The sequence below is a fragment of the Nuphar pumila genome, chromosome 15 (assembly GCF_984573655.1).
Source record: "Nuphar pumila chromosome 15, dmNupPumi1.hap1.1, whole genome shotgun sequence".
Lineage (NCBI taxonomy): Eukaryota > Viridiplantae > Streptophyta > Magnoliopsida > Nymphaeales > Nymphaeaceae > Nuphar > Nuphar pumila.
In genome coordinates, this window is record NC_143263.1 from 82,623,959 (window position 1) to 82,696,047 (window position 72,089).

Sequence of the window (72,089 nt, forward strand, 5' to 3'; positions counted from 1 at the left end):
AGTTGCCATTTTGGTTGTATGTGTTTATCTTCAGTCGGTGGTTTCCTTTGTTGTGGCTGGACATTGTTTATTTATCCTTAATATTGTATTCATCGTAGATGAGAGTCTGTGAGAAATAAACTTGGCTCAGCCCACGTCCCTTCTCGTGGATGTAGGCAGTCATTGCCGAACCATGTACATCTTTTTTTGTTTGTGTGTGTGTTTTAACAACTCCCACGTTCAACGTTTGATTTAAGAGGTGGGGCCCACCAATGGCAAGTGCATCCTACCCAGTTTTGTTTGCATTGTTGTGAATCAGCCAAAGGCAAAAAAAATGCTATGAAACAAGATGAATAGACTTATTTTTTAAATACTTTTTAAAAAGGGCTATAATATGTTTTAATTTTTTAATATTGTGAATATTATTTTAATATTTTCAGGCATGTGTCGTCTGCTGGTTACAAATTGGTGGTTTAAAATTTGAATCGGCCAATTCCTTGTTTTTGAAAATCGATTCTTGAAAATGACATGAACTTGTAGTTGTTTCATTTTGGAAGATTGCTTGTTCTTGTTTTTTTATTCTCCTTAAATTCTAGGATCATTTAGTTTACTGCCCTTCTTTTAACAAACATCATAATCTAATTGGATTTAAACTCTTAGTTTGAAAACCATGTCCAACAGTTCAAGTCCATGGTAGCAAATATATGACATTTTTTAAAATATTGTTAGAAAATAAGATATTTTTTATGTTTTAAATGGCCAAAGTAATGCGATAATTTTAGATTGTATATTGGTATCTACTTTTCAATTATATGTCAACAAATCTTTTATTTTTCATATATTTCCTAATTTTTTATTTATTGTAGATAAAAATGCAAGAAAAAACAAAAAAATGTCAATTCCTGATGAAAATTTCGTTGTAAAAAAGAACACTTAGCAAACACATAAGACACAAATTTTAACGTAGTTTGGTCCAAGAAAGATCAACGTCAATGACAAAACAAATTTTCTCTATATTTTCTTTCTTCACAACAACTAAGATGAGAGGTTTCATTATTTACTTATAATAGGGTTATATGCTCCATTAGTTTCTTGATTTATATTAACAAAGTTTCTCCCAAATGCTAAGACATCTTAATTTGAACTCTTGTAGGATTCTTATCTTCTTGAGGTGTAGTCCCAATAAGACTTTCTAGAAGCTGAGGCTAATGTGTTTACCATCGGGATGGCTCTTATCTACACAAGTCTTGGATGACTTGAGTGACATCCTTGGGTTTGGATCTGGTTGAGCCTGATCCATCGATTCCTTAGCAGCCCCCCTCAAGCTCAACATCCTAAGGAAGATGTTGAGCTTGGTATGAAGCAAAATAAATTGAGATGTTGAAATTGTCTTTGTATAAGATTTAAAATATGATATGCAGATGAGATATACTTCACCAAAATATGTCCTTTAGATACATGATCTTAAATAAAATGTACATAAATATCAATATGCTTGGTGTGATTATGAAAGACCAGATTAGCAGGCAGGTAAGATGCACCAATGTTATCACACCATAGAATCGGAGGGCACGGTATAGGAATATATAGGTTCCAAAGTAAGTATAAAAGCCAAAAAACCTCAGCAATAGTGTTTGATAGGGCTTTGTATTCATCTATAGTACTGAAATAGGCAACAATTTATTGTTTCCGGATTGACCAGGAAATAAGAAAACTTTCCAAAAACACTGCAAATCCCTAATCATACTTATGATTATCAACACTGCCATCCCAATCGATGATTGAAAACAAAGAGATGTAAAAATTGAGCATACTTAGGGAAGAGCAACCCAAATTGTAATGTATGCTTTATATAACGTAGAATCCTTTTAACAATTGTCCAGTGGTCAAAAGTGGGTTGATGCATAAATTGACAAACGTTATTAACTGCAAAAGCAATATCAGGCTGAGTTAAAGTTAGATATTTCAGGGCACCCACAACTTGATGATATGTTGTTGGATCTGATAGGGGATCCCCATCATGAAGAGACAATTTTATAGAGCAAGCCATGGGAGTGGTAAGTGGTTTGAAGCCCGTCATGTTATTACAATCCAATAAGACCAACATGTACTTTTGCTAAGTCAAATATAAACCTGATGAGGTAACTATAGATTCAATACCAAAAACATAGTGCAAAGGACTCAGATCCTTGCAAGCAAACTCATCTCTCATTTTTCTGAATAATGGCTTGAAGATAGTTGTGAGAGCTAACAATGACAATTATATCATTAACATAAATTAAAATATACACTCGCAAAGAACCACGTTTAAGAACAAATAAAGAAGTGTCAACCAGAGAAATAACCAAGCGGATAGTGGTGAGAAAAATACTTGGTACCATATTCTAAGCATCTATTTCAACACATAAAGATCCTCGTATAATTTACACATATAGTTGGAATACTACGGATCCACAAATCATTGTGGTTGAGACATATAGATCTCCTCAGACAATAATCCATTCAAAAAGGCATTATGAAGATCAAGTTGTCATATGGGTCACCCAAAAGAAAATACAACAGTGAGGACAACTTTAATTATTAGTGGTTTGAGCATTGGGTTAAAGGTTTTAAAGTAGTCAATGCCCTCCTCTTGAATATAATCTTTTGCCACAAGATGAGCTTTATACCTTTCCAAAGTACCATCAGCTTGTCTCTTAATTTTATAAATTCATTTGCAACCAATGATATTAACATTAGGTTGAGGGGGAACAAGACTCCATGTGTCAATTTTCAACAATACAATAAACTCTTTTGTCATGGCATGACGCCAATAAGGAACTTTCTGAGCTTGGGAAAAATAGGTCAGTTCACTTTCTTGGGGCAATTCTGTGAGAAGTATAGTAGGTATGGGATATCTAATTGCAAGAAAGGCTTTTGGTTTTAAAGAATTTGGTTGGGATCGGGTGACCATAGTATGAAAAGTCTACTGATTGTGGGAGCATAGGATGGTTGTATAGGCACAGGCAATGGGCACATAAGTTGAGTAGGTTCAACTGGTAGTGTATGTGAATTTGGCACATGGGCCAAAGGGATAAGAGGGATGGAATGGGTGTAACTTATGGATTAGGAGGAAAAACTAGGTTTGGTATGGGTATACATACTGATGCACTAGGAGACTCAATTATTTTAAGGGCGGATTAAACTAATTTTTGGTATAAAAAAAGTTGTTCATCAATTGGACATTTCGACTAATAATGATTTCCTTAGTTGCAGGATCCAAACAAAAATATCCTTTATGTTAGCTATTATAACCAAGAAAAATACATCATGTGCTTCAAAAATCCAGTTTATGATGATTATAAGAGTGAAGGCAGGGATAACACACACATCCAAAAGTTTTAAGGAATTTATAATCAGTTGCAACATTAAATAAAATTTGGAATTTGGACTTTTTATCGGTCACATTGGATGAAAGTCTATTAATGAGGTAGATTGAAATCATAAACACAGTCTTACAATTTATGTGGTAACCTAGCTTGAGCTAGGAGGGTGAGGTGAGTTTCAATAATATGCCTATGTTTTCTTTTCACACAACCTTTTTGTTCATGTGTATATAGACAGGTAACACGATATTCAATGCCACACATTTTTAAATAAACAGTCAAGGGTCTAAATTCTCCTCCCCAATCAATTTGGAGGGATTTGATTTGACAGCCAAGTTTGTTCTCAACCAATTTCTGAAAAGTTTGAAACACAAAAAAAAACTTGAGATTTTATTTCAAGAACATATAACCAAGTAAACATGGAGAAAGCATCCACAAAACTCACATAATATAAATATCTTTTTCCACTAGAAACAAAGGCATGTCTCAAAACATCATAATAAACTAATTCAAGCAGTCTTTTAGCTCTATGCATAGAAAATGGTAAATTATGACTTTTACCCTTATGATAGACCTCACACAAATAACTAGCATTATTATGCAAGAAAGACAAATTATGGTTCTGCAAAATCTAACTAACATTATGAAAAGAGGGATAACAAAAATGTTTGTGCCACTAATCAAGAGAAGCTTGTTCTCTAACATATGTTGATGTAGAAGGGTTCTTTGTTGTCTGATCTATCCTGGAGATATCCAATATGTAGAGACCCTCTTCATTGGTACCCTAGAGTATTGCTTTCCCCATTTTGTGATCCTTCACATAACACCAATATGATAAAAAAAAATTATCAGTCTTTAGTAAAATTTTTAACAGATAACAATTTTTTTGTAATAGATGAGATGAAGAATAGCACTAAGCACAAACTTTGAGTTAGAAGAATAAAAAACTTGAGTAATCGATATGGTGAATCTTTAGGTGAGAACCATTACCAATTTTAATATGAACTTGTCCCTGATATTCTGATTGCAGTGAAATATTGTTTAGATCTGTTGTAACATGGTGCATTGCTCTAGAGTTCAGAAACTAGTCTCCATTATCTACTGGGTTTCCTTATGGTGGCATTGTAAGCTTTGAGAGCAATATCTTTCTGTAGTTTAAAAACTCTTCAATGTAGAGCTCCATGTCATTGGTTTTTGTATGTCTGACATGTAGTACGATAAATTGCAGCTACATGACCTTGATTTCCATACGAATGACAAATTATGAGATTATTGTAATTTTCTCTATTTTGATTGGATCTATCAGATTGCCGCCCTCCGCATCTTCCACTGGAAGAGTTAAATCGACCCCCATGATTTTTAGGAGTCTGAATAGGATGATTTTGACGAACAATAAAATTGGCCATAGCATGTTCTTGATCTTCATATTCATGTAATTGTGCCTCATGTACCAGAAGCATCCCCAATAAATCATCAAGGAAAAGTGGATCCTCACGAGTGTTTAAAATTGTTCTTAAATAACCATACTCACTCATTAGAAGACCAGAAAGAATATGCATCGAGAGATCTTTATTAGATATTGGCTTTCTTGCTATAGTCAGGTGATGGGCTATACGTTTAGCTCTATGAAAATAATTTGTAATATTGTTTGTCCTTTTTTTTAGATTATGTAGTTGTGACTTGAGCTATTGAACACGGCCCTGAAATGTGCAACATATGTTTTTCTTAGTGTGTTCCATACACTGTATGACGTAGTCAAACCCACCACTTGATAGTGTATCATGTCTGTCAATGGCGACAGGATTCAACTTAACAAAAGTTGATCCATCCTTTCTCATTCCTAAAACACCAGATTTTTCTTAGCCTCTTTATTAGGCTCCATAATAAACATGTCTAGACGAGGTTTTGACCTATCTACAACCCCATTAAATTGTAAATTTTCAACAGTGAGATACATTGAGATTCCTACAATAAAAATTTGTTTGTAGACAATTTCACTGACAAGAAGTGTTTTACGCTTGTTGAAGCAAGAATAAAAAGAAAAAGATTATTTGAACTTGATGTAGAGCTGTTGTTTTCAATCATCTTGAACAAAACAGGAAAAAGGAGAGGAAAAAGATCTGCTGAAGACGAATACATACTCACATGCCCCCATTTAGGAACAATCAACTCTGATACCATAAAAGAAAATACTCAAAAAACATGCAAGACACAAATTTTAACGTGGTTCAATCCAAGAAAGATCTACGTCCGCAAAAAAACAAGTTTTTTCTCTTTATCTCTTTCTTCTAAACAACTAAGATGAGAAGTTCCATTATACACTTATTTATTACAGGGTTATACGCCTTTGAAGAGGAGTCCCACACGCCCCTGAGTTTTTTTATTTACATTAGCAGTCTCTCAATTGTTAAGACATCTTGATTAATTAGATAACTCTCAACTCTCTCTAGCTTGCTTCAGGGCTCTTATCTTCTTGAAGTGTAGTCTCAATAGGACTCTCTTGGAGGGTGATGTGTTTAACACGTGGAGTTGGATTCTCTTTCTTGTTGGTTGTCTTTGTAGAGCTCTTACCTGCACAAGTAATGGATAACTTGAGTAGCGTCCTTGGGTTTGGATCTGCCTATAAAATTGTTCACTAATAAGTATTTATTATTGAAAATATCAACAGCTATCAAATATAAATACAATATTGTTTGTAGATGTCGCGTCCATGTGACGTGTCGTGCCCATAGACACGCGGCCGGGCTTTTGAACACTGTCTAGCATGTCAATGCCGTCGTCCATGCCATAATGATCAATACTCTCTCTCTCTCTCTCTCTCTCTCTCTCTCTCTCTCTCTGCATTCCTCACTGAAAACATAGACCAACCAAACCAACTTTACCCTTTAATTTAGTCCGATAATCCACAGTGAAAAGAAAAATAAAAAGGAGAAAGAGAGAATAAGAAACAGTGCAAAAGGAGAATAGCATCAAACTGCGGGAATCCTTCGTGCCCAAACCATGATTTGTATAAGCAATTCTTTGTGTATTCTTTTGCTTCCTTTCTCTTCACTCCAAGGTTCTGCTTACGCTCCTTTTCCACTTCTTCATTGCACTTTCTCCTCCCTTTCAAGTTTCACGTTATTCTTACGTCCCTCTTCCCCCCAAGCTAACTAGGATTCCCTCTTTCTCTCTGTAGACTATATTGGTTCTCCTCCTTGGTTTAAATAATTAAGCCTAGTTCATGGTGCATATTTTGCTCCACTTGAGGTAGGAGGAGGAGAGATGGACTCAAGGATTAGTCACTTCTTTATCATTCTGTTTTTGGCTCTTACTGCTCTTGGTTCAGGTAAACTGTTTAATATGGTTTCCTTCTTCTTCTTCCCTAGTTGGTAGGCCTTAAAATTTATCATTGGTGTCTTTTTGCAATCTGGTTCATCATCTCTCTCTCTCTCTCTCTCTCTCTCTCTCAGGTGCTTATTTGTTTTCACTATGTGATGGGTTGTCACTTGTTTGGCAAAAGTTGGTCTTTGTAAATTCACGTATGATTGGTGAAGTTGGTCTTGTAAATTCGCTTATGATTGGTAAAGTTGGTCTTGTAAATTCACTTCTACGACTTGTCTTATCTTCCCTGTTCGTCCAAGTTGCGTTTGACGGCAAATCAAAATTCATAGAGGTACATGCGAACTAGTTTTCTTTTTATAGGAGCACATTGAAGTCCTTGTATCATACATTTTATTTCCTGAACTTTTCAATACGAGCATATTTGATTTGGAAGAGAACATGGGGTCGTGATTTGTTGAATGAAATGAATTATGTGACGTTTATTTTTCCAAGAAAAAAATATGGGCATTGTTTCCTAGTCATGTTGGAAGAAAATGTTACATGATTTTCTGATGCCACATTAAAAAAGCTGTCTAAACGAGCTTTCGATTTCCTCAGCTTTTTCTGTAAATTCATCAATTGAGACTGATAAATCATCAATGTCTGTAGAGTTGGTGAATTTTTTTCTGAAGATCTACTTCACCCCTATTTTATGGATTCTTGGGTAGCGTTGATATTGTGCATCTGGTAGCATTTAAACAATAAAGAGAGGTCTAATTTAAAAGCTTTAGCTGTTTGTTGGGTCAGTCTTTGGGCTTCAGCAGTTGCATAGACATTACCATCATTGGAAAAACTGATTTGTATCATATGGATTTTATTTGTCAAGTAATTGATTCGGTTCTCTCATCTATTGAACATCAGACTTTAAAAAAATCTCCTGTTTTACTTTTCTTGATTGTCCAAGATCCCTCCCTGGAGGCAAGGAGTGTGCCATAGGCCCATAGGTTTACACTGTCTGGATAGCGACCGTAAGTACGGTAGGCTTAGCTAGCGCGACTAGGTCTCTGACCCTGAGGGTGGTTTCCTCGTCCTTCATGGAAAAAAAAAATTGTCCAAGAACCCTAGAAGCTAACCACAAACTTCTGTACAATGAAGTCTTCATGTATGCTGATGATTTTTATAGCACATTCTTTCATGTTGTTCCTGTTGGCACGACTAGGTCTCCGATCCTGAGGGTGGTTTCCCCGTCCTTCATGGAAAAAAAATGTCCAAGAACCGTAGAAGCTAACCACAAACTTCTGTACAAGCTTTGAACAATGAAGTCTTCATGTATGCTGATGATTATTGTAGCACATTCTTTCATGTTGTTCCTGTTGGGCCATGATCTCGTTCCCTGGATCAAACCTATGAAGCGGATGCTTGATAAAGGTCAGTTAGTTGACTATGTAATGAACTTTTTTTTTTGGTTAGAGAGCTCCCCTGTTAGAGAATCAAAACAGAGAAAATCCGATCACAAAGAAGCAGAAATTTTACCTTCCGGAGCTTTTCAGAACAAGGTTGAATCCATCAACAACAGACGTGAATTGGATGTTACGTATCCTATGATAACTGTTCCTGTAATCAATCCTTTAAATCCTACCACTCCAAATACAGCCCAAGGTGCAAACCCTGTAACAACCCCCATTACCACTCCGACAACCATGACACCCACAACCTCAGGTGGTCAGAGGTGGTGCATTGCAAATCCATCAGCATCACAGACAGCTTTGCAGGTTGCTCTTGACTATGCATGCGGATACGGCGGGGCAGATTGTTCAGCAATTCAACAGGGTGGAAGCTGTTATAATCCAGATACAGTTCGTGATCATGCTTCATATGCATTCAATAACTATTATCAAAAGTACCCAATTGATACCAGTTGCAACTTTGGAGGAACTGCTATGCTTACATCAACTGATCCTAGTAAGATCTACAATAAACTTTATATTTCTTACCGCATTTTGCATCATATACTTCTCATGCTATTAGAAGATTGAATGATTTGTTTGCTTATTGCAATATGAGGCTATATGTTTCTCATTAATATGCTGTAGGTATTCTCATGTGCTCTTACATTATGCAGCATTTCATTTATGTTGATAATTCATGTGTTTCTTGCATTGATTTTCTTTGTTCTGTTAATTATTTTGACTCCTGAAAAATATCTACACTCACAATCAACTTCCTTTGGAAAGTATGCAGATATGCTATCTTTTCTGCTTGGGAAGATGGATGTCTAGAGGAAGGTTGCTAGGAATGGAAATGGAAACGTGAAACAATAAATGGAAAACATGGTTTTTTTAGGTCCACATTGTACGGATTATAAAACTACAAATAGACGAATGCCATGTATGCAGAAAAAATTCACACAAAAAATGACACCAATATCCATGATGACACAAATAAAACTTTTGCAGAATATACAATGATCATCTATGCAATTTTTCAACTATACAATCACATAATTCTTCATACTTCATACTTAATGCAAGCAACAATTTTTTAGGCTACTCATATGGAACAAAAAACATTTTAAATAATAATAATCAAAATACTGAGTTCAATGCCCTTGTAGGCTCGTAAATCTAATTGTTATAATTCTTTTAAACAGATTAGAAAGAAAAAGAATGTACTATTTTTCAGAAAATATGCCTCCTAAATGTATCAATACCTTGAACATCTAAGAATGTGCTTCCCATGCTTGGAGATCAAGTTTCCTATAAATGGAAAACACTTTTCTCATACCCTAGGAAGTAGTTTCTTCATTTTTTTATATTTCCAGACATTTTTTAAATGCTAATTTTTTGAATAACGGAGTAGATTTGTGAAAATGATGAAGGCACACCTTGATGCCAGGATTACTCTTTAATAATCTCAGAAGAACTCATTAAGCTTGGATATTTCATCCTTGGAAGTTTGAATTTCCTTATTTTGGTCCATGCCTTGGTTAGTCTGTTTGGGTGCATCATTTTTCTTTTATATTATGCCAATCTACATCCTGTCCTTGTTATATTTCATTAATTATCCAAGCAGGTGAAATTGACCGAAAAAAGGAAAACCTTTTTCCACATATGGCCAAATTGAAAGTCTTGATTCTTCTGTCTTTGATTTTTCAATACCTTTGTCTCATATATACTGCACTCTTGCAGGTTCTGGAACATGTGTATATCCATCAAAAGCAACATCAACACCAACATCAACACCAACACCAACATCAACATCAACACCAACATCAACACCAACATCAACAAGGTACTTAAAAATTTTATGCTTGATCTCTTATCCGTAGTTTTGTTTCCTTCAGTTGTTTCTTTCAAGATCAACTTAAAAGAAGGAGAAGAGAAAAGTAAAAGAAGTCTGATTCTGATTGAAACGTGTGACAGCCCTGGTTCATCCACAATAAACACAACAAATCCAACTGGACCTACAATCTACGGATCAGAAGTTCCCACTTCCAGTGCTGCAATTGCAGCATCTGTTTCAATAAGCTCAGTCTTCTTCTTCACCTTGATATGCCTGCATAAGTTGCTTCTCACATGTTGATGAGTGCATCACCTTTCAGGAAATGCTACTGAATCCTTTGCTGCTGACCGCTCTGTTTGCAAAACTTGGTTAAAGCAGGAAGCTTCTGTTTAGTACATGGTAGAGCACAGTCTATTATGAGCTGTGATCATTCAGTTTGGGAAATTATATTGACCAACTTTCAGAGTTAAATAGAATAAGCAGTCAATTCATATCAGCCTCATTGTTGATAAATGACATTTTGGATATCTTTCACTGCTTTTTGTTTGATAGTTACCTTCTAGTGAAACAAGTATAAAGCTTCAGTTAGTGAACAATTTTGAAATAATGTGTTTTGTTTTATCAATCTTGTTGCAGAAATAAAGTTTCTAACATGGTATATTAGGAAGTTTAGGTTTCATTCATTGTACCTTATTTTGGCATTATTTGGTAAGCTTTAAACTAAATAGTTCGCTTTGTACAGCTTACATTAATGATTTATGGAAGTTTTCCTTGTAATCCATCTTTTTCCCCTTGATGTGTCTGAGAAAAAAAAATTGGCCTATAGATATGTAGCACATGCTGGTTTATGAACCGAATAACATGATGACATCCAAGGAGTGTCCGTCAATAGGAGCAGCCTAAACAAGATTTGTAGCAGGAACTGACGCAATTAAAATGTCTCATACACAAGGAAAACAACACCACAAGCAAATGCAACCAGGCAATGAAAAGCAACAGAAAGACAAGCTAAAATAGAAGAGATGAGGGAAGCAACGTGCATTTTGGTTATGTTATGTTTTGCTTTCCTTGTGCACGATACGTTGCGCAATTGTGTGACTGACTGCTAGAGTTCTATTTAGACACCTCCTAGCAGCAGAGCTTGTCCAGGAAGCAATGTGTTAGTTTGTTGAACCATCATGTTACACAACTTTTCTCCTACCTTTGGTTGAGCAGCATAACAAAACTAGCCTTCCCATTGTGAAGTGTCCCAATTGCTGGTTGATGCCAAAACAAACTACTAGTCTTTAACAAAATTACCCTGCTATTGTTATTGTAGAACTTGTTAAGTGTCTTTGGTGGCGGAAATTTGTGCAAGGTTAACGCAAATAACACTTTAAAACTTGATTAGAAAAAGGTTTATGAATCTTTTGTGTACAGAAGCTGTGCCATTCACAGCTCTGCTGTGCATTTATTTTATAAAAGAGTGTTCTGTTCTTCAACTGGCACTGTTGTTGCCTTATTTACAGGCATTCACAATGCGTGTGCAAGAGCATTTTGCGAGCTATTTGTGCGTAGAAGCTTGCTATTAGCTTTGAGCCTATCTTGCCTTGAGATGATACTGGTACTTTGTCCCCTGGCCACTTTGAATGCACTCATTATTAGGGGTGTCAACGGGTCGAGTTTGGTTCGGACCTAGGTGGAACCAGACTTGGACCAGATTTTCGGGTATGGTATCGGGTCTGAACACAGGTCTAATGGGTTCTACTATAAAAAAATATACCTGAACCCAATAAGAACTACATGAACCAAACCCTGATCATACTCAGTAAAACCATATTTTTTATTATTTTTGTATTGAAAAATTGCAGGTCTTAATCGGAACTCGAGTCGGGTCCAGGTCTGATATAAAATTTCACAAACTATACCTGGGTTCATGTATTAATCGGACCTTCAGGTTCGGACCCGAGTCTTCTTATTTATCACCATACCCGGACACTATAGGGTTTGGTTCAGGTCGGGTCCTTGTAAACCAGGCCCGTTGACACCCCTACTCACTATTCATCCCAAATAAATGGTTCCCAACATAGTTACTAAAGTAGGAAATGGGTGCAAGAAATGGTAAGTGGAAAAGCAAGAAACAAATGTGTAGATAGGTCAAAATCAAGTCTTAACCTAATTCTACTTTTTCTATACACAAAACAGTGGAGAATTCTGTTTTTGAAGACTCTGGTATCATAGAAATCCAGATCATATCTGGATCCATAACCTGCCGTATGACTTGTGTTAGTTTTAGATTCAGAGCCAGGCCTGACTTTACGGAAACTGATGCAATGTTGCGTCATGCCTGAACCTTGATCCAACCCTTTTGAGACCACAGTCAAATGAGAGAAAGAAGCTCCAAATAGGACAGAAAATGGATTGGATATAATTGAATATCCAATCCAAATCTGATGCATTATTTCTGGATTTGGATCCTTACAATAAGATCTGGATGTGGGTTTGGTCTGGATTTGGATTTGCTAAATCAGATCTCTTTTGGATTTGAATCAAATTCAGATTAGTAATTGGCACAGATCTAATTTGAATCTGGTTTAAAATACGATCCAGTTTCTTTCCTTTTTTTACACGTAAAGGGCTTGGTTTGCACTGTTTTCTAGTGGATCCAGTATTACCACATATTTCAGATCCAGGGTCAACCTACGATATTGGATATGATTTGGATTTACAGTATACATTTAGGATTCGATCGGATTCGGATCAAACACGTTCCATCCAGAATATGATCCATTTTTCCGCCCTAGATTCAAATTACACATCAAGATGGGAATTCACATACTGGACCAGGATTGAAGTGGGTTCACTGGAAAGGTGCCCCTCCAAGGGAAAAAAAGAGGATTGTATCCTATAACATATCATGTTGTGCATGTTCCTAGCAATCCAATGGAATGCATCACGACGGTTAGGATAAGTCCACATTCTGGAGATGTCGTGTGAGAATGTAGACTTATCCAAGCCAAGCCATCCAGATGCATTCGGTTGAATGGCTGAGATCGACATATGATGCAGTCGTATGATGGAAACCTTTAGGAATCCACTGAAGTGAGGGTAAATGAAGGAGTTTGATCCATTTGCTTTCTCAAAATTAATTGGCAACCTTAGCATCTATTTGGTCCCCCGATCAAGAGAGAAGAAAAATGATTTGAGGGGGCTCACATTCTTGTCCTCAAAATGTTACCAAACTCCATTTGAGTTGACCAAGTATTAAACTCGATTTATATATTGAAATCTAAGAAATTGATTTTCAAAAATAATCATACTAAAATTATTCTTCAAAGAGTGAAGATTGTTGGATAAATTTACTTAGTAGGTATTAGGTATGACAACTGAGTTTGAACCAGCTACACTCAAAGGCACGTGTTAGTGTTAGACCCGCTATCTTTCAAGTGATAATTGTCTTACTTATGATCAAATCTTTAGTGCAATTAGGGGTGGCAATCGGGTCGGGTTGGCGGGTTGGCGGGTCGGGTTGGCGTGTCAGCATACCTCAACCCGAACCCGACCCGTTTATTAAACGGGTCAGCTGTGTCAAACACGAACCCGACCCGTTTAATAAACGGGTAACCCGACACGACCCACCAACCCATTTAATAAATGGGTTGGGTCGGGTAAACGGGTTTTCAGGTTGGCGGGTCGGGTTGGCGGGTTGACGGATCGGGTTGGCAGGTAGGCAGGTTGGCGGGTCGGGTTGGCGGGTTGACCCACCCGCCTAACCCGTTTATTAAACGGGTCAGCCGGGTTGGCGGGTTGGCATACCCCCAACCCGAACCCGACCTGTTTAATAAACGGGTTACGCGGGTCGACCCGTTTATTAAACGGGTTGGCTTAAGCCCAACCCGAACCCGCCTAAGAGGCGGGTTGGCGGGTCGGGTTGGCGGGTCGGGTTGGCGGGTCGTGTCAGAAATTGCCACCCCTAAGTGCAATGAGTATTCGTGCAACTTTTTCTCCTAAAATACAACCTAGCTTTCACATGCTCGTGAAGGTCGGCTCATGTCTTGTACTGGATGAAGTCAAGCAACTCGACATGAATCACCTTCAATAACCTTTTGATTATACTAAGACTAGGTACTGAGTTGACTTCCTAACTAAGTCGAAGCTAGTGAGTAAGAGAGCACCCGAGAGGATGAGAGCGAGCTCAAATGAACTTGAGAGCTCAAGAGAGCAAGGAGCTCGTGGGAGAGAGTAGAGAGAGAGCAGGGCATTAAGAATGGGAGAGGGTTGGGGTATATATAAGCCTTAGACCATCATATATCCCACCCGTGACCAAAGGAAACATGCCCTTAATATGAAAGCCATGGATCAAAGTTTGTTTTTATTGATAAATAAAAGGGTTCACATCATCCAGTTCTCTTTTTCCTCAAAAAGAATCAGTGATAGGGTGACTGACTATCAATCAATGGTATTGCAGACACGCCTGGGCCGTGTCAGCTATGGCAATTTTTCTCTATCCACATCTATAGTTCCTGCACTAACAGATCAGAAATATGTAACATGGGTCAACATTTGCAATGAAATATGTGCATGATGCACCTGATTTTCTTTTTTCTCAGGTAAGCAATCTTTCTATATGCAGAACTGAAACCAATCAATTATCATTCCAGGCTATGTTTGCATTGTTATTACGAGGTAAATTGTCACAACGTGGTATGTCAACACGATAAAGACTACACCTGGATGCCTAGTATCTTTCCTATCACTGCTAGTGCAATTGAGTAATCTTGTTCTCCTTGTATAGATGAAAGCTAAAGGACAGAATGGAACAAGCACAGAAGAATCTAAAATTGATTACATTTTAAAAAATAAACAGAAATAAATTTGTTAATTTGCACTTCACATCTATAATTGTTGTACTGTTCATCACCCAACCTGTGGTGAAGTGAGGAATATCATAACTTTGCTGTAGCAAATACAAATAAATTAATATTACATTCATATTTAAATATTATATGTAATCTAAGAAACTATATTTTACATAGGAACACAAGATGTCACGTGTCATCCTTGTAACTCTGAGGTAATTGCTTCCAACTAACAAAATATTTTGCAGAAGATAGCTATGGAAACATGCTAAAAAATAGATGAAATGGATGACGTTGCAATATCGTTCATTTTTTGGTTCATTTTTTGGTTTTTCTCAAGAAGGAATCATACAATAAAATTTTTTTATTAATAAACCATAAAACTATATAAGTAAAGGTTTTCAACTTGCATGTTCCACCTATCTGCTCAACCCAACCATATATTTGTAGGAGAAAATCAAAAAATTATCTCCAACACAAAGTAAGGAGCAAAAGGAGAGATTCAAAGCAAACAAAGAGAAGGCACCATAATGTGAGTTCTACCTCTTGAGCTTGCAGTTTACTTGCCAAAGACCACTTTCATAAAAGCTTTTCACTCTTTCAAAATATTGTGATATTATTATGATGCTCTAGACATAAATCCTAACTACAACAACATCAAAATAAGATCAATTTGTAGCAATTTTCTGCAAACTGAACTTACATGATAATATCATAATATCATAATTATTTATTATTAAATCAAACTTAGTTACTTCAACTCAATTGATCATATTTCCTACCTTGCTATGTTATACAAATCCAATTTTATTAATTCCTTCTTTCAATTTTTTCATATCTATACTCAAATTCTCCAATAATTAGTGGTAAAATTCAAACAAAAAGTAATCTAAATAATTAAACTATTGTGTCTACCTACCTACTGCCATTGTCTCCTTGTGGCTGTAAAGGATCCACAATCTCTCACAAGATTAAACAACAAAGACTGCCACCTTCCATTCCAAGAAAATAACAGCAACTATCTAAAGCCATGGTGGAGATCATTGAAGCAGTTATACCAACTTTTGAGTAAAGATCGAATAGGGTCTCCAAGAGTGCAATCAGGATGTGGCCACCACACACGAAGTCATCCTCCTTCCACTTCCTTCTTTTTCAGTTCTCGACAATTGTTTCATTCTTCCATTCTTCTAGACACACCTATGTGATCACGCACACCATGTTCATAATTATGAGAAAAATGTGGAACTTATGTTACTGGTTGGCAATCTTCACATTAGTCACCATTTTTGCAAAAATATCACTTAAAAATTATTGAAAAAATTCACTCAATGGTTATGGCAATTGTACTTGAACCAAGTACGCTAGGGGGCACATGTTAGATGTGCTATCTTTCAAGTAATAGTTTCTCCACTTAGGATCAAATTCTTGGTACAATGGGTATTCATGAAACTTCACTCCCAAGATAAAACTGAGTTTTTGCCTACTTGTGAAGGTCGGCCCATGCCTTGCACTGAGTGAGGCCGAGCAACTCGACACGGATCACCTTTAATAGCCCCTTTACTTTACTAGGACCGATCTCACCCTAGGCTCACTGGGTACTGGGTTGACTTCTTGAGTAAGTCAAAGCTAAAGAGTAAGAGAGCACTAGAGAGGATGTGAACACTAAGGAGTGAGAGAGATAGCTCAAGAGAGCATGGAAGGAGCTCGTGGAAGAGAGTAGAGAAAGTAGGAAACTTGTGGGAGAAAGAGAGAAGATGAGAGCTTGAGAGTGATGATAAGAATGGGAGAGGGTTTGGGTACATATAGGCCCCAACCCAACAACTATTAATAAAGCGGCTAAGGCTGGCTAAACGACTAGCAATGAATGGTCAAATAGGACAAAGGGCAAAAAGTCAAAGTCACTAGAACTAAAAAAGCCTTGATGAGGTAAAAAATGTTCAAAAAAATAAGGTAGCAGTGAATGGTTAACATGAGAGGTTACAACTAATAGACTATTTAACCATTAATGTGCCATATAGAAGATGTTGGGCTGGTTCTGGTCAAGGTCAAAGGGGGTTCCAATGAGTACATAGACTAGGTCAAGGTCCAAAATGATCAGTCAATCCTCATAAATAGGGTCGATCAAAGGCTTGTGGATAAAATTGTCCCAAGAGCCAAAAAGAATGGTCAAAGTCCAAGAATGACCATGACCAAGACAAAACCAAACACTATAAGAAATTTGCGGATTAGCGACGGACGCTATTCGACGATAATCCATCGCAAATTTGTCGCTAATCCGTTTATCAATGGATTGACGATGGCTTAGCGATGGATAGATTTCATCGTAATTTTCTGGTCACTAATTAGCAACATAACTGATATGTCACTACTTTCATCGCTAATTCTTGACGGATTAGCCAATGTCATGATTCATCGCTAATCTGTTGCCAAATAAGGATTGATTTGGTTTTGCGACAGATACATATCCGTCGCTAACATTTCACGATGGATACATTTTGGTCGCTAAATTTTGTCGCCAATTTAACGACGGCTTAGCGACGAATTACATTCCATCGCAAAACAACAACTCATTCAGTTTTTGAGACAGATTAATATTTGTCCCTAATCTGTCGTTACATTCACGATGGATATTAGCGACGGATAATATCCGTCGCTAATCCGTCACAAAAACTTTAAAAAAAATGATTTGAAATATAAATATCGAGAAAAAAATTCTCGGCATACAATTTATATAACTTGTGTATAAAAAACAAAGTACACATAAAAAAGACATAAAAAGCAGGTGAAACAAATTTAGCAAAAGCTATAAGTGGAACAAATTTAACAACTCGCTATAATTCCCGTCAAGTTCTAATTAGTTACAAGTGAACATATACAAAGAGTTTTGTTTGAAACAACATATACGCGAAACAAATTCAACACATGAATCTAATCATCGCCAAGATTTGGAGCATCATCCTCTTCATTGTCTCAATCTGACTCTTCATTTATGCCTCCATCAGCTCCTCTACGCTCATCATCTCCAGCATCCTACAAGAGAACTGAAATGTTAGTATTGATAAACAAAACATAATGAAATAAATTATATGTAATGCATCTAATCTAAGGAAATCAAAGTAACATGGCTGAATGACACATAGACTAGCAATAAAGTGAAGAACATTAACAGAATTCAGATATGTGTTCTAAGGCTGACAAAAAAAATTATAGTGATTCAATCATGCAGATATATGTTCTAAGGTTGTCAAAAAAATGTCATAGTGATTCAAGCATACATATATGGTTTATAAGGCTGTCAAATAAATGTGTTATGTATCAAAATTATGCATATATGTGTTATAGGGCAGTTAAAAAACTTTCATAGTGATTCAATCATGCATATATATGTTCTAAGGTTGTCAAAAAACTTTTATAGTGATTCAATCATGCATATATGGGTTATAAGGCAGTCACAAAACTTTCATAGTGATGAAATTATGCTTATATGTGTTCTAATTAAGGTTGTCAAAAAACTTTCATAGTAATTCAATCATGCATATATATGTTATAAGGCAGTCAAAAAACTTTTATAGTGATGAAATCGTGCTTATATGCGTTCTAAGGTTGTCAAAAAACTTTCATAGTAATTCAATCATGCATATGTGTTATAAGGCAGTCAAAAACTTTCATAGTGATGAAATTGTACTTATATGCGTTCTAAGGTTGTCAAAAGACTTTCATAGTAATTCAATCATGCATATATGTGTTATAAGGTTGTCAAAAAATTTATAGTGATTCAATCATGCATACATGTGTTCTAATGCTAGCAATAAAAATTCATAGTGATTCAATCATTCATACCAGACGAGCATCAGAGCTCATGTTGAATGCAGACGAAGTTCTCCTATCCCGAAAAAAGTTGCACAACTCATTATGGACAAGGTTGAGAATGTCTTCATGTAAAAAGTCACGCATTATGTCCTGAAAAAGCTGGTGGACACCATCCCAATAAACAACATGGTCAATCGGACGATGAGAGTTGATGCTGACAGAAGAACTCTCAGAGCCCTGACTGCAAGAGGCAACAACTGGTGTGGTGTTTATGTTACTCCCAAACCCGAACACACGACCCTTTTTGGGTTCACTGGTTGCAGTCACCCATGCTGCAGAATCAAAATACGGATGCTGAGTGAAGTCATCGCCATATCGCTCTACCATATGTTGCTCGTATGACGCTTACAAAGTAATGATTACAATAGAAATTAATAATTAAGAATTATAATATTTATGATAATGTAATTCATGATAACTTGTATATTACAATGTTTATTAATATAATAAATACATAGTGTTGCCGTTCTCGCCTTCTCTGATACTAATTCTCTCATGCTCTTACGTTTATGTGTTTCAACAAATACATCATTGTAAGGCACAATGCCTCTTTTTTGGTTTCCTGCACGATTAAATGATAAAAAACTTAATTAAAAAATATGCATAAATACTTATAAATTTGATTATATATTAATGAGTTACCATTTTCTTCTGGTGGCTCCCAAAAGTCCTAGAACCACCTGTGTGTAGATGGGCATCAGGCATCTTTGTTCAGTTTTATGTAGCCTTTGCTGAGCGGTTTCAAAATTCATGGCCTGCCCACTTGTCGCACATTGCATCCCAATAATCTATCTTGATAGTAGAAGAGTCATGACCCTTCCACTGCAGTGGATCATCTATCCCACCAGCTGCTTTTATTGTTGTAGTCTTCATATTGTCACTACAAGAAACCTGTGGATTAGCGACAACCTAAATCCGACGCTAATCCGTCGCTAAACTGTTTAGCGACGGATTAGCGTCGGATTAACGAACGAATAACTTTCATCGCGAATTTTTCGACGCTAAGTAGTGCCACAACTTATCCGCCGCTAATTCCGTCGCTAATTGGCGACAGATTAGCGACGGATATGATCCATCGCGAGTCCTTCACTATTTTAAATTAGCGATGGATAATATCCGTCGCTAATCCATCGTTAAATTTAAAAAAAAAAAAATTTAAAAAATTGCTCGTTGCCGGCGTGTTCTCCGGCAGGGAGCAATTTTTTTGTACAAAACTGGCGTCATGACGCTCTTCCGCAGCGAGCCAGTCACGACTGGAGACGGGATCCGACGAGGGAGAGGCAGGACAGGCGGTGGAGACTGCCGAGGGGCACCGCCGGGAGGAGCGGTCAAGGCAGGCGGCGTAGCCAGGGTTCACGGGGGAGAACTTGCAGGAGGCGTCGGGCTGGACGACGACGCGGAGGATGGAGGTGCCATTGGTGCCCGAGCAGTCTCCACCGAGAGGTGCCTGAGAATGGAGGATGGAGGTTCCGTCGGGCTGGACGACGAGACAAGGACGGAGGGATCGCTGCAGAGTGGCTACAGAAGTTGCGCAAGGTGCGAGAGGTGCCGTCGGGCTGGACGATGAGACGGGGACAGAGGGATCACTGCAGAGCGGCTGCAGAAGCTGCACGTAGTGCGAGAGGTGCCTGAGAAGGTCGACCTCCGTGGTGCGAGAGGTCGTTGCGCATCGTCAGAGGAAGGTGGGGATGGTTTAAATCGAACAGGAGGAGGGAAAAACAGAGGGAAGGAAATTTTCGAACGGGGGGGGGGGAGGGAAAATTTCATGCCTCAGGCGAGACGGTTTTAAATAAAAAATTAGCGACGGAATTAGCGAGGGAATTTTTCCGTTCCTAATTCGTCACTAAATAGCGACGGATTAGGGACGGAAAAATTCCCTCGCTAATTCCGTCGCTAAGTATCATTTTTTGTAGTGTTTTGGCGACGAAAAAACATTGTCGCTAATCCGTCGCTAATTAGCGACAGATTTAGCGATGGATATATTTATGTAGCTAATTTTGCAAATATTTCAAATGTTAGCGACAAATAGTTTTCGCTCGCTGATCCGTCACAAATTTGCGACGGGAAAAATCCGTTGCAAATTTCCGTCGCTAATTAGCATTTTTCTTGTAGTGTGTGCAGCATGTCAGTAAATCGATTGGTAGCCATCTTCTGCCACACTATTCTCGCATTACTCTTCCTTTGCAATCGTGAAGCAATTTGAAGCCTACAAATAATTTCAGAAAGTTAGTTCACATGACTATAATAAAAAATTATATATGAAACACATTATCTATGATAAACGATTATATACTATGAATGAGGACCATAATTTTTCTAACACTGTCTTCGGGTACTCTTTTCATTGAGCGATCAGTCCTGGTAGATGCTGAAGTAGTGACTTTCTAATTTCTCGTATTACTTCTTATGGCTCGAACCTCGCGCTGCACATGAATTGGTACACATTAACAATCGACTATCGATATACACTATTTATAAAATAAGTATTGGATAAGTGACAATATAATACTTATGGTCAACTATCGATATACACTATTTGAATGAGTCATTGTGTGTCAAACTGAGAAGACCCTGCATCCAGCGTTGTCTCGTGATGTGTATAAGTAGTTGGCGTAGGTGGGTCGTGTGCAGGCGAAACATCATCTACAAAACAATGAGTTAGAAATTCGCACAATGCATATATAAACTAATCAACTGTACATTTATTTAAATGATATACCTATTGAAGAATTACGTGAAGACGAAGATTGAGATTGGCTATCACTTGATCATCGACCACTGCGACCTCCACGAACCATATTCTAACAAATAAAAATGTTATTTGGATCAGTTACATAACTCTTGATCTTAGCATGGACATGACATATGCATAAAATGTAAAGATTTAAAGGTCCTACATGAATCAATTTTATAATTATGCATGTACATGCTAAGTATGCATGGAATGTAACATGATATGCAATTCCATAAACATGGATACATAATCAAATCAAAAATAACTTCACACAAGCATGGATATAGTCATGTCAAACATTATAATACATTCAAATCATTCATATCACAACAATGTCAAACATGTACTTGCAGCAAACACACTTCAATATCCCGCTAACTACAATCATGACTAGCATGGACTTCGAACTACAAAAATAAGAGCATATGAAAAAGTGATGTGGTATGCATTAGAAGATGTATTTCACTAGCTCGAGTATGCTTCCTCATCACTTATTTGACTTTCATATTCTTCTTTTTCTTCCTCCTCCTCTTTGTTTTCTTCTTCATTAGGCGCCCATCCACTTGGTATATCATTTGGATGACATTCTTTCATATGTGTGCCATTGGAAAATGGAGATGTGGCATACAAACCATGTGTGATATCGTGACCATAAGAGAAGTCATACATATCATATGATTGATATTAATCACCCTCTTCAGCAATCTTGTCTTCATATAATTGATCATACTCGGGGTATAGTTTAGACTTCACCTTGCAAAACCGCCCACCATTCATTTCTATCTGACTTCCTTGTATTCGGATATAAAGTATAGTCAACTTGTTGAGCTTGCGAGGCTAATATGAATGGTTCATATGTTCCAAACCTTGATTTATGATTCACCTTCACAATGCATGAGGCTTTGTCGACTCTTGTTGATGTGGGATCAAACCAATGACACTTGAATAAAGTTATTGTGTTATTTATGCCTAAGTAAGTCAACTTCATTATTTCTTCAATAACATTATAGTAGTCAAATTCATTTTCACCATAACTGCTACCCTTGACACACACCACTATTCATCGTTGACTTGTTTACACCGTAGTCTTTTGTATGAAATCGATAATCATTTACGATATACCCGTTGTAACATTGCACAACTTTGATCGAACCATTTTGTAAATCACATATTCTTTGATCATTAAAATTACCATGACGGACCTACAAGCATAAACAATGACTGTAATCATGACCAATTAAGTAACATATTATTGTTTACACAAAAAGAATGCATGTCATAGTCCTTACCAACTCTTTGAACCATGCCCCAAACTTATAGTCATGTTCTTTTTGTACTTCTGAATCAGTGAAATGTGGAAGTTCTCTTCACAACTCCAGATCAAATCGTTTGCACTTAACAAATATTTATATTATTGAATCATATACGCATATATAGAACTTAGTATTACATATTAAGTATACTTACTTGATGTAGGGGTCGATCGTTGAGCAATTAAAAAGGATATATATTTGTATTGTGTCTTGCTCTCAATCTTTCAAGAGTCTTGACCGACAACTACCAAAGGCATGCCCAAGTGGTTTAAATATCAATAGTTTGTCAATCACAGTAAATTGATATCCATCATCATTACGAGGTGGGCAAGTGTAATGTGTTGGAATATGAGGTTCAAAGTACATAGATGAGAAATTTGAAATCTCTTCTAAAGTGTACGCCTCACAAATTGAACCCTCCACTTTTGCTTTATTCTGAACCTTTTTTTTAGGTCAAACATGCATTTGTCAACAATATACATCTCATAATATAATAAATTCTCAATAGCATTAGAGAGAAAAGTATAAATAAAAATATATCTTTTAAATGAGTACATCCACCAATATTGCACAAGACTACCAACCCTAAGTTCATATGGCAAATATATGATCACATGTTCCATAATATCAAAAAATGTTGGCAAAAATATCTTCTTTAGCTGATAAATAGTAGTGATGACGAATCATCAAGATTCTTTACCTCAGTTACTACAACTTTCGATGCATACAATGTTCTAAAAATTTTACTCAACTCGAATAATACCCCCCATATAGGTTTGTCTAACATATCACAGAATGCTAGATGAATCAACTGTTGCATAATGACATGACAATCATGACTCTTCAATCCATATAATTGTCCCTCGTCTATCTTCATAGACCGAGCAATGTTAGAGACGTATTCATCCGAAAATCTCAACTGTCTCAACCACTAACATACCTGCTTTACTTGATCTGGTCCAAGCATGTACCTTGCCTTTGGTTTCAGTATTTTGCCATTGTACTCTTGGAGTTCCAATTCTAGTCTTTTACATATTACTTTTAAATTCATACGGGCCTTCAGATTATTCTTCAGTTTTCCTTTGGCATTCATTATCATATTGAACACATTATCAAACACATTTTTCTTCGCATGCATCACATTCAAATTATGTTGTATCAATAAAGTCAGCTAATATGGTAGTTCCCAAAATATAGATTTCTTTATCCAATTATGATTTTTTCTAAATCCAAGGAAGCGCGTCGGACTACGGACATCTGTCAGTCCATATGGAAAATATCACAAATGTCTTAAAATCTCTATGCCAGACAATTGTATAGGTGGACCTTCTATTTCAGTTATGCTTGCTTGAAATACATTCTTTTGTCATCAGAACGGATGGTCGCTGGGTAGAAATCAAACCAACACGGTTTCCTTCCATGTGTCAATCTAAAAGATTTTGTATCCACCATGCAGTACAGACATGTCAAACTCCCATGTGTATTCTAACCAAATAACATATCATACGCAGGAAAGTCACTAATTGTCCATAGAACAACAACCTTTATATTGAAGTTTTGTTTTTTGTAGGCATCGTACGTGAGAACACCAGCATCCCACTGTATTTTCAGTTCATCAATCAATAACCTTAAATATACATCAAGATTTTGGCCCGGAGAGGTCGGACCAGGGATCAATAGAGACAAGAAAATATTTTGATGCTTCATACACAAGCTTGGAGGAAGGTTGTATGGGGTGACAAATACTAGTCAACACGAGTATGGGATTGATCTACCCCTAAATGGATTAAATTCATCTGTACATAAACTTAGCCTAACATTTCTCACTTTCATTGCGAAGGTCTGATGAGTACGATCAAAGTACTTCCAAGTTTCTGCGTCAACAGGATGTATGATCTTATTTTTATCATGTCGAACTTTATTTGCATGTTATCTTATGTGTTTAGTTGTCCTAGAAGATATATACAATCATTGCAATCTAGGGGTGAGAGGAAAGTAGCAGAGTGACTTGTATGACACTTCTTTTGACCTCGTGTTAGCATTGCATTTTGTCTTTGGCTTGAACCAAGGATGTCTGCATGATGGATATGATCTGTTATTTTCTTGATCTTTGAAATACAATATACAGTGATTTGGACAAGCATCTATCTTTTGATACCTCATACCTAGAGCGTTGACCATAACCTTCGCACGATAGAAATTTTATGGCAATTTCTCATCTTTGGGTAACACAGTCTTAACAATAGAGCACAGACGGTCAAAACATGATTGAATCAAATTATACTCTGACTTTAAATTCAATAGTTGAAGAACTGCAAACAAGATAGTGTGACTCTCGCAACTATTCTACAGTGGCTCGTCAACAACTCTAAATAAGTTATAAAATCTACAAGCTGTATCGTTTGTTGCTTCTTCCTCTACCCTAGTTAGTACATCATTATGACCCATAGCAAAACTCAGTTCTAGTCTTGCGGCATCAAATATCAAATCCATATATGGATTATCGTGCACCACATCCACCCGTACGTCAAAATTGTTCCAAAATTCTTTACCATGAAGAGTCCAATTCTAATAATCACTCACAAAACCCTTCATGTATAGGTGATGTCTAACGCCATGAGGTTCTACAAATCGATTGTTCTTACATATCATGCAGGGGCACCTGATCTGACCGATGGGATCCATTGTACTGACACTTGTTGTTGTAAATTCAATAAAACTGTCAACACCAGTCATATATTCAAGCGATACCTCATTATCAACTATCCTACGGTACATCCATTCACAATTTGCAGTCATTTTATCCTATAATGTTACGGATATTATCTTAAACAGTTAAAAGAGAATCATAATAATGCGTTGATGTAAAAAATATCAAATTTATCATGCATTATATATATATATATCACAAAGATATTTAGAAAAATGAAATCACATTCACAGACACGATACATTTAATTTAAGCATGTTTTCAAGATACAATTTTACATGAAATGCATAGTCAAATCGAAAATAACTCCATGCAAGCATGGATAGTTATGTCAAACATTGCAATATATTCAATCATTCATGTCACAACAATGTCAAACATGTAGTTGCAGCAAACATACTTCAATATCTCGCTAACTACTATCATGACTAGCATGCAATCTGAACTATAAAAATAAGAGTACTTCTATTCTTATACATTTAAATCATGCTCAACATGATCTCCAAACTCCAGCAAAATAGTCCTAGATATCCACAACTAAGTGAGTGTGTGAGCAAAAAAGTGTTGCATCCAAGAAAGTAAATAACATGTGATGCACTCGCATTACTTACTCTCCACAGATATTTACCCGATTTGCATACATTTGCATTTGCAATTTTCTTATTTCTTTTCACATGGCATTTTAAGTTGCATGCGATGCTTAGCATTAAGCATCGCACATTTTGCTCTGCTACGCACCTGTAATGCACATTTATATACGACAGGGGCAGCAACCCATCAAGAGGCGGCAAGATCTCCTCAACCACTCGGCAGAGAGAGAGTGAGAGACAGTATACCTGCAAACTCACTGGTGAAGGGAATCTGGCCGCAAGTCAGCTGTGGAGCGAGGCTACCAGAATAGGAGGATGACACGATCACCGGTGTGGGTCAGGGTAGATTTTCAAAAAATGGTTGATATTTGCAAAATCGTCTCTTCCCCTCCCTGCCTCAATAACCTGACAAAAAAAGGGGACAGCGGCACAACCTCTGCCTTCCTGTCAAAATGAAAGGAAGAGAGAAAGGGGCAGGGGGTGTCGCCCCGTCTCCTGTCTGCTTGTTTGCCTGAAAAGGGAGCAGACCCCTCCCTTGCTATCCGAGGAAACAGAGAGGGGCCTGGCCCCTCCACTGCGAAAAGAGGAAGCAGAGAGAGGGGTGGGCTCAGTTGCCAAGTCGATCCCGACCCCAACCTTGACCGAGAGGGAGGTGGACTCAGCTACCTGGTTGAGCCCGACCCCATCGAAACAAAGAGAGAGAGAGAGAGAGGAGCAGGGAGGGCCTCCCCCTCTCCTGTCGAAAAGAGAGAACAGAGAGCGAGCGAGCAGGGAGGGGCGACACCCCTTCCATTGAAATCAGGAGGCAGGGGTTGGGGTTACACCGACACCTACCAAAACAAGAGTCACCCCATGTGGCAGAGGGGTTCGATCCCAGTCCCCCAGCTTGACACAGGCCCTGCTTGCCACATGGGATATCACCTCAGTGGTACAAAGAGAGACGGGTGAGCAGGGAAGAAGAAAAAGAGCAATGAGCAAGGTGAGAGGGGGCGAGAGAAAGGGCAGGGGTTATGCTCCTCCTCGTCCTCTGAGAGGAAAATAGGGAGTAGGGAAATGAGAGAGAGAGAGAGAGAGAAAGATGAGAGGGGGCTCACCTGAGAGGGGGTCGGAGGGTGCATCGTCAGCGTCGGTCCTATTGGTGGTAGGGGAAAAGCGGAAACTCAGGGAGAGAGAAGGGAGCAGCGAGGGTAGGTGATGTCGGCCGAGGTCGGATGCCCGACGAGGTGGTGCCGACGAAGCTACCGAAGAGGGAGGCAATCATCGGAAGGGGAAGAAGGGAGGGTGAGCAACGGGGCGAGAGAAAGGGCGGGGTAAAAGTTGTGCGATGAATGAAACAGAAAGGAAAAGAAGGGGGCTCGCATTAGGGTTTTACGAGAAATTAGTGACAGAAATTTTCTGTCTCTCAACCATCGCTAAGTTGCGATGGAGTTTGAGATGAAACATTTTCGTCGCTAATCTGATGCTAATTAGCGATGGATTTTGAGACAGAATTTTTTTTGTCGTAAATTCCGCAACTAATTCTAATTTTAGGGACGACTAATTTTATCTCATTAATCCGTCGCAAAATTGCAATGGATTATTTCTGTCGCAAATTTCCATCGCTACTTAACATTTTTCTTGTAGTGAAACTAAAAGGAGTCAGGTCAGGCCAAACCAAACCAAAACCTAAACCTAAAGTCAAACCCAAAACCCATGGGCATCACCCCTTACACAAGTTGAAGCGTGGTGACTTCCTGGGGGCAAGAGGTAAGCCCACAGAGTTTTACACTGCCAGGATCGTGATTGTAAGTACAAAAAGCAGACCCAACATTGCTAGGTCTATGATCTTGGGGTGCGGTTTCTCTATGTAAATATATAAAAAAATATTTATAATATATTGTTCAATGTATAATTTTATTAATATATATGTAACCATATTTTTATATATAATATACATAATATTTATATTATATTTTATATAATATATATAATTATATATATAATATAATATATATGTATGACTCAGTTGAGTCATGGGTTGACTTGGCCGAATCTCGGCTATCTCAGTCAAGTTTTGTTCATTTTTGAGGTATTCACTAGGTTGACCCAGTAAATGATCGAGTCAAATTGAGTCATTGCATTGACTATGCGAGTTTTTAAACCATGGTTTTAATAATTGAGAGAGAACCAAAGGGGTTGGCATAGTTGGAGTTGACTGTTAGACGTGCAGTTGTGCAAGCTGAAGCAAGCATAGGTTATGAGGTTGAGGGTACTAGCCCTGATGTTTTCCTGCCTCGATAAGGTCACAATGTCTCTTGGGTCGGGCTAGTTCATGGTTTCCCCAGGTTTTTTTTTTTTTATAACTTGAAGAAACTGCATCCGGTATGCAGACTTGATCGTACTCGCTTAGCCTGCCATACCTACGGTCATCATGCCGACAGTGTAAAGGTCTGACCGTAGGACCTCTGACCCCGAGGCCTATGATACGCGTTGGCTTGAGTAAAGTGGTGACGCCCATGAGAATCGAACCTTGACTGCCCGTCTATAGGGGTGTCAACAGGTCGGATTTATCTAGATCTCAGCCGTACCAAACCCTATATGATTCGGGTATGGTGATAAATAAGAAGACCTGATTAAGACCCAGGTTTGAACCCGAAGGTCCGATTAATCCATGAAGCCGAGTTAGTTTGTTAAATTTTATACTAAACCCATATCCGACCTGAGTTCCGAATAAGACCCACAAAATTTCAATGTAAAAATTATAAAAAAAAATATTATTTTACTGGGTATGGCCAGGGTCTGGTTCATGTAGTTCTTATAAGGTCTGGGTATGGTTTCTTTTATGAGGGTGTGGACCCGATACCATACTCAAAAATCAAGGTCAGGTCTGGTTTCACCTGGGTCTGAACCAAACCCAACCAGTTGACACTCCTTCCCTTCTAGCAGCCTAGGCCCAAACCCACTACGCCAATCCCCCATGGGGCGGTTTCTCCAGGTAAAATATGAAAAAAAACAATAATTGAGAGAGAGTGAGATGTGAAAGAAACAAATTGTGGTCTACACTGTCCACACTACACTGATAAAAGCTTAAAACGAGAGAATATTGTAGTAAGGGGTATCAACCGCTCAGGTTTGGTTCAGACCCAAGTGAAACCAGAACCAGACCTTATTTGAGATGCTGGTACCAGGTCTGGATCTGTGTCCCATCGGACCCATCATAAGAGAAACAATACCCGAATCCTAAAGGGAGTACATGAACCAGACCCAGACCATACCTGGTAAATTTATATATTTTTTTATCTTTTTATATTGAAAAAATGCAGATCTTAGTCAAAACATGGATCGGGCTTGGGTCCGGTATGAAATTTCACAAACATACCCGGCTCCATATATTAAGTGAACCCTTCGGGTTCTACCCGGATTCTATTTGAACCTTCTTATTTATCACCAAACCCTGACCCTATAGGGTTTGGTATGGGTCGGGTCCAACCCAACCCAACCCAACCCATTGATACCCCTAATTACAGTCAACTTCTGTTGAGAATTTGAACTTTTGTTTTTCCTTGTTGTTTTTATCGGAAATATCAACAAAAATTAAACTTTTAATAAAAACACGTAAAAAGGAACAAAATTGGACCTTTTTTAAAAAAAAAAAACAATATAAGCTCAAAGATCACATGATATTTTCATTTGAAGGATAAGATCACCACATTTTAAAACAATCAATGATATTTTGCCCGTTTAAAATATTAACTAAAATACCATGTTTTATTAGTGATATTTTCAGAATATCGCCTATATTTGCCCGTTTAAAATATTAACTATGGTCCACAAGTTGGCTGTGGGATTCTTGCGTGTAGAGAGATTCATTATATCCGGGTAGCATTTCATTCCGTGTAGGTTGTTATTGAAGTTATGTATCATTCAACGTGAAAAAGCGTGAGTGGGGACGCTCCGACGAATGATTGGATAAGCAAATCCAGCCCAACTCTTATTCATCAATAATTTTTTATAATAATAATGGAAGACGTTACCCCTTGCTTCCTCCACCACCAATCCAAACTGGTCATTCATTCTTCTTCTCCCTTTGTTTCTTCAAGAAATTAAAATGGAGGGAGAGGAGCACAACTACGGCAACTCCATCGTCCTCCGGCTCGTCACCGTCGTGGCCATCGCCGCCGTCTCCGTATGGGCGAACCACGAGGCCTCCAAAGGCTTCGAGATCTCGGTGACCAACGAGATCGGTGACGCCGACGCCGCCCGGCGATTCCACCGGCTCTTCGTGGCCGACGACGGCATCACTCGGATGGTGCTGTCCGCCAGCCGGCTCGCGGAACGCCTCCTCTACCCCAACGACGACGGGCACGCTCACAGCAAGAAGGTCGTGAAGCGCGTTCACATCAACGTCCGGCTTTCCACCTCCTCCAATCATCACCAAACTCTGGTCCTCAGAGATAGCAAAAACTGTGATTATTATCGTGAATGTTACGCGATCCATGTCAACAGAACGATTCTTGAGGAGAAGGAAGACGTGGGGGCCGTGAAATCGGCGGTGGGAAAGGCTGTACAGAAGGTGATGGCGTACGCTTGGTTGCGGGACGGCGAGGGAAGCGCGCCTCGAGCGCTGGTCGATGGGCTGGCGGAGTACGTGAGCGCGTCGGCGATGGGGGTGGGAATTGCGGGAGCGGTCGGCGGGAGAGGAGAGTGCTGGTTGGAAGAGGAGCCGGTGGAAGTTGCGGCTTTCATTGCGGTCTGCGAGTGCCTGAGGAGCGGGTTCGTGGCGCGGCTGAACGGGGCAATGGAGGGAGGATGGCGACCGGAGATGGTGGACGAGGCGTTGGGGTTTCCTTCTCGAAGGCTCTGCTTCTCCTTCTCTTCCAAGCTCGCCTTGCCTTCTCAGACGACGACGACTCCCGAATCGTGCCTGACTCCGGTCGTCTGGAGACGGTGACGGTACTGGAACGTGGGATGTGAGTGGGACCCCCTCCATTCCATTATTAGCTTTCTCTCTTACATGGATGAGGAAGAAACTGAGTTTCACCTCTTTTATCTATTTTGGGAGTTTACTGTATTTCAAAACATTTTTAAAATCACTTTAAAATCACTTGAAATAAGCTTGTTGTCAGTCGTATGCTATGAATCGTTAGTCAACGACTTGTTGTGGGGTCCTCAACCAGTATGTCAGTATAATAAATGATGAATTATTTGGCGAACTTGGCTTCTCTCATTTTAGTGAGCAGTTAAGATGACCCGCAACAATGCTATTTTTTGACATATTTTAACAGTTTTCAATAAACTAGTAAATCTGATATATATTGGCAAACATGTATTCTATTCTGCGCATCAACCTTCCTTAGCTTCAACGCAATTAGCACTCATCGACACCTCTTGAACCCTGCTCGTTGATCATCTGTATTTGTATCTTGCTTTCTTTTTTAGGCTTGTCTTGGGCTTCTTCTTTTTTTCGATGGATTCAATGGTGGTTGAACCAGTTTTTTGCAATGTTGATAGTTATAGTGCGTCTCTCTCTCTCTCCTAAACGGGTTTGCAAGGCAAGAAATGTGGCTGAAAATGGGTAATGGAGTCTGTCCATCAAAATGTTATTGGTGGGTTTTCTTTTCTGTGCATCTTTTAGTTTTTAGTTTTTTTTTTTTTTTTTTTTGTAAAAACTGCATTTATAGATGCACATAGAGTTGGGACCGAGCTTATCTGCCTGCTAGGTGACATTAGCCAATCACATGACAGCACCACATGGAATGGCGTCATGTGATTGGCTGCATTTAGGTCTGGGGAAACGAAACGAGCAGTTGATCGTTTGGCTCGGCTCTGAAACTAAGTTCAGTCAGAGCTGAGCTGTGAGCCAGCTCGTTTAGGTAAAAAAAAAATTAAAAGAATAATTTAGAAAAAACTGCTATCTTATTAATTATATTTAAAAAAGAAAACTGGTAATCGTAAAAGTGTGTAACTGTTAGAGCTAGAAATCACAGGTACAAGTTGTAACATGGTTTGTTTGTTAAACTCAGACATTGAATTGCAAAGTTTTGGTATGTTAGGGCTAAATGATTGTTAAAATTCTTTTAAAAAAAAATACTTGTGTGTCAATCACATTATTCAAAGTCCACTTTCTACTAGACAAGTCATATAGATTACATCTGTATAATATATAGACAAATGAAATTGAAAAAAAGGTTTCTATTCAATAATTTGGTACCTTTATTAATGCCAAATATTTAGGGATGCAAAGGGCTGGGATTTCGGATCCCAAATTACAGTAAGGAGTCAGATCCGTTCTGTTCAGATTTGGGACAGCTAAAATTTGCAAATGCCACTTTCTGAATCTGATCCGTTTGCAACCTTACAAATATTTACCCTTTATAGAAAGTTGTACTACAATTTGGTTATTATATTTCTTTGCTTTTTTTGGATTTAACCCGAAGAAACCACACCTGACACAAAGACTTGGTCACGCTGGCTCAGCCTGTTATACCTACGTCGTGCCCGCAGCATAAAACTCCGAGGCTGGGACCCTTGCCTGGCCCCAGGGTCTATGCTATGTGTTGGTTTGCGAAGAGGCTAGACACCCATGAGAATCGAACCTTGACTGCCCACCCCAACTTTTTGCTTTTTTTTATTTATGTTTCAAAGACACAATGTTAAATATTAAGGCGGGATTGGTCTCATCTCAAGAGCCGATCTTATCTCAAAGTCCTTAAAGGTGCTTCTAGAAGTCTTAAAGAAGGAAAAAACTAACCAGATGAGGATGATAAACATGATTTCACAAAGAGAAAACAAATCAGAAAGGATATCGCTTCTATGTGCCTCAGTGAAGGAGGTTTCCCACCAAAGAAAAGGGTTACAATGTAAATCTGAAACTTACCTTTGTGTAATTCCAGTATGCAATACAAATAAGAAACAACACCTAGTAGTGTGACAAATATCGTGATTTATGACAAATCTCGCAAAAATATCACAAGAAATTACCTAAACTTTTAAACTTTTATTTCTCCCGAAGTTTTTTCTTATAAACATAAATATTGTATTTTAAACTTGATATTTATGTTTTGATCGACTATTTATCATTAAAAAATGTTTTTTGTTTTTAAATATGTTTATTTGTACTTATTTATAAAAATTAATTTTTTTATTTTAAATTTACCTTTTATTGCTGATATTTTGCCGAAAAAAAACTCAAGATTTTCAAAAAAAAATCTTTTTCTCGTGAGTTCTTGGCTGCCAATATTTTGCCGTTTTAACTTTTTGTCACTATGATCGTGAGATAGAGAGTGTGTGAAGGTTTTTGAGTTATGGATGTAGGTCATCTTGACCGAACCACATAAAAACGTGATCTTTCTCTTTTTTTTGGTTTGTAGTTTGTGTGGTTTCGAATGTTGGTTTTCATGGTATCCAAGCCACTCGACTCCTTGATCGTGTGCTAGTGCGAGCAGATCTCTCATTGGTTCAACAACCATCCTTCATCCTCCCATTTCCTTACCTTGCTACCCCAACGATCCTCCCATTTCCGATAAACTCATTTGTCACCCATAAGCCACCATCTTATCAACCAAGAGGGGGAAAAAAAATTCAAACCGTTTCGGACCCAGCGTTAGAAGGTGTCATCTAGTTCCTCGTCGCCATAGTGCTCACCACCTCCAACCTAGGGCTACCTAAGCCCGTGGTAAGTCTTCTATCCCCATTCTCTTTTGATTTCCTTACTCGTTCTTGTATTTTCATTTATATATTTTAGATTTTTTTTTAGCATCATAGTACTTCCTTTGGTTTTTCCTCTAGTTTCAACTACAAATTCATAAAATTTTCCTTTTGCCTTTTTAACTTCATCAACATTAAACCAAATTTTCTTTCATTTTTCTCAAACTTTAGGATTTTTTTTAGGTCCTTGGTTTAGGGATTTTGAGATATTCCTTTATCTTAGGATCTTTGGGATTTTCCTTAAGCTTTCCTAAAATTATTGTTTTTCCAAAGTCTTCACCTCACATTTCATCTAAGTTCCCTTAGGTTTCTTAAGTTCATGGGTTTTTTTTTTGTTCTTAGATCTCATGCCATTGCACATTCTAGCATTTAGAATTCTCTAACTACTTTCTAACCTCCTTAGATTTCCTAAAACTTATCTTTCTAAATTTTCTAAGCCTTTCCCACTCTTCATGATTTTCTCAAAAACATAAAATTTTTCAAGTTCTTGTTTTGAGGTTTAAGCCCTTCCAAGTTCTTAATTTTCAAAGTATTTATTTGATATCTTTCTCATCATAGATCTCTAGTTGCTTGCACTTTTTCATGTTTTCTCATTTTTTAGCAACAATAGTGCATTTTACACCATTGGAGCTCGCCTAGGTGTTCAAAGTTTGAGGTACCTATCGCACAAAGAAGATCCAGATCCAATATAAAGCCCAAGTCATTTATCCCTAGTCAATGGAAGAGACACAACCCCAGCTCGTACATGTAGGATCCCATTACTTTTCAAAAAGGAGGAGAGTTAAAGTTCATATTTTCAAAAGAACCTTTCAAAATAAAAACCAAGAAAAGAGAAGTGGACAGGGGATCTCCTTCCTCTTAGAGATTCTTTATCCATCCATTTTGGGTGTCCACAATAGGTATGTAAAATTAAAAGATATGTTGATGGGTTTATAACTTGATATAAGGCCGGACTTGTGGCAAATGGTTATAGTCAAAAGAAAGGAATTAATTATTTTGAAATCTTTAGTGTTGTGGTTAAATCCACTACTAGCAATTTATCATTGTTAAATCCATTACATGGGTACTTGAATGATGGAGTTTATATGGAACAACTTTTGAAGTTTGAAAATAAAGAGTTTTCACACTATGTGTGTAGGTTGGATCATGCTTTGTATGGTTCGAAACAAGCACTTCAATCCTTGGTATGACCAGCTATGGTGTTATATAGAGTATTTGAAATTTGTGAATTCTAAGTGGGATAATTCCTTGTTTATTAGTTCTTATGGAAATACAATATTTGTGTTTGAATATGTGGTTGACATTGTTAATATAGGGAGCTTGCAAGAGGAGATTAGAAAGATCATGCAAGCCTTTTAACTTGAATTTTCAATCAAAGACTTGGGTTCTATAAATATTTTTTGGGTGTAGAAGTTATACATACAGATGCGGCATTGCACTTACTCAAATAAAATACATCTATGATTTGTTAACCAAAGCGAGTATGACAGATTAAAAGCTTGTATTAACTCCAGCCGTTTCAAATGTAAAATTGTCAAAATTCGAAGGAAAATAACTTAAGGATGCTACTTTTTATCATAGCATTGTTAGTGTCATGGGCTAATTTTCGCAAAATAAGCCCATGCGGCGCAACGATCCTCCTTACCGCCGCAAGCCTTCTAATTGCTATCTCATAGTCACTTTTGCCACAGGCATATAATAGCTCGCAACCTGTAACACGCTAGACTAGCCAATATGGCCAAGCTAACGGCCACAAGCCACTCACCAACACTTTCAATGTGCTGAATCAGAATGTTGACCTTGTGTGCTACCCCACGCACAGCTGCCTAGCGGAAGCTCTTCAAGCGCATCTTCAAATGCATTCTATGTTATCAATGTCACTTTGTGCATAGTCGTCTCATACCAACTAAGCACTTCCGAGAAGGGCACCAACCTGCCTTAGCTTGGAATGTCATGGAGCACCTCGCAACTCCATGCGCAAGCCAGTTGAAACCTCGCCACTAAAGGAACAAGGTCTTGCGACCCCCAGTCCGAAGACTAGTTGATGATTTCATGCCATAGCGAAGAGCACCACCCAAACCCATTCGCTGGCGCATAGACTCTCTCTTGCCTAGCCCCGAGTATCTTTACTCGGTTGGAATCACCTAGTGTGACTCCTGGGGGAATCACTCCTAACCCACATGCACCCCCGTGCGTCCAATCGTCTCGCGTGGGAAACCCGCAAGTTGAGAGGTTCTTAAGCAACTCTCCAAAGGCAACACCCTCTGGTCTGTTGGCACTGCTTAGCCAAACAACGCTCCACGTCTGTGCCGCCATACAACTATGCACTAATGACGATATTGTTGCATATCGCATGCCATGCTACCACCGCACGTCACCGATCAAGCTGACGCATACCGCGCGTTCTTACGCTCGATGCATTTTCCACTCAGTAGAGCTCCGCACTGCTCATGCCCCATTCCAAACTTGGCCCGGGACATGCTCCCCCACCCAAGCCATTATACGTCCTCGATAATGTTGGTGTAGGTAAGAACACAGTTAGCTTGATCTGTCAGTTCCCTTTTTGTGTTAACTTTTGGCTAACTTCTTTTTCATCTAACTCAACTTGTTCTGGTGTCCATCCACCATCTCCACAATCTTCAATATGCCAAGTCCCATACCTTAGCGCATCTCTGGTCACTTAGACAGCAGTCTTTCGCTTTCTCGCAACGAGCATTCCATGCTCGTGGAACCCCAGTGTAGTTCCAACTCAAGCAGGGCATCCTTACTTGCACGACAAGCTTATCGTCATTAAGCTCATGGCTGGGTTGCCTTCCAACCTTAGCAAGGGCACTTTGATCCCTTTGTGGTCCTCTCAGAGAAAGATGACCACTAATGTGTACCGCAGAGATCTCTATCCCTTTAGCACAACATTTACGGTTTTTCGATGATCCATCTGAGTCCTCAAGTGGGGAATGCTTTGCTGGAGCATTAACCCAATGTGATCCTTTAGACTGTCTTCATGGTACTCGTCCTCCTCACATAGGCACCTTCGGCCCAATGCTGCTGTGTCCACCTCACATAGGCACCTTCGGCCCAATGTTGTTGCTCCCCTCCCAAAGCCCGCATGTTGCAACTCTCTTCTAGAGTCAGCAGAGAATTTCCGCAGGGATCAACGATCCAAGAACAACAACTCTTTTCGCACACACACTTCTCAGAGAACTTTCAACTTTAGGAGACCAAACCGACGAGCATCTTTGCTCAACGTGGGCACTTCGCTAACCCACAAACTTGGGAGAGAGGACAAGTTTTATCAAGTCTCCCCGACCCAAAGGTGCAAATCCTTTCAGCCGAATCCAACGTGCATTCTCTGCATGCACAAGGCAAACGCTACGCTCCACCTGTGAGCCTAACGCACAACTGGTGAGAATCTTTTTGATTTATCTGTGTTCCCTTAGTCGGCAACTGAACAGCAACCTTACACTTCAAAATATCATGGTAAAGATGTCCCATACCATACAACCACTACTTTGCTTCAGCGATTCGATTCACCAATCTTCAGTTACACAATTTTGCATCGCAAGGATAAACCATCTTAGTTCCTTTCAGTGTTGCACATGAACAACAAGGTCTTCGTAAACCTTTTTTATTTTGAGTGTATCTTGCTCAAGATATCGATCTGCTCTGAGTCCAATTGTCACGGGCTAATTTTCGCAAAATAAGCTCATGTGGCGCAACGGTCCTCCTTACTGTCGCAAGCCTTCTAATCGCTATCTCATAGCCACTTTTGCCACGGGCATAGAATAGCTCGCAACCTGTAACACGCTAGACTAGCCAATATGGCCAAGCTAACGGCCACAAGCCACTCACCAACACTTTCAATGTGCTGAATCAGAATGTTGGCTCTGTGTGCTACCCCACGCACAGCTGCCTAGCGGAAGCTCTTCAAGCGCATCTTCAAATACATTCTATGTTATCAATGTCACTTTGTGCATAGTCGTCCCATACCAACTAAGCACTTCTGAGAAGGGCACCAACCTGCCTTAGCTTGGAATGCCATGGAACACCTCGCAACTCCATGCGCAAGCCAGTTGAAACCTCGCCACTAAAGGAACAAGGTCTTGTGACCCCCAGTCCGAAGACCAGTTGATGATTTCATGCCATAGCGAAGAGCACCACCCAAACCCATTCGCTGGCGCATAGGCTCTCTCTTGCCTAGCTTCGAGTATCTTTACTCGGTTGGAATCACCTAGTGTGACTCTTGGGGGAATTACTCCTAACCCACACGCACCCCCGTGCGTCCAATCGCCTCGCGTGGGAAACCCGCAAGTTGAGAGGTTCTTAAGAAACTCTTCAAAGGTAACACCCTCTGGTCTGCTGGCACTGCTTAGCCAAACAACGCTCCACGTCTGTGCCACCATACAATGATGCACTAATGACGATATCGTTGCCTATCGCATGCCATGCTACCACCGCACATCACCGATCAAGCTGACGCATACTGCGCGTTCTTATGCTCGATGCATTTTCCACTCAGTAGAGCTCCGCACTGCTCATGCCCCATTCCAAACTCGGCCCGGGACAGTTAGTGTTGTTCAATATATTACCTTCTTTTCTTTTTTAGATAGGCAAACTAGGGTTAAGTAGACCCCCACCAGTTATACAACCATACCATTGGGTTTTGAAGTTGCAACATCCCAACACAAGGTGATGTGCACTAACTGCTCTTACCAGACAAGCAGAGCTCTGTTGGTTTAATATATTACAATCACGAGACCATATGCATGTTCTCAGATACTTGAAAGGCACATTTAACTTGGTACTCAACATACAACAATCACAAAGTTGTGGTCTTTTAACATATTCTGATGCTTGTGGTCTTTTAACATATTCCGATGCCGATTCGGCAAGGTGCTCGGATGACAGACGGTCTACAAGTAGTTATCTTACTTTTTTAGGGTCGAATCTCATATCCTAGAGCTCGAAAAAACAACACACTATAACTCACTCAAGTACAGAAGAGGCTGAATACAAAGCTATAGCTGGTGTTATTGCTAAATTAACATGGGTTGACCAGAGTTGTTGAATGAACTAGGCATAAAGTAAGAGGCAAAACCAGTCCTGTGGTGTGATAATTTGGGCGCAACATATTTGGTTGCAAACCTTATTTTTCATGTTCGTACGAAGCATGTGAAAATCGATTTTCATTTTGTGAGAAAAAAGTGTCGAGAAGATATCGAAATCAAATTCGTGGTTTCAGAAAACCAAGTGGTTGACATTCTTACTAAGCCGCTTCCAAGCCCCAAATACAATGCTTTGAAAGACAAGCTCAATCTTGCTCGGCTTGAGGGGGCGAATTAAGGCATGATTGGTCTTACATCAAGAGTCGACCTTATCTCAAGTAGCTAAATGTGCTTCTAGAAGTCTTGAAGAAGGAAAAGATGCTAATCTTGAAATATTGTCAGCTGAGGATGATGAACATGATTTCACAAAGAGAAAACAAATAGAACAGGGTATCTCTCCTAAGTGACTTAATGAAGGAGGTTTCCCACCAAAGAAAAAGTTGCAATGTACATGTGAAACTTACCTTTGTGTAATTCCAGCATGCAATACAAATAAGAAACAACCCCTCTATCGGGAGATAGAGAGCGTATCTGAGGGTTGTTGAGACATGGATGTAGGTCATCTTGACCAAACAACGTAGAAACTTGCTCATTATTTTGTTTGTGGTTCGTGGTTTGTGTGGTTTAGCACAAGGTTGCCGGACTAGGAAGCGGAAGCAAGAAACGATGTGGAAAGCGGAAGCGAGAAGCGATGCATTTTAAAATGTATAAGAAGCGGGAAGCGAGGAATAAAAAAAAGAAATATAATAATTGAATGTGAATCATAATGAAACACAAATAAAAACTAAAATAAAGTCACTAATATTAAATTTTATGATTTTTTAGCGTAAGAATTAAAGTTTTAACAAAATCTAAAAATGATGATTACCAATTTAGAGAAAGCGCATAAAAGTGAGTGAGAAGAGTGAGAGAAAACACAAAAAATATGAAAAGTTGAGTAAAAGAACATATAAGATAAATAGTGTGAAAAGCATAAGAGAAGCCTTCTCCTTGGGGGAATCAAGGTTCTCATCAAGTTTCGGAAGCGAGGAGTATCGCGCTTTCGAAGCAAGTTTTCGGGAATCGAGCTCCCACCTATCTAAGAAGCTTTCGATAACTCTGGTTTAGCATGCTCTTTTTCACTTAAAAACCACTAAGTAAACACTGGATTAGTCAAATCAAATGACTAAAATGCCTGATTATTGATTAATTTTCTAACAAAAGAGCATAACTTGAGTTATTTCATTGTAAAAAAAAGAATAGGTGGGTCAGCTTGGCCCAACCCTCCAGCAGTAAGGAAGGTTGAGGCGGGTTCAAGTTAAAGGACGTCACGAGTTCGATACAGAAGATGGGCATCCCTTTGCCACGCGACGAAAGCAGCAAGCTCCCTAGTAAATCTGATCCAAGTCTGAAAAATCAAATTCGGCAATCCAAATTCGATGTAAATCCACATTCGGATCTTATTATAAGGATCCAAAATCAGAATTAATATATTGGACTCGGATAAGATATCCGGCTGTATCTAATCTGTTTCCAGCTCCATATACTTGGGACCAAGCGCCCATCCATGTTGGATTATAGGCCATCGTCGAGGGAAACTTGCATTTCCAAATAGGTTCTGGTCATTGCATGCTCAGGCCCATATTTCATCCAAATCAGGACGAAAACCTGGTTTTGCTCCAGGTCAAAAATGGTTTATAGGGTTGAGTCAGGGTCTGGTTTGATTTCAACAGTAAAAGTAACACCAGTATCTGGACTAAAACCCGGCTCCAAGTCCACTCAAGAGCTTATATTTGACTGAATATCTAGGCAATCTGGCGTAGATTTCAGTCTAGTCAATAAGTAGGGCGGACATTCCACCGGCCTGACCAGGGACCCATTAGGGGCCGACAGGCCTGGCCAGCCAAAATCCCAACTTGGCTCTTATGGGGTTCGGGCCCAGCCCAGGTTCTACGGTTAGGTTCAGGTCATATCAGGTTGGCTCTTTAAAATTCTTTTGTTACCAGATCGGGCCAAGCCAAGCTCCATTGAAGTGACTCTTTACCGAAAAGCCCGGCCAGTTCAAAAAAAATAGTACCAGGTTAGACCCGACCCTTGCCGTGCTTCGGGCTGCCGTGACAGCCCAAACCTGGCCCATCTCATGTCAGATACATGCATTGGAATTTGAATCCAGATACAGATCCACACCCCAAATGAGGCTTACTCTGGCAAAAGAGAAAAACCAACTGGGTTGCAATATTAAAATGAAGCTTCCAAAATTTAGAAATCCAAACATTTTCCCATTTCCCAATATTTTTTCCAGAAAAACCAAAAATTTTAAAATATTGCAAGATTTTCAATCGCAGAGATTTTTCTCAAGAGCAAGATTTGCAATGTTGGTTAAAAGTTAAAAGTCCAATCTTTGGCATGCAAGACCGAGGGAGGATCAGGTGCAATGTGATTGCACACTTTTAGCGTGCTGCTGCACCCGATCACCCTCCATCCTTGGGATACAACCTGTGAGCTATGGGCCCCAACAGCAGATGGTGGGCGATCAGGTGCAGCAGCAAACTAAAAGTGTGCAATACATTGCACCTGATCTCTCTGCAAGACCTTATGTTATGCATGTAACGAGTCAAGAATACCAATTGCTCCGAGAGAAACAAATCCAAAAAGGAGTGAACAATTGAGGCGTATTTGAATACCTCGAATATCAGATCTTTGAATTGAATCTAGCTTGGAGTCTATGCTAAAGAAGGTAAACAAACACTAAATCTCAGAACTTTTCCAAAATAGTGATCTGTTATTCATGTTTAGGTTAAAATTCATGGATTTATCGCCCAATTGATGAGGGTCAGGCTAGAAATGAGTGTATCTCCAATCTTTGGATCTCAAGACCGAGTTAAAGTGCGAAGCAATCCAATGCATCCTTAAAGATTCAGCTCGTTCTGTTGCAGTGATCTATATACATACCATGGACTGTTTTTAACGCAGTCTATAGCAATATGCAGTTACTGTATCACTGAGGTAATATCTGTTGTTCGTCCAGAAGAAAATGGCAATGAGACAACAAAAGTATCATCGTTCTTATATACCTTTTAAGTTATGGTTTCCAGTTCCTGAGTGGAACAGTACTAGATCATGCAGTGAAGTGAGATTCAGAAGAGAGCAAGACATAACATGCATACGATGCCTGCAATTGCTAAGGTGGGAATGATTGAACCACGATCGAAAGCCTTCTGCAGGCTACCAAGCCTGGAGAAATGTTGGTAGGTCATGTATGCAGCAATCACCCAGCTAACAATAGTTCCAGCTTGAGTTCCCCTGCATCATGAAAATTCAAGTCTAATATATTCAGACAACTGAACACCGCAAATATATAGCTCTAATATGTGCACTGACCTCAGATTTTCTGCTTGGTAAGGAGCAACAATCACTAGCAGCAATGTTATGAAGGGCAGCTCGAGTTCACCTGCAACTCAGTAGAAGAATTCAAAGTTTATACAAGAACATTCACATTTCCTGCACTGAAGTTGCAGTAAGACAGTTATCAGTTACATTTATCATAACCACAAAAAATGGATTCACGGTTGAGCAACAGCAGTGAAAAACAAAAAAAAAAGTTACCAACCAGGAATAAAATAGAACAGTCTCACCAAAAGAGCTAACAAAGCACTCCAAGTACCATATTCACCCCTGCCATACAATTCTAAAAAATTAGTAACATGTTATCGAATATTTCAGATTCTTATTTGTTCATAAAAGCTTAAGTGCAGGAATAAACCGGATGACAACCTTACCTCATCCATGCAACAACACTTTGTGGAGCTTGGAGAGCAAGCAATGGTACTAAGAATGACTTTTGAATTGCAGTACCTCTTGCAAGCATCAGCACCCTAAAAACAGAAAACAACTGTAACTCTAAGCGCATATTATGATTGTGGTTCAAAGAAAGATTGGCTGAGTTTTGAAGCATCCCATTAACTATTAAGTTCCTTCTATGTGATCAAATTTTGACATGTGCTGGTTCATATGAAGGATTCACTTTCAGAATAATGAATGTCATGCCTTATAACACAAACAGTGATTAGATTTTGCCAGGATGGAGCAGGTTGGAGTATGATGGGCATGGGTTGCAAGTGCAGCCGAAAAACCCGATTGGACCTGGCAGAGCAGAGTAGCTAATTGGGTTGCACTCCAGTTTGATCAGAATTGTATTTGAATAGGCTCCGATCCCAAAGCCAATAAGTCTTAAAATACATGTAACTTGGCCTTCAGCTTGACAATGGACCTGATAAGACCCAGCCTAAGCCAAAAAGACTCTCAAGCTAGCCCAAGCGTGGCAAAAGCCACACTGGGTCAGGGCAGAATGTCCACCCCACTTGTTTACATATCATATTTACTTTTCCATATCCTACAGTTGAAGCTAAGTAAATAATAATGCATTGAAGATACCATAACAATGTCATTTTCAGAGTTGAGTCGATGGATTTAATGCAAATTAAGTGAAAAAGAAAATGTCAACAACCATGAGCCTGGTAACACAGTTAGCATGATGAATGGTTGTCTGTTCTTTCTCAAACATCCCACAAACAATTGTCTATGTGCACCCATATTTAAGTGCTGGAAATGTCTTCCTAGTGGCCAAGGGAGTGGTATGGGGGTTTTACTGTTCAAGCAGGAGGCCTATTGACACACTGTACAGGTTTCCTTGTCATTAAAAACAAAAAAAGTGAAAACGAAATTATCATGAGCATCCGCGCACACACACACGTCTATCAGTGCATGCATGCTATTGGCTTCTGTGTATGCATGTTTGTGTGTGTGTGTGTGTGTGTGTGAGAGAGAGAGAGAGAAAGAGAGAGTGATGTGTGTGTGTCCTACTCCGATGAAATGGCAACTCATTTTCCATAATCAACAAGGAAAGCTGGATTTTGTAGATGTTCAGAGAGAGGATGGCTCTGCATCTGGTTCTTACTCCATATCACTACACCACATTAGATATTCAATTGTTGAGGGCACACGTACAGGATATGACAAGTAGTAGTTAAGCCTGCTTAACATTTATCAATGGTCCAATCAGGATGGATTGCAGCCAGAGCCATTTGTGTGGGTTTGAAAAAAAGATGGAAGAGAAAGGCCTTACCATCTTCATGAAACTGATAGAAACGAGTCATTCATTTAATGCATTGAGAAATGACTCTTAAAGTTTGGGCCTGCCATTGGGAGGTGACAACTTCAATTCCTATGAAATGAATAGGAAGAATTCATTCTGAAATTTGAAATAGTTTTAAATTGGAGGTCAGAGTTATTTTTTCAGAGATGACATAGATCCCTAGCGCTACAACTACCATTCATAGAGTTATTCATGTTCATTACAGTACATGAGCAACGTTTCAGCCAGGAAATGGACTAGAAGATGATTTCACATGTGAAGGTTAGAACTACGCATACAAATAGCTATCTTAGATGGTGGCACTTTCATCAGAAACCAAAGTTGAAGGCATGGACTAGTTGCTGCATTGGATGAACAGCTGAATCTCTCATGAATTACAAGACCAATTCTTACGAATTGAATTTTTGCACAAGAGAGTCCAGAAAACAGAAAGACACAAACAAAAAAGTCATCTGAGGTGATAGATGCGTTAAAATGTATCATTCAACCTATGTAATCTTATATATATTTTATATATATAAAGGATAATACATATTCATATATGGTATATATGCATATGTATTATCCTAATTATATATATAAAATATATTTTTTTCTATTTATAGGCATAGGGGTAGTTTAGTCATTTCACAGTCTTACACATATTCCATTTGGAATATGTTTGTAATTTTTACTTTTATTTTTCTTTTTTCTTTTTCTCTTTTTTAGTGGTTTGCGCCACCTAGGGAGGCTCCCCAAAGAGTCGTTGGGGAGCCCCCAACGGTCACAAATGTGACTGTTGGGGGCTCCCAACGACTCCTTTAGGAGCCCCCTAAGTGGCTCCTCTCTTGTATTATAAATAGGGGTTTTCCCCTTGTAATTCCTTAACTCCTTGGAGGAGCTTATGCTCCATTGTATAGGGTTTTTACCCTCTTCTTTCTATTTCTTCAATAATATTCAACTTATGACTTTAAGTCATATTTATCCCTTTTATGGGTTTATGTATTAGCACTTGATGTGCTTGTGTTGTTCCCTTAAGTGGGTATATTCGCACTTAATGTGCATGTGTATGGGTTCATTATCGAACCTAAAATATTCAAAGTCATTTTCTAACAAGATGTACACACGATCAGGACTGTCTTTTACACCATAAAGAGTGAAAGAGATAGTGGTGAGAAAACTTAGACAACTTCACAACCAACCACTAAAATATCTTATAAAGCTCAAAATTGGATCAAAAAAACAGTTTCAATTCATGCGTAAAAGATGTCAACTCAGGCTTGAGATATTGAGTTCAATCTGCAATAACTAGCATGCTGGTGGTGCTGGCAGCCATGATGCTAGGTGGTCATGATTCACCAGTTCTCCCTCTTTCCTTTACACCTTCCCCTTGAGAACAATGGCCAATGCCACTAGTAATTTGAAAACTACAATGATAACTCTTTTTGAAATCACATTTTTCATTAAAAAATTAAAATCATCTCATGTACACCAAAGAAAAGAAAACAAATGTGTTTGAAGCTAGAAAAACCAAACGTATGTTGCGACAAGCCATTCATATATGATCAAGTTCAAACTTTGCAAAATTAAGGTCATAGCCTTGATTTCTACCTTTAGAATCCAATATTACATTTCAACAGTATGTCATATCAAATAACTATTAGCCCACAGTAACAGGCAATTGGAATCTATGCATTGCAAGAAACCAGCAATTATTCCAGAACTTAAAACGACCATCTTTCTACTAAATGAGCCCAATTATTAAGGTTCTTCCTTGATTTGGTAAAGAGAAATACAATACACTATAGATTATTTGAACCAAAGCCTTCTGGTTTTCAGTAGAGACAAACATCCCTCAACTGTTTACTTTAAACCTGAGAAGACACTTTTCATATTTACCAGTCAAGTTCCTCCAGCATTATGTCACATGGATACTCCATTTTGATTGGTGTTACATATCCCTTTATATACAAGTCATATTGGAAATTTTATAAAAATGGCTGTATCCCCGTATCCGCAGCCATATCCATGTGACATAGTTCCAGCAGATCTTATGGAAACAGAATTCATGCAATTTGATTCTCACTATAAACCAAAACAACTCTGTATTTTTGTTTTTCCTTACAAACAAAGTGCATTAGTTTGGATTATTCCTAAGTTCACAATCCGGTAACTTAATTCTGATGTACGGGCTTCTTTTTAAAGCAAGAGCCATCATTCAGGCGCCTAACCTTGCAAATGGTGAAAAAACACTTCGTGATAGTTGATAACTAGTTGCTATGTTACCCCTCAAGTAACCCACCAATCTTTCACACTCGCCGCAGCATCAGCTTTCAGCATAAATGGTCTTGAATTAGAGGCCACAAAAATACTTAGAAATCGATACCCCCGAGAAATCTCGAAAGAGAAAATTGCTCTTACATCCTTTCTTTTGCAAATAGGGGCTTTTCTGGAATCACAAAAAGCAACCAGAATAATCAGAAGAAAAACTCTAGCCAAGATTGCTGGGGTTGAAGCAATGTAGTCATATCCCTCTGTTTTAAGATAAATCAAATTAGAGTAGCAGTTGAATCCGAATCAGTCAGTCAACTGAAAAAGAATCGAGGCAGGGGCTTGCTTGTTAACAGAGATCATTATCCGTACACGATTGAAATGAAGGAAAAACGCACTCTTTGAAAACCCACCACGGTACACACACAACCCATCAATCATATATAATTTCTTCAGGGTTTTTTCCCACTTTCGCTCCTAAAAAGTGGCGAGCTTCCCAATTTTGAAAAAAAAAAGCAGAACGAAATAGAAAGAGGAGCTAAAATTTGCCTTTCTTCTCAAAAAAAAATAAAGAGAAAGAGGAGATAAAGATATCAACAGAATGGGAGGAGGAGGACTCACGCGGCTGAAACAGAGCAGACCAACTGCACGGTCTCCGGTCGAAGGTAGGCAGCGAAGCAGGTGCAGGAGAAGCCAGACCCCCTGCTTCTCCCTCCCTTCTTCACAACCACCGATAGTGGAGGCAAACCCCTGCCATTTCCACACACACATCCATCACATTAACATGCAACACACACACACACACACACACACACACAGAGAGAGACGGTACCTTGGGATCGAAGACAGGGTCCTCCTATGGTTTTGGTTGTGGGTAAGGAGGAGGCATTGGGTCTTGAGAGGAGGAGCAGGAAGAGGACAACCAGAAGAAGAGGAGGCATTGATTCTGAGCACAGATGATGATGGAGTTTGGAGGAAGAGGAGAGCCATCGTCTTCTATCGTATTCCAGTTTCCCTTCCTTCACCTTCACCGACGCGAGAGAGAGAGAGAGAGAGATCAGTGGAGAAAAAGACAGGGCGCAGGGTCCGGGAAGGCCAAGTCGATGGGAGGCGTGGCACTCACTGAGTAGTAAGCTCGTATCAGTAAAACAAAGATGACGGGAGATCCCAACAAAAATTAAAAATAAAGAAAAGCTCGGCGTTATGCGTCCTTGTCGTTTGCCACATACGCCCCGTGAAGGTTCCGGTCAATGTTGTCAGCATCGGTGGGTATCGGTTCTGCAAAAAACCGATATGATTCGACCCGGAATCTGAATCGGATATTTTTAATAAATATAAAAAGTTTAAATTAACTTTTTTATATTATTTTAATAGCTTTAACGCATGTCAGGTTCTGATTGACACGTAATACTTTTAATTAGTTTTTGGTTAATTCAGAACGATTCACTTATCGACTGACTAACCTGAATCGTTGGCCAAACAATACATGGCTGATACCCATAATGACAACATTTTTTGATGTGATAAAGTGCAATGTGTTGCACCCGATGCGCTAGAAAGGGAAGCAGGTTATATGCCCTCCCCCCAAACAGGGCAGGTAGCTACATCTCATGTTCGGGGTCCCAAAGAGCACCACGTATGTAAGCATGTGCGGTTCGTATCCCCATGTATGTCTGTGTCACATAGCATTGCAATCTGGTGTCGTTGCAAAGACTTAAGTACCCTTTACCGCCATTTTCTTCTTAGAACGGACGAAAATGCCCTCTATTTAGAAAACTAGATCATCGGTTCATGAAAATGACATAACTGCCCGCCATCTAGAAAAGTGAAACGACGAATCGTGAAGGCGCCAAAATTTTCGGCAAAGTTTGCGTAGGTAGGAAGGTTTATCTCTAGAATTTAAAAAGTCCAAACAATTCGTTTTCGCCCTAAGCAGAAAAGTCTACCGGGGCATCATTTGCCTTCATCTGTTGTCGTTGGAGCATCTTTTGCTTTCTTCTGTTGCCACTGGAGCATCCTTTGCCTTCTTTTGTTGTCGTCGGAGCATCATTTGCCTTCTTCTGTTGTCGTCGTAGCATCCTTTTCTGTCTTATGCGCAGTGACAGCATCGTTGCCACCATCTGTTGTGTCTACCTTCTGGGTATTTCTTACTCTACAGTTGGATTACCCAAACTCCTATCGTTTCAGTGAGTTTCGTTATGCAATCGAAACGATTTGTAAATCTGAATGCTAAATCTTACAGCTAGGTGGTCGTCTCCATGCTAAATAACACCTAGTATCATACGAAAAGAAATCGATTTGTACATATCCACCTTGTGGGCATCGAAAAACTGTTTGCACGATTGGTTCTTACGAAGGCCAAACCTTTCAATGATATGTACTTATGAAGGTTGTACTTACAAATATCCAATGATTTGTAAGTTTGAATCTGCAACAATTTATACATTCAAAGCAATAGTGATGTGTATTTATGAAGATACCTCGATTTGTACTTAAGTTTGCTAAATCTTACAACGATGTTTACTTATGAAGCCAAATATTGCGACAATTTGTAATGATGGTGATCGTTTAACAAATGGGATCATTTGTATTATGATATACTTGGGGAGGCGATTGTAACGTATAATGATGCGGTTAAATTAATGTGTTGTGCAGGTTAGCAATGTCTGCAGCTCATCAGAGAAGAAATACCCTGGTGTTCTATGGGTTGTGTATTAGAGAAGTTGTCCATCAGTCCCATCTATCTGAGCGTTTTGAAAGGTACCAAAATATACTGAAGATTGAGAATGATAAAGACAAAAAGAAAGCGTTGGAATTGTATTATGCAGAGGATTATCCACCAGATATTGAGGCTGAAGACCAAAGGAAGAATGAACAAGAACTAAAGATGAAGAAGAAGAAGGATGACGAAGAGAAGGAAAAGCAAAGAAATAAGGAGGAGAATGAAAAGCAAACGCAAATGAAGAAGGCAGAAGAGAGGAAAAGGCAAAAAAAAAATAAGGAGGACAGGGAAACGCAATTGAAGAATATAGTGGAGGAGGCTAGGAGGGAAATGCCAAAGATGTTAATGGAGCATAAAGCTATGCGAATGAGGGTAAAGCAAATGAAGGAGGCGGAGGAGAGTGAAAGGCAAAAAAGAAATAAGGACGTAGAGGAGGAGAGGCAAAGGCAATTGAAAAAGTATTAGGAAGAGAAGGAAAGGAAGAAGCTTCAGGATGAGGAAGAAAAGGAAAGGCGAAGGAGGGAGAAGGAGTTTGAGGAAGATAAGGAAAAGCAAAGGAAGGAGAAGGAGGATGAGGAAAAGAAAGAAAGAGAAAGGAAGGAGAAGGAGGACGAGGAAGAAAAGGAAAGGAATAAGCTTCAGAATGAGGAAGAAAAGGAAAGGAGAAAGAAAGAGAAGGAGTTTGAGGAAGATAAGGAAAAGCAAAGGAAGGAGAAGGAGGATGGGAATGAGAAAAAGAAAGAAATAGAAAGGAAGGAGAAGGAGGACGAGGAAGAAAAGGAAAGAGAAAGGAAGAAGCAGGAGGAGGAAAGAAGAAGGAAAAAGTATGAGGAAGAGAAGGAAAAGCAAAGGAAGGAGAAGGAGTACGAAGAAGAGAAGGAAAGAGAAAGGAAGAAGCAGGAGGAGGAAGAGGAGGAAAGGGAAAGGAAAAAGTATGAGGAAGAGAAGGAAAGGAAAAATAAGGAACAAATTGAAAAGCAGATGATAGAGGTGATGGAGCTAGGGACGGTAGTAGTAGAAAAGCAGTGGGAGGCAGTGGACCAACAAGAAAGGCCTAGGTTGGAGGGATGGGTTGAAGAAGAGAAAAGTGTGACCAAGGTACATAAATTCGTCTTGTCTGTCAAGATTTAATGTGTTAGCGATTACTATGTGTAGCGATTTTTGTATAGCGATTACTGTGATAGGTATTACTATGTATAGCGATTACTGTGATAGTGTGTGTGCAACCAATATTATTTATAGCGATTAGTAGAATATTATTTATAAGTACAAATGGGAGTAATTTACAATTGGTACGAATAATATGTTATGTTATGTTACAGAGAGGTCAGAAGAGAAGTAGAGCATCAGGTGAAAAGCTCAGAGGGCGGTGTCAGTGGCCTGTAGTTCTATCGTGGTATGGTCAGTTGAGTGCATATCAGAAAGATCGATTACGAAATATGCACTTTGGTGGCCTTCTGGACCAGCAATATTTTGAAACGTGTTGGAACACTATGACCCACCTGGTAAATAAGTGTAATGATAAGACAAACACATTCCAGTTTGATTCTTTTGAGATCACCTTGACCCTAGAAGATGTGGCGAGGATCACTGACCTTAAGTGTGATGGCAGTGTTGTCCTATTACGGGATTCAAATTACAACGCAAGGAAAAAATGCACGGCCCTTCTAAGAATGTCGATGGACGACTGGAGTCAATGTATTTCTGATGGAAGCAATTCTACATCAATGAAAGTCTCTTCTTTTCGTAATAAATGAGAAGGTCGGTCTGCTACATGTGCATCTAAAAGAGCTGACCAAGAGTTGCGCAGCTTCCTTCTTTATTTTTTTGGTCTTACTTTATTTTCTGATTGTTCTGGTTCGAGAATAAGTTACATGTGGCTGCAGTACCTGAAAGACTTAGACGTAGTCAACAACTATGCATGGGGTGCCGCTATGCTCGCACACTTGTACAGTCAACTTTACCGTGCGAGTAAGGGTACGAAAACCGTCGGGGGGTTTTGGCCATTTGTTCAGGTATTTGTTTATTACATATTTAGTACTTGTAGACTAAGCTCATTGAAGGTTGTAGTGTTACTAATATATTTTTTTTGTAGGCTTGGGCGTGGGAACATATTATCGCATTGCATCCTTAGTGTGGCCCTGCGATTTGTGATTTTCCAAAGATCGGTCGGTGGGCTAGAATAAATGTCACAGTGCATAATGCTAAGTTCATTTTAGATGGGCTGCAACTAAATGAGGTAAATGGTCTAAAATTGTTTACAATCGGTTAAATCGTTGAAATGTTTAGCATTCTTAAGTAATTATCGCTATAGGATTTTGTCTTCGTTAGTACAAATCGTTGTCGCCGTAGCATTTATCTTTTAGTACTGTAAATATTAATAATCGTAAGCATTCTTAGTAACAGTCATTGTAATATATTTAGCACTCGTTATTAAAAAGAATTATCAATGTACAGGTTGTGTGGAGACCGTATGGAGATGGGGAGGACGATGACCAAGAGGTTGTTGTCGGGGCTGCGAGAATGTCTGACCACGATATGTGGCTGTTTTGCAATTATGAAGCTGAGTTGCATCATGGTAGTCGAGTCCTCCTACAATCTGGCTTGGGACAGTCTATCCCAAAGAAGCCTTTGAAAGTGAGAAGGAAGATGAATAGTGGTGGGGGCAGGAATGTGAATTGGCACGAACGCTATAGAGATGAATTAGTTATTTGGAACACAGGAGGTGTCTGTGTCATAACGTATGATTATAAAGGACGACAATTTGATCCCTTCTATTTCCAAAGATATTGGGAACCTATGCGGCGAAATATGGAGATTGTGAAAATTGGGAACCCATGCCTCCTAACTACCCCCCTTCATGTCGCATCCCAGCATCTACAACCCGTCCATCATCTCCCTTCGGCTACAACAACGATTTTCTCAGTAATAGTATACGATAAAGAGCGAACATAACTCACAAAAGAGAACGTTGTCTCCCGCGCAAGGTTCGAGCTGTTGGAGAGGGAGAATAAGGACTTACGAAAGGAGATGAGCAATTTAGGGAGACAAATGCAGTCATTGGTAGAGATGATGACCAGTGTTTATAATAAGATCGAGGGAACCAAAAGGCCACCGAGGATAGACAGTCCACCAAGAAAAAGAAAGAGATGAGTTGTTTATCATATTTCATCTGAGTCGTCAAGTGCCACTGAATAAACCATAGTTATTCTTTTTATCCCGATAATTATTTATTGTAATTTTGTAAGTATTTGTCTATACATAAGATTCTTTAATTGTTTAATCTTTTTTAGTACTTCTAACAGACATGTTTCGTTGAACAGATCGTTGTAACACGAGATCCATAGATTACAAGAAAACGAACGACGCGATCCATCCAGGATTAATATGATGTACATAGATTTCTAACAGATTTTGTAGAGTGTGTACACCAATTTTTGTATGCAAATTTTCTAAAACTATACAAAAGATTAAAATCTTGTAAATCTTGAAAACTGTAGTAAAGCGTAACCTATGTAAATTTAAATCGCAGTATGGATTAGCGATGTTTGCGGTGAACAAATGCATGTAATGTTCGCCCTTCGTAAATAAAAATAATTTAAGCGATAAAAGATGTTTGTTGTTCAGAAATCGTGGTGTTGTTCAACCTCCGTGATGAAAAATCGCAAAATTAGATTTGCGATGTATGCGGTCAACAAAGGCTTGTAATGTTCGAAATGATAAAAGTCAACAGCGATAAGAAATGTTTGTTGTTCCGCTATCACTGTGTTGCTCATCCTCAGTGAATGAAAATCACAAAACAGATTTGCGATGTCTGTGGTCAACGAAGGCTGGTCATGTTCGCCGTAATGATAAAAGTCAACATCGATAAAAAAATATATGCTTTTCAGCGATAAAAAATGTTTGTTGTTCGGAAGTTGCACTTTTACTGAACCTTCGTAAATGCAAATCGCAAAATAGGTTTGTGATTCATGCGGTCAACAATGGCTTGTAATACTCGGCCTTCGTAAACGATAAAGTCATCATCGATAAGAAAATTTTGATGTTCGCAAATCGCTGTATTGCTCAACCTCCGTGAATGAAAATCGCAAAAGGGATTTGTGATGTATGTGGTCAACAATGGCTGACTAAGTTCACCCGTCTTAAATGATAATAGTCATCAGCGCTAAGGAATGTTTGTTGTTCCGAAATTGCAATACTCCTCGTCGTCATTGAATGAAAATTTCAAAATGCATACTCGATTTATGTGGTCAACAAAGGTATGTAATTGACGTTCGGAAATGATAAAAGTCAACATCGATAAGAAATGTTTGATGTTCAGAAATCGTTGTACTGCTCTCCCTCCTTGAATGCAAATCGCAAAAGAGGTTTGGGATGTATGCGATCAAAAGCATGGTAATGTTCGCCCGTCTTAAATGATAAAAGTCAACAGCGATAAGAAATCTTTCTGCTTAGAAAACGCGCTTTTGCTGATCTACCATAAATGTAAATTGCCGCATAGGTTTGCGATTCATGCGGTCAACAAAGGCTTGTAATATTCGGCCTTCGTAAACAATAAAAGTCATCATCGATAAGAAAATTTTGATGTTCATAAATCATCGTATTGCTCAACCTTCGTAAATGAAAATCGTAAAAGAGATTTGCGATGTATGTGGTCAAAAAAGGCTGGCCAAGTTCCCTCATCTTAAATGATAATAATCAACAACGATAAAGCAATTTTGTTGTTCATAAATCGCAATTTTCCTCGTCATCATTGAATGCAAATCGCAAAACCCATATGCGATATATGTGCTATATGCGGTCAACAAAGATATGTAATCGACGCTCAGAAATGATAAAAATCAACATCGATAAAAAAATATTTAATGTTCAGAAATTGTTGTATTGCTCACCCTCCTTGAATGAACATCGCAATAAGTGATTTGCGATTCTTTCGGTCGATAAGGGATTTTAGTGTTCGGCCTTCGTAAATTATAATAGTCCACAGCGATAAGAGATGTTTTTATTTGCGAACAAAATCGATTTATTTTGACGCGATTCATACAACAAATATCGTAATTATTGACTCTAGCAAACACATAATATATATTTACAACGATTCATACTTCAAATATTGTGCATTGATTTTATTAGAAATCACTAACAAAGCAACGATTTAAATACACAAATCGATGTACGTATCACATAATGTACTATATATCGATACAACAAACCCTAAACCCAAACCCAAACCCTAAATATATTACCCAAACCCCAAACCGTAAATATATTACCCTAAACCCAAAACCCAAACCCTAAATATATTACCCTAAACCCAAAACCTAATTATATTACCCTTAACCTAAACCCTAAATCCTATACCCTGAACCTTATATTCACAAACCCTAACCCCTAAACCCTAAACACCAAACCTTAAATCAAAGACCGTGAATACCAATCCCTACAACATAAACCCTAAACCCTAGAGCCTAAATGTTAAACCCTAAATGCTAAACCCTCAACCCTTAATATATTACTAAACCATAAACTTTAAACCTTAAACCCTAAACCCTAAACCATATACACCAAATTGTAAATTCATAAACCCGAAACCAACCCCAAATCGTTGCCGCCATACCGGAGCAAGAGCAAATATTTTGCATGGGGTGATGTTGATGTTCATCTATTTGATCTATTCATACATTTTTCGTATTTGCTGGATAGCGATAATTGGAAGTCCTCTCAGCTGAATGACGATTCAGCTGATCAGAGTTTGAGCATCAGCGATTTATTGGCAACAATTTGTAGTTAGTGATTGGAGCTGCGTAAGTAGAATCTCGTAATCCCTGGATAGCGATTTAAAGTATCGCTGGATCGCGATTTGTGGCATCTGCGGGTATCGCTGGTTAGCAATTTGTGTTGTCATCTGGACAACGATTTAGGACTTCAGTTGAATAATGTTTTCTGGTATTGCTGGAAAGCGATTTTTGGGTTCAACTGAGTGTTGATCTGTAATGTCGCTGTAATAGCGATTTTTTATATGGCGTTGCAGGCCCTTCCTAAGTTGTGCAAGACGTTTAGTCTTTTCGCATTTATTGCGGGTCCCGTCCTCTATTTAAGAGTTGGATGAGTGCGAAAAAAAAAACCGTGCAGAACTATCAACGTTGACTGTCTATCTATCGTCATCTTCTGTGGTGTCATCCCTGGACATATTGCTCTCATCGTCTAGGTCTTGGTCTCTCGTCGTCTAAGTGTTGTCCTGAAAGAAATGTAACAACACTTCTTGCTCTTGGTCTCTCTGCACCCTTTCGGTGCCCTTAAAGTATTTCTCACAGTGTCTCTCTAAAGTTCTGCACATTTTTTTCCACTCATCCAACTCTTAAATAGAGGACGGGACCCGCAATAAATGCGAAAAGACTAAACGTCTTGCACAACTTAAGAAGGGCCTGCAGCGCCATATAAAAAATTGCTATTACAACGATATTACAGATTGACACTCAGCTGAACCCAAAAATCACTTTCCAGCAATACCAAAAAACATTATTCAGTTGAAGTCCTAAATCGTTGTCCAGATGACAGCACAAATCACTAACCAGCGATACCCGCAGATGCCACAAATCGCTATCCAGCGATACTCTAAATTGCTATCCAGGGATTACGAGATTCTACTTATGCAGCTCCAAGCACTAACCATAAATTGTTGTCAACAAATCGCTGATCATCAAACTCTGATCAGCTGAATCGTCATTCAGCTGAGAGGACTTCCAATTATCGTTATCCAGCGAATACGAAAAACGTAGATGAACATCAACATCACCCCATGCAAAATATTTGTGCTTGCTCCGGTATGGCTGCAACGATTCAAGATGATTATGGTATCTGACCAATGGAGGGTCCAATAATAGGAATAGATCAAATAGTAGGGTTTAGGGTTTATGTTGTAGGGATTGGGGTTTCGGGTTTATGAATTTACGATTTGGGGTTTAGGGTTTAGGGTTTAGGGTTTAAGGTTTAAAGTTTATGGTTTAGTAATATATTAAGGGTTTAGGGTTTAGCATTTAGGGTTTAACATTTAGGCTCTAGGGTTTAGGGTTTATGTTGTAGGGATTGGTGTTCACGATCTATGATTTAAGGTTTTGTGTTTAGGGTTTATGTTGTAGGGATTGGGGTTTAGAGTTTGTGAATATAAGGTTCGGAGTTTAGGTTTAGGGTTTCGGTTTTGGGTAATATATTTAGGGTTTGGGTTTGGGTTTGGTGTTTGTCGTATCGATATGTAGTACATTATGTGATACGTACATCGATTTGTGTATTTAAATCGTTGCTTTGTTAGCGATTTCTAATAAAATCGATGCACAATATTTGAAGTATGAATCCTTGTAAATATATATTATGTGTTTGCTAGAGTCAATAATTACGATATTTGTCGTATGAATCGTGTCAAAATAAATTAATTTTGTTCGCAAATAAAAACATCTCTTATCGTTGTGGACTATTATAATTTATGAAGGGCAAACACTAAAAGCCCTTATAGACCGGAAGAATCGTAAATCACTTATTGCGATGTTCATTCAAGGAGGGTGAGCAATACAATGATTTCTAAACATCAAATACTTCTTATCGATGTTGACTTTTATCGTTTACAAAGGCCGAATATTACAAGCCATTGTTGACCGCATGAATCGCAAACCTATTTTGTGATTTGCATTTACGGTGGATCGGCATAAGAGAGATTTCTGAGCAGCAAATGTTTCCTATCGTTGTTGACTTTTATCATTTAAGATGGGCAAACATTACCATGCTTTGTTGAGCGCATACATCGCAAATCTTTTTTGTGATTTTCTTTCAAGGAGGGTGAGCAATACAGCGATTTCGAAACATCAAATATAAATTATTGATGTTGACTTTTATCATTTCCGAACGTCGATTACATGCCTTTGTTGACCGCATGAATCGCATATGTGTGTTGCGATTTTCATTCAATGACGACGAGAAATATTGTGATTTCAGAAAAACAAACATTCTTTATCACTGTTGAATATTATCATTTAAGGGGGGCGAACTTAGCCAACAATTGTTGACCGCATACATCAGAAATTTCTTTTGCGATTTTCATTCATGGAGGTTGAGCAATACAGCGATTTGCGAACATCAAAATTTTCATATTTCGAAAAATATTTTTATTTACTAAGGACGATAATTTTTAGTTTTTCCTTGGTAACAATTACGAGATGTACTACCACGATTTACGAGCTTTGTGTTTTAGGTTTAGGGATTTTTGGTGGAGGAAACTAGCGATACAATATATGATACAAATATTATCTTACAAATCGATATACAGATCGAATAATATATTGCCAATCGATCTTGATGCTACAATTTGTCTGATTGCGATATCTTTTGACGAGCTTTATTTATTTAATGATTTTCCTATCGAGATTTACACAATCACCGTTGAAAAACCCAAAAGATGAAGAAAAACATATCCAAACTAGCCTTGTAATAGTGATTTGACTGATTCGCCTTAACTCTTTGATGAGTTTTTTAAAAGGAAGATGAAATGACATTTTTTAAACTTCATGACTGCGAAATGCAATTCATTGGCGCTCGTATATGAAAACTTGCGGTATTTGTTTGAATACTGGCAGCCTGTGAAACGACATTGTCCTCATATAAGAATGACACGTCGCACAAGTACTGGATGGTGTGATTATCATATGCTTCATGAATGAGCAACAAATAAACCGACGGTTTCTTTATAAACCACGAGTTTGTCATTCAAACATATAACCAGCTTCATCGCGAATGGGGCATCGTTGAGTGAGACGATGACAGCTACACGACAAGTGATGGCGAATCAGATGTATATTGTCTAAACATTGTGTCCATTTTCATCAAAATTCGTCTCTTTTATATCATTTATGTGATTTGTGTTCTGTACTGTATAATTTAATTTCAATATCGTTCATTGAAAATTTTGTTAATGTCAGTAGAACATCCACCAAAGAAGTTGGGCGAAAACTCAGCCAATCACTCCGGAACAACATCAAACGGATGCACGATGAATTCGCACAAGGCAACATGATCAGTAATTTCGTTCGTATGAAACCAGTAGCAGTTATCTATTTACCTAAGCCATGTGTATGTACGTTAACAAGTTCATATTTGCTGCAAATAGACTATGTTCGATTTCGTCAGTTATATTAAATGCAATGCAACAAACAAAACTATAAGCATCATCAGCCCTTATTTCATGGTATATCGGTTCTATTTTATGTTTATTTTAGTTATTGATTTACTCCTGTTAATTCATGTTTTAACATTGATGTTAACAATGTTTCGGTCTACAGACTATCGTACGTTGATTGCCATACTCCAGTGGATTTCAAGACAGCCTACCATACTGGGTTAACGATAATGATTGCAGAGACCTTTTGTCTAGTGAAAAAGTAAGTAAACAAACCTCTAGTGCAAGGTTACAGTATAACAGTCCTAACACTCTGGTTTAACGACAATCATTGCGGAGACCATTTGGGTTAACGATTTGTAGATATTGATTCCTACACTCTGGCAATCTGAAAAACATTGGGTCTTAAGCGTGATGGATTTACATGAGAAACAATTTTGGTGCTACAATTTGTTGGACGTAGATGGTGGTCTACGGCTTGACATTTCGCATCTCGTAAGATTCCATCTATAAGAGTATTGTATCATATACGGGGGTCATGAATTTATTTTCATCTGCATCAATCTCAGATCGGTTTCGTCAAAGCCATTTTGGGAGTCGACATTAGCGAGTGGATCTATTGCATGGCTTACCATTCTCCTTTACAAAATAATGGCGTCAATTATGGCTTATCACTACAAGAAAAACCCTGATTAACGACGGACATTTGCGACGGATTTTTTTCGTTGCTAATTAGCGACGGAATTAGCGAGAGAACATTATTCGTCGCCAATCTTTGAAATATTTTTGAAATTAGTGACGGCATGAATTTCGTTGCTAATTAGCGACAGATTGGCGACAAACAATTTTTGTCGCAAAAACTATAGCAACCTAGCCGCGGATTTAGCGAGAAAAATATTCTGTCGTAAATTAGCGACGGAATATTTCCCTCGCTAAATTCGTCGCTAATTTTCGATTAAATCTACCAAATTTGGGCACTAAATTCTTCCTCCTTTTGTCTCTCACTTGTTAAGCTTAGGGCGCTTCCCCTCCCTCCTCCCCCAGGTCGACCCACATCGTCGTACGGCGACCGGCGACGGTCACCTGCCCCCCGATGATGCACCTCCGGCGATGCATCTTAGGCAACACCCGGGCGACAGGTAAGGGGCTCATTTTACTTCTTCTTCTTTTTTTAATGTCTGTCGCCAGAGCTGTCGGTAAAATGGTGATGCCGCCAGGCAGCCAGTGGCGCCGGCAAGGCCACCGTCATCAACGGTATTCTCGTCTTCTCAACAAGAAACCACCGGCCGGAACCACAGCCCGACGGCCATGGGAACCAAAAAAGGGGAAAAGGGGGTTTTCAAAACCCTTTCCCGATTTTCCGTCGCTGGCAATCCAGCAGTCACACCCCCCACTGGTTGCTTCAAAGAAGCATGCCAACTGTTCGACAGCATGCCTCAGCGGAATCTCATATCGTAGTCTTCGATCATTTCTGGTTTTGCTCAACATGGTCGTGGAGAAGAAGCATTGTTACTCTTCTCTCGGTTCCAGGCAGCACACGAGAAGCCGAACCAGTTCGTTTTAGCCAGTCTTTTACAGGCTTGTTTGAGGTTAGGCGTAGTGGAAGAGGCCGCCCAGTTGCATGATTATGCAATGAAATCGGATTACCATTTAGATGTCTTTGTGGGCACGGCTCTGATTGATGTTTACTCAAAGAATTGTTGCATTGAAGAAGCGCGATTGGTTTTTGATGAGTTGCCAGTGAAGAATGAAGTTAGTTGGACTTCAATTATTTCTGGATACTCACTTGTTGGAAAGAGTGAGGTTTCAATTAAACTATTCTGCCAGATGACGAAAACTGATGTTCAGCCTGATAGGTATGTCCTCTCTAGCATGATTAGTGCTTGCTCGCTTCTTTCATTGCTTCATCATGGCAAACAAATTCATGCTTATATTACAAGGAAACAATGTGATTTAGATGTTTTGGTAAATAATGTGCTTATTGATATGTATTCAAAGTGTGCACAATTGAGTATTGCACGTAAGTTATTCAATCATATGATTGTTAAGAATATCATCTCATGGACTACAATGATCGCTGGTTACATGCAGAATTCATTTCATTGGGATGCCCTATAGCTGTTTTTATTGATGAATGGACAGGGTTGGAGGCCAGATGGGTACACTTGCACATCTGTTCTGAATTCTTGTGGTGCACTTGAGGCTTTCGGCTATGGTAAACAGATACATTGCTACACTATCAGGGCTAACGTTGACCATGATGAATTTGTCAGGAATGGTCTTATTGACATGTACGCAAAATGTGATTCTGTAGCAGTTGTGAGGAAATTATTTGATACAATGGTTGATCACAATGTGGTTTCATTTAATGCAATGATTGAATGTTATGCTGAACAAGGTGAGCTTGAACCACTGGTTGATCTTTTTAACAAGATGAGGTGGACATCATTGAACCCGAGCCTGTTGACGTTTGTCAGTGTGCTGGGAGCATCACCATCATGCACAGATGTATGGTTGAGCAAACATATTCATGCCCTCATCATCAAGGTAGGAATGTCATTGGATATTTTTGCTGGAAGTGCTCTTGTCGATGTGTATTCCAAATCTTCCAGTGTAGATGATGCACGAACTATGTTTGAAGAGATGCAGGAAAGAGATGTTGTGGTGTGGAATGCTATGGTTTCTGGATATGCTCAAAATGCAAATGGCGAGGAGGCTCTCAAACTCCTCATAGAAATGCAGCATGAAGGAATGATTCCCAATGAGTTTACTTATGTGGTCGGCTTTATAACAGCTAGTCAATTAGCTTCTCTCTTACATGGTTCGCAGCTTCAAACTAGTTATTGTGCCTTTTTTGTTTGGCATGGCCTTTTAGTATTCTTTGTTTGAATTGGACATTGAGAGTGCCAACAAAACAAATAGAGAATGTTGCTTCCTTTCTTCTGAAATTTGAATTTTTATCTCTTGGTCTAAAATTTTATGACTTTATTAAGAGTGTTATTTCTGTTAGGATCAACTAGTTGGTTTTGTTGAAAGAAAGGTAGTTCTTTTTTTTCATCATTGAATTGTTTCCAAAGAGGGAGGGAGGGGGGTGGGTGGGAATTTTTCGACCGTATAAAGAAATTATTTATGTTTCATCTACCCACTTGATGAAACTTGTAGATACTTTGCTTATGAGCTATCATTTGATGGAAGCTATACTTTGAGGAGTTTTGTGATGCCATACCATATGTTGAACATCTAAATCTCCTTATTCAAAATTCAGTCCTGCAATCAACTGGGCTTGAAGTTTTTATCCCTTGAAAGCTTGCAAGAGTCTGTTAAGTTGTCACAAGAAATCCATTGTCTGCCAAAAGTTCATGAAACCAAGAAGCATGCTTTGGACGTTGTATCCTCAGACAGCTCGTATTATATTTTCTTTCTACTTGTTAACTTTGGAACTTTATTTGGTCATCTGTAATATTTTTCTCTTGTTGTTCAGGTGGCGAAAATGGTATTGTATGCTGCCAGTTGGACTATAAGAGAAATTCAGAAGTTGGCACTTGATCCCAGGTTAGCAAGCACTTTCCTTTTCTGCAGAAGTGAAAAAATAGACATATTTTGTTATGTTTTGCACGATGAAAAGTACTTAAAACAAGTTTTAATAAACATTTCAGGCTCAATTCTGATATCCAAATCGAAGACAGAAACCTTACATCTCTAGTTTCAGAGAACTTGGAAAAAATCACAAAGCAAAGACAAATCACATGCAGCTGAGCTTTCATTATTTGAGTTTGCTAGTGCTTAACCTTATTGGCAATGTATTATATGTAAGTTGATAATCATGATGGTATTTTATAACATAGATTACTTAATGTTGATGTATGATATATTTCTTTATGTGGAAGTTATATTGGTGAGAAAATTAGCACAGTGTTTGTGAAGTTGGCTTTGATTTTGAAATCTTGTTGTTGGTTTTATTGATTTTCCTTCAGCAAAAACATGGAAAATAAGTTGCGGCGGCGCATGAGGCACACGCCTTGCCTTGAGGCACGCCTCAAGGCGTATGAGTGTGCACGCCTCAAGGCGTATGAGGCGCACGCCTCAGGGCTCTTTTTTAAAAAAAAAATTAAAATTTTGCGATGGATTAACGATGGATATTATTCGTCGCTAATTTTCATCGATGATATGTTTTGCGACGGATTGTATTCCGTCGCAACTCCGTCACTAACTTGCCGACCAAAAGTTACCGACGAAATTTATCTGGATATATTCTGTCGCAAATTCGTCGCTAATTAGCGACAGATTTGCGACGAAAATAAGTCATCGCAAATCTGTCGCTAATTAGTGATGGATTTGCGACGGATAAATTTTATCAGAATTTAGCGACTAGAATTATGTGACGGCCGATATACGTCGCTAATCTGTCGCTAAACACGTTAACGACGAAATTGGCGACGGATTAGCGACGGATAGAGTCCGTCGCTACTTGGCATTTTTCTTGTAATGTATTTATAATGAAGTATATTGAAGCGATATACAACGGTGGAGAACCTTATTTCGACGTTGTATGACATTGTTAAACATGAATACAGGGTTTTCTTCAGTGTGGCATGCATAGATTCAGCTCTTTGTGTGCTTATCATACCTGCGCAAAAGTATTGTCTTCCATATGCCAATGCTCGCTTCTCTTTTTCTGCATATAAATTTTGTAACCAAGGACAGTCTTTAAGCTCGTATATCTTAATCATTTCCTCCTAATCTAACATAAAGGTGACCTCGTCTACGCTCTCAAGTACACACCTTGTACACTTTTTGTCAAACCCTGTCTTCTGATTAAATATGTGTCATATGTTCTTTGCTGCATTTTGAAAGATATGCCACAAACATAGGCGATGATGTGCATCTGGCTACACATAAAGCACTGCAGGCGCAATTGCGTGATCACCATCTATAAGTACAGCTTCAGGTTGTTTCTCATTCATTGCATGTGTAAATACTCTAAACAACCACTCAAAGCTTTCCTTGATCTGGTCATATAAAAAAGTGTTGCCTAATATACAATTCTGTGAGTGATGGTTCATTCCGACAAACTGCACAAATGGCCACTGTTCAGTATTAATCTTCACTGTAGTATTAAATACAAGCACATCATTGAAGCATTCATAATCTACTCTTGACTTTGAATCTTCCCAAAACATATTCACAGCATATCCATCTTCATCCAGTTGCATTCACTAAAGAAACCTGGGTCAATGCTTGATTTCTTCTGTAAGTAATCAACTAAAGAACATATTTCTTCATTCTTCATGTTATTTGTCTTCTTCCTTCTCAAGTGGTTTCTTAGATCCAAAGGTGTGAATGGCACATTATCGCGACCACCATCTATGTGGGCAAACAAATTATATGTCTTCCTTGGTGCAATGTCGACGCTATCGGCTATTTCAGCCATTGCAGCATGCGCTACAGTTACTTTACGATGTGACCTTAGCATAGGAGTAATAAATGATGCAGATAAATCATGATTATGATCATTGATTAAAGTACGAACTATAAATTTTCCATTCGGAAGTCTTCTCAACACCATTCTCGCTTGACATCCACATCTTGATTCTGGCATGCTCCTTGTTGGATTTCCAATTGATTTCTTTCAACCTTGCTTGGAACAAACATATGTCTTTCTCACTACAACACCCTGTGAACCAAGAAAACCTTCTAACACTGAAGCCAACTTTTAAGGCAAATTATTGTAAAAATTATATGCAGTTTCCTCATTATTAAACTGCAATCCTTCTACTGGAACATAATCAAGTGCACTTCCATATACATTCCCAGTGCCTACACTTTTATTAAGTGTACTGTCGTGATCATCTACCTTATTATCGAATTGCATTTCTTCTACTGGAACATTCAAGTCAAGAGTGAATCTAATGCATGCACCCTTCTTATCATGTGCATCATTAGTGCACATATTCACTTCTTCAGATGCGTCATTAGTATAGATGTTCAATTCTCCATATCTTTCAAATGATTGAGATAGATCATCTTCATTACAACTAGATGATAAGCTCACCACTGTTATAAGCAAGATATCAATTTGTGTTAGCAAATGCATACATTTACTATGATTTAATCAGGATGCAAATAACAACGGATACCGATAAGGTTAAGCAAGTCAAAGAAACGATTTAATGAATGACAGTATAAAAGAAACTGCGGTTTGATATTTGCTTATATTGAGCATCGAGTTGTTACTTACCATGCCAATAAAAGAAACGACATGTCGTCCATGTGTGTTGCCGATAACGCTTTCATTATATCCACAAGGTTATGAAGCGAGTTCAATAGAAATCGCTAACTGAGCAGCGATTTGAATACGAAAATCGCCACCGCATGTGTGTAACAATGTGTTTCTGCACGCACACATTTTCAAAGTTTGTCTACAAATATCTTACAAATATATACTACAAAACATATAATATCTTACAAATCGATATACATATCGAATAATATATTGAAAATCAATACGATAATTCAGCATAATAACTTACAAATCGACTATACAAAACCATAATATCTTAAAAGTTGATAAATATATCGCAAAATATATTACAAATCGATACGAAAGAAATTGAGCATAATAGCAAACAAATCGATATTAACTAACAAAATAATACCTCATAAATCGGCAGTATGTTACTAATACAGCGGTTAGAGATACAATGCATATACTGAGTGAATGGAGGATACCTGATGGGGTAGAGGCCCTTCCTAGCATTTGTAAACAAACATTCTTGTCAACAGGTCCCAGCGACTTACAAACATCGATAAGTTTTCAACCATCATAAGGACAAGATCTACCTGCAATAACAGAACAACGCCTTAATGGCACATGATGGCATGTGTTCTTCATCGATAGCATGATGAGATAGAAAGCTACTCACGATGCCTTAATGGCACTGATTGGAATGTTTGTGCGTCATTGCTTTCTTCCATAATGCCTAACGACAACGAAAAAGAAGAGAAGACACGGGAATGTTTTGTAACACAAGGCAGGAACGAGAAAGAGACAATGTGGTGTCAAACAGGATAAAAAACAAGGCGGGAACCTCGACTGGAGACGACGGCAAAGTTTGCGTTGTCAATGGGAGCTACTGTTACAGCAAATGGCACAAGAGTTTAATAAATAGTTAACATAAAACTTTCTGAATGGAGGACTTTTTTGTCAACCGTCGTTTACCAACTTTTGAATGGAGGACTTTTTTGTCATTTTCTCAAACCGTGGTTTTCCAACTTTTGAATGGAGGATATTTTTGTCATTTTATCGAATCATCGTTTCATGGCAAGAATAGCAAGAAAAGGTACTTAAGTCTTTGCAACCGCACCAGACTCCGATGCTAAGTGATGCCGACACACACGGGAATACGAGCCCCATGTGCTTACATACGTGGCACTCATTCGAACCCCCGAACACGAGATGTGGAATTCAATGCATCATCGGGGGAGAACATACACCACCCTCCCGATAGAAAGTGAGTGAGGTGGTTTTTCTTAAAAGAGGTTGGGTTTGAACAATTGGGGCTTAGCTTGTTTGGCAGGAGCAGTTAGGGAAAGTTACCTTGTATTGGGATGTTGCAAGTTTGAATCCCAGTGGTATGATTGTATAACTGATAGGAGTCTGCCTAACCCCAGCTTTCTCAGTCTAAAAACAAGGTTGGGTTTGCCCAACAAGCATCACACAAACCCAGACAACCTGAAGCATTTCCCTAGTCTTGTCAGGTTCGGACCAGGTTTTGGTGGGTCAGGCTGGGCCCTTTAAGCCAATAATAGGTAAACGAGGCTGAGTTCCACTGATATTTTATTTTGACCCTACCCAGGCCCTGCTCGTTCACCAGGTCAAATCCCACTCTTGTCGGGCTTACTGCCAATGACAGCTCAAACCCAGCCCATTGCACACCCTTAATTTTCTCCAGTTATAAAAAAAAAATTAAAAAAAACATCATGATCTGTGTAACTAATCCTAAATTCATTCTCTGTTATGATTAACGGTCAACCTAGAGAGCGTTTTTTTGAGTACCCGAGGCATCAGATAAGGGGACTCGCTTTTGACATATCTCTTCTTTGTATGGAGAGGCTTAGCAGGAAACTACAGATTGAAGAAGAGAGGAGGAATATTATTCCTTCTGCAGTCAGATCTTTTCGATGGAGTCATAGTCTTTATGGAGATGATGCTTTATTTTTCATCAAAGATGAAGAAGATAATTTGTGATCATTGTTGAGGAATTTGAACAAAAGTCTGAGCTCAAGGTGAGCAAGAAAAAAACTATGATGTTTGTGGGCGAGCTAAACTCATGGTCTAGCCTAGTTAGGATTAAATACTTGAGTAGAAAGTCCCTTTGGTTTAGGTGGTCCTATAGGATGGCTTCATGGGGATGGAAGGGTATCCGAGAAAGTATGATCATTTTAGATATATGAGCCAAATGGTCTATAAGAGACGGTAGGAAGGTGAGTTTTTGGATGGATCATTGGGTTGGTCATTTTTCCCTTGTGTGTCTTCTAAAAGGTCATAGGAACTTTAGAGAGTACCAAGAGCTTAGTCATTTAAAAGTACAAGAAGTCATTGAGGAGTCTTGTAGGGATAAGTGTTATTGCTAGCATCCGGATTTATAAAGGAGTTGGTGGAGGAATTTTCAAAGAACACTTTAGAGGAAGTTTGTGGTTGGATGGAAAAGATTTCTCTGTAAATGAAGGTTGGGAGTCCATTAGAGAGAAGGGTGAACCATTCAGGATGGCGGAAATGATTTGGTATAAAAACCATAGTTCAAGGGTGGTGTTAACTCTTTGATTCTCAATCAAGGAGAGATTAGTGACTCAAGATATGCTGGAAAAAAAGAGGATTCCAATTAGCCAGCATTTTATGCAGAAAGTAGAAGGAGAAAGTAAACCACATTTTTATAATGTGCAAGAGGGCTAAGCTAGTGTGGGAGGTCACACAGTACTTTAACTCAAATGATAAGATTCGAGGGAGTGTTGGTGAGGCTCTAATGAGGTGGAGCGCACTAAAGTGGTTGAACAAAGCCATTAAATTAGTGTGGCTTGTGTCCATCTAATTGGTGGTGAGAGGTTTATGGGAAATCAAAAATAAAATTATCTTTGAGGATTGGATAGCAGAAGATGGAAGAATAGTAGCTCACACTCGTGAGAAGGTGCTGGTAATTTTGAAATGAGTCAATCATAACATAACCTCTGGTTGGCTATATGCAGGTAGATGGATACCTCCGGTTAAGGGATGATTCAAGGTATCGGTGGCAAGTTGGAAGTCTGATGACCTAAAGGTTGGGTTCTCTGTTAGAGACCTCAAAGGTTATTTTCTGAAGTTAGGATGGTTAGTCGTGAAAATAAATGAGGAAGAGAAGGAGCATAGATGGTGGTATGATGTTGTCAGCGATCTAGACGAGAATCTCAATATTATTATTGAGTCTTTCAAAAAAGAGTTAGTTGAGGATGTAAAAGCCATGTTAGAGGGAAGACATAGGAGAGGATCTAATATTGTATGATAAACTGTTATCTTTCAACAGAATCCACTACAAGTGGTGTCCAAGATCTCAAAACTATCTTGCAGAAAATCTGGCGAAGATGGGGAGCATTCAAGTTTGACAGAATTTGGAAAGATAAATCACCTGAATGGTTCTCGTCTTTAGAAATTTTGTGATTTATGTATTTTTTTAATTGATGTACTGGTCGAGGTCTTGCCTAACCCCAGCTTGATTATCAAAAAATAAAAATAAGAAAAAGGGTAATATCCGCTATTAATAAAATACTACATTATTGACTTGAAAGTCATTAGTACAAACTGTATCAACTCAATTTCTCCACACAGCAGCATAATTTGTTTATTTAGGGTTGCACTTTGGATTATGCTTTTTCAACTCTTGAAAAGTCTACTTATATGTCAAGATTCAAAACTCATTTTCTACTAAGCAAACCATATAGATCGCGTGTAGTTTGATTTAGAACATGAACAAAAGATATGAAAAGACAGTGATTTCTACTCAATACCAGAATACCTTCATGGTAGTCAATATTTTATCAAGAGCCATATTGGCCATTAAGGCTATATTTGGAGCCTGATGGAAACATCATTTACATGTCTCGCCAAAATGATTTTCTAATAAGATGTAATGTTATATGGATGAAATTGCTAAAATCATCCTCGTGAATGGTGTAGAAATGTGGTGATGGGGCTGCCAACTTCATTTTTCAGTATCATAATTACCAGGAAACAAAATGAAGCAGAAAGCAGGATATGGCTGTGGAGCGATTATGCAAGTATTTAAAAAAATGAAAAAGAAAACATATAGAAAGCAATACGAAGCACGGGTAAAAGCAAATAAGAAATTACATGAACACAAGTATCAAATCATATAAAATCAATATGCAAGCTTGTTATTAAAAAAAAATTATATTTTAATATAAAAACATAAGAAGTGAGTGGGAATTAAAATGAAGAGAGATGAAAATGTTAAAAAAGTGAAAGAAAAACAATTTAGAAAACAAAGAGGAAGCTAGTTCCCAAAAAGAGGAATCAAGTTTCCCCTATTTCATAAGTAGGTTTCCTTAAGTTTCCTCTGTTTTTGGGGAAGCATGGAGCTTCCTGAGGCTTCTCCATATAGCAATAAGCTGCTGGTAACCACGCACAGTATTGTGTTTTAACAACACCACTGCTCTCAAACAGCAAAGGGCATGACAACACTAGCAGAAACCATGACACAAAAGCGCCTAAGGTTTTTTTGGAAGAAGACAAGGAGTTAACTATTATTAGAATGTGACAAATTACAAGGTTGAAGAGGACTCAACCAACATTGAAAATAAATCAGGAGATGCACCCCTAAGTTTTGATTAATTAGGGAAAAATAAAAAATCAACTGATCAATTCTTCTTAATTGAAATTGATTGGCAATTCAGTAAATCGTGATTAATCATCTCTCTCTCTCTCTCTCTCTCTCTCTCTCTCTCTCTCTCTCTCTCTCTCTCTCAATTGCATTATTTAATTTTCTATATCAAATTTGTGCCTGCAATTCAAATTTCTTAAATCCCAATTGACTAAAATATGAAGCTATCTAGGACACAAAGCAATTCTTGTAATTCAAATCCAACATTGAAGCTAAAAAAGGGAAATAAAAGTAATAGAATCAATTTGTAGAACCTATGGCTATGATACAAAAATACTAAAATTGAAACCAAATGATATATTCTACTTAATGCTAAAAAATAATGATTAGTCAATGTAGTTACTGCTCTATTATTAAAAATGTGTTGAGCTACCAACCGACACTCGGCTTGTCTGGTAGGATCAGCTAGTACACGACACCTTGTGTAGGGACGTTGCAGGTTCAAAACCCAATGGTATAGTTGTATAACTGGTAGGGGTCTGTCTAACCCCAGCTTGCCTTTCAAAAAAAATGTGTTGAATTCACCTTATTGGAAGCAAAAGATACAGAAAATGCTTCGGTTTTTTTATATTTTAGGAAAGCAGGTTATATGTTCCCCCCTGAACAGGGCAGTTAGCTACATCTCATGTTTGTGGGTTCCAAAGAGCACCACGTATATAAGTATGTGTGTCTCGTATCCCCATGTTTGTCAGCATTAATTAGTGTTGGAGTTTGATGCGATTGCAAAGACTTAAGTACCCTCTCCTCCATTGGTGCAAAAAAAAATGACGATTCTTGAAAAAGAGTGGTTGTAAAGACTTAAGTACCCCGAAGATGATTATTTAAGACCCAGTCTCTGCACTGCAGGATTATCCGAGAAAGAAATCTCTCCTGGAGGAGGCCATGAACATCAACCCTCTCACTCTCTCTCTCCCTTCTCTTTCTGCTTCTGTTCACATCCAGCAGAAGATCTTACATTGCTCCATCAAGCACCGACTGACCTGCACATTGACTATTGTGGAGCCTGATTCAGAGTTTTTACCCTTACAGGAGGAGGGTTTGTGGGCTCCTCCCAGCGTGGGTAGCATCATTCAACTAAATGAGTTGTAGATCCTGATTCAGAGTTTTTACCCTTACAGGAGAGGGGTCTGGGGGCTCCTCCCAGCGTGGGTAGCATCATTCAACTTGAAGAGTTATGGAGTCTGATTCAGAGTTTTTACCCTTACAGCAAGGGGGGTCTGAGGGCTCTTCCCAGCGTGGGTAGCATCATTCAACTTGAAGAGTTGTGGAGTCTGATTCAGAGTTTTTACCCTTACAGAAGGGGGGTCTGAGGGTTCCTCCCAGCGTGGGTAGCATCATTCAACTTGATGAGTTGTGGAGCTTGATTTAGAGTTTTTGCCCTTATAGGAGGAGGGTTTGGGGGCTCCTCCCAGCGTGGATAGCATCATTCAACTTGATTCATTGTGGAGCCTGATTCAAAGTTTTTGCCCTTACAGGATGGGGATTTGGGGGCTCCTCCCAGCGTGGGTACCATCGTTCAACTTGATTCGTTGTGGAGCCTGATTTAGAGTTTTTGCCCTTACAGGAGGGGGTTTTGTAGGCTCCCCCCGGCACGGGTTCTGGGTGTCGTGGTCAAAAAATGCACAAGGTGTCATGGTGAGAAAGACATATGTTTGTTTCAAGCAAGGTTGGAAGAAATCAATGGAAAATTCAACAAGGAGCATGCCAGAATCAAGATGTGGATGTCAAGCGAGAATGGTGTTGTGCAACTCAAATAACACAGAATAGTAGGGGTCTGGTTTTTAGTTAAAATGGAGAATGAAATGACAATAGAAATCGCTGAAAATTTACAAGAACAAACTAGACTCAATAACGAAGACATCATTTTTTACGGATTTGGAATATGACCTTCGGTTAGGGAGATATGGCCCTGACAAGTTGGTCCTAATTCGGGTAGCGATTTACAGCGACTTGCTTACTGAATAACACTACAAATCGCTATAGTGATTTGCGGAAGACACTACAAATCACTATAGTGAGATTCAACAACATTATAAATCGTTGTGGGGCTCGTTGGAGACCCAAACACACTATAAATCGCTATAGTGATTTGCGGAAGACACTACAAATCGTTGTTGAAAAGCCGGATAACACTATAAATCGCTATAGTGATTTGCGGAAGACACTACAAATCATTGTTGAAAAGTCGGATAACACTATAAATCGTTGTGGGGCTCGTTGGAGACCCAAAAATACTATAAATCGCTATAGTGATTTACGAAAGACACTACGAATCATTGTTGAAAAGCCGGATAACACTATAAATCGTTGTGGGGCTCGTTGGAAACCCAAAAACACTATAAATCGCTATAATGATTTGCGAAAGACACTACAAATTGTTGTTGAAAAGCTGGATAACACTATAAATCGTTGTAGGGCTCGTTGGAGACCCAAAAACACTATAAATCGCTATAGTGATTTACGGAAGACACTATAAATCGTTGTTGAAAAGTCGGATAACACTATAAATCATTATGGAGCTCGTTGGAGATCCGAAAATACTACAAATCGCTGTAGGAAAGCCCGATAATACTACAAATCGCTGTTGGAAGGCCCCAAAAAAATTTGGTCCGGAGGGCGCTGCCCCCCGCCAGGGGCGACCCCCCCTGGACCCCCGCCCGCTGACCGCGCAGCGGGATCCACGTCGGGGGGGAGGCCCCGGACCCCTCTCCTGTAAGGGCAAAAACTCTAAATCAGGCTCCACAACTCATCAAGTTGAATGATGTTACCCACGCTGGGAGGAGCCCCCAAACCCTCTCCTGTAAGGGCAAAAACTATGAATCAGGCTCCACAACTCATCAAGTTGAACGATGCTACAGTCAGTGTGCAGGTCAGTCGGTGTTTGATAGAGCAATGTAGGATCGTCTGTTGGATGTGCACAAAAGTAGAGAGAGAAGGGAGAGAGAGTGAGAGGGTTGATGTTCATGGCCTTCTCCAGGGAGAAATCTTTGTCTCCCTTGATTTCTTCTCTAGAGAGAGGGTTTTACAGTGTTTTACGGAGAAAGAAGAAGAAGAAGACTTTGAAGAGTCAACATCATCCTCAACTTTCTGGATGAAGGACATGTTTGTCCTTTTTTT

At 38.9% G+C, this 72,089-nt stretch overlaps 3 protein-coding genes and 1 long non-coding RNA gene across 4 annotated transcripts; 3 read left to right on the top strand and 1 right to left on the bottom strand.

Moving 5' to 3' along the window:
• The first annotated feature begins 6,608 nt into the window (after nucleotides 1-6,608).
• LOC149815793 (uncharacterized) lies at nucleotides 6,609-10,417 on the top strand. Its single transcript, XM_089990631.1, has 4 exons — nucleotides 6,609-6,672; nucleotides 8,118-8,609; nucleotides 9,836-9,938; nucleotides 10,070-10,417. Exons 1-4 carry the CDS (start codon nucleotides 6,609-6,611, stop codon nucleotides 10,227-10,229), a joined length of 819 nt encoding a protein of 272 aa, XP_089846757.1. The 3' UTR covers nucleotides 10,230-10,417.
• A 19,591-nt stretch (nucleotides 10,418-30,008) lies between these two features.
• LOC149815794 (Plant basic secretory protein (BSP) family protein) lies at nucleotides 30,009-31,306 on the top strand. Its single transcript, XM_089988722.1, has one exon. It carries the CDS (start codon nucleotides 30,072-30,074, stop codon nucleotides 30,912-30,914), a length of 843 nt encoding a protein of 280 aa, XP_089844848.1. The 5' UTR covers nucleotides 30,009-30,071; the 3' UTR covers nucleotides 30,915-31,306.
• A 10,404-nt stretch (nucleotides 31,307-41,710) lies between these two features.
• COR314-TM2 (cold regulated 314 thylakoid membrane 2) lies at nucleotides 41,711-47,312 on the bottom strand. Its single transcript, XM_089988724.1, has 6 exons — nucleotides 46,989-47,312; nucleotides 46,778-46,906; nucleotides 42,531-42,626; nucleotides 42,362-42,426; nucleotides 42,133-42,202; nucleotides 41,711-42,054 (listed from the first exon to the last, which is right to left on the bottom strand). Exons 1-6 carry the CDS (start codon nucleotides 47,144-47,146, stop codon nucleotides 41,889-41,891), a joined length of 684 nt encoding a protein of 227 aa, XP_089844850.1. The 5' UTR covers nucleotides 47,147-47,312; the 3' UTR covers nucleotides 41,711-41,888.
• Nucleotides 47,313-60,573: 13,261 nt separating this feature from the next.
• On the top strand, nucleotides 60,574-61,891 carry LOC149815796 (uncharacterized). The gene is made up of 4 exons (XR_016427813.1): nucleotides 60,574-60,588; nucleotides 60,691-60,862; nucleotides 61,523-61,593; nucleotides 61,698-61,891. It is a non-coding gene; the product is annotated as an uncharacterized LOC149815796 (long non-coding RNA).
• Nucleotides 61,892-72,089: the final 10,198 nt, after the last annotated feature.

What these genes read in the sequence shown, in the direction of transcription:
- LOC149815794 (XM_089988722.1), top strand. Translation starts at nt 30,072, where the DNA reads ATGGAGGGAGAGGAGCACAACTACGGCAACTCCATCGTCCTCCGGCTC.
- COR314-TM2 (XM_089988724.1), bottom strand. Translation starts at nt 47,146, where the DNA reads ATGGCTCTCCTCTTCCTCCAAACTCCATCATCATCTGTGCTCAGAATC. An exon ending in GTCTGCTCTGTTTCAGCCGC is followed by an intron (nt 42,627 to 46,777) that starts GTGAGTCCTCCT and finishes TTCTGTTTTTAG; the next exon opens with GGTGCTGATGCTTGCAAGAG. An exon ending in AGTGTTGTTGCATGGATGAG is followed by an intron (nt 42,427 to 42,530) that starts GTAAGGTTGTCA and finishes ATTGTATGGCAG; the next exon opens with GGGTGAATATGGTACTTGGA.
- LOC149815793 (XM_089990631.1), top strand. Translation starts at nt 6,609, where the DNA reads ATGGACTCAAGGATTAGTCACTTCTTTATCATTCTGTTTTTGGCTCTT. An exon ending in GCTTACATCAACTGATCCTA is followed by an intron (nt 8,610 to 9,835) that starts GTAAGATCTACA and finishes GCACTCTTGCAG; the next exon opens with GTTCTGGAACATGTGTATAT. An exon ending in TCAACACCAACATCAACAAG is followed by an intron (nt 9,939 to 10,069) that starts GTACTTAAAAAT and finishes AACGTGTGACAG; the next exon opens with CCCTGGTTCATCCACAATAA.